This window comes from Pristiophorus japonicus, chromosome 1, assembly GCF_044704955.1.
Source record: "Pristiophorus japonicus isolate sPriJap1 chromosome 1, sPriJap1.hap1, whole genome shotgun sequence".
Taxonomy (NCBI): domain Eukaryota; kingdom Metazoa; phylum Chordata; class Chondrichthyes; family Pristiophoridae; genus Pristiophorus; species Pristiophorus japonicus.
This window is the reverse complement of record NC_091977.1, coordinates 280,033,892-280,105,980: the sequence shown is the minus strand read 5'-3', so window position 1 is coordinate 280,105,980 and position 72,089 is coordinate 280,033,892.

Here is a 72,089-nt window from a genome sequence, read left to right as displayed (position 1 = left end):
TCTTAGCATGAGTTCTTAGATGGCTGTACAGTCCAATACGAGAACCACAGTCTCTGTCACAGGTGGGACAGGGTGGGCAGGGAGCCTGGTTTGCTGCACGCTCCTTCCGCTGCCTGCCCTTGATTTCTGCATGCTCTCAGCGATGTTACTCGAGGAGCTCAGCGCCCTCCCGAATGCATTTCCTCCACTTAGGGCGGTCTATGGCCAGGGACTTCCAGGTATCAGTGGGGATGTCGCACTTTATCAGGGAGGCTTTGAGGGTATCCTTGTAACGTTTCCTCTGCCCGCCTTTGGCTCGTTTCCCGTGGACGAGTTCCGTGTAGAGCGCTTGCTTTGGGATTCTCGTGTCTGGCATGCGAACTATGTGGCCTGCCCAGCGGAGCTGATTAAGTGTGGTCAGTGCTTCAATGCTGGTGATGTTGGCCTGGACAAGGACGTTAATGTTTGTGCGTCTGTCCTCCCAGGGATTTGCAGGATCTTGCGGAGACATCGTTGGTGGTATTTCTCCAGCGACTTGAGGTGTCTACTGTACATGGTCCACGTCTCTGAGCCATACAGGAGGGTGGGTATTACTATGGCCCAGTAGACCATGAGCCTGGTGACAGTCTTGAGGGACTGGTCTTCAAACACTCATTTCCTCAGGCGGCCGAAGGCTGCACTGGCGCACTGGAGGCAGTGTTGGATCTCGTCGTCAATGCCTGCTCTTGTTGATAGGAGGCTCCCGAGATAGGGGAAGTGGTCCACGTTGTCCAGGGCCGCGCCGTGGATTTTGATGTCTGGGGGGCAGTGCTGTGTGGTGAGGACAGGCTGGTGGAGGACCTTTGTCTTACTAATGTTTAGCGTAAGGCCCATGCTTTCATACGCCTCAGTAAATACGTCGACAGTGTCCTGGAGTTCAGCCTCTGTGTGTGCACAGACGCAGGTGTCGTCCACGTACTGTAGCTCAACGACAGAGGTTGGAGTGGTCTTGGACCTGGCCTGGAGACGGCGAAGGTTGAACAGCTTCCCACTGGTTCTGTAGTTTAGTTCCACTCCAGCAGGGAGCTTATCAACTGTGAGGTGGAGCATGGCACCGAGGAACACTGAGAAAAGGGTTGGGGTGATGACGCAGCCCTGCTTGACCCCAGTCCGGACATGAATTAGGTCTATGATGGATCCATTGGTAAGATTCACGGCTTGCATGTCGTCGTGGAGCAGGCGGAGGATGGTGATATAAAAGCACAGTTAAGTTACATTTCTCCTGGTTCAGTTTGTCAGTTATTTACGCGTGCACAACATAACCCGCCCCCCACCCCACCATTCCTGTCCACACCCAGGGACCCTCCAATTTCATGGCTGAGATGGATAAAAAGTTTTTCTACAGACATCATGATGAGTGGTTTAGACAGTGACAACGTAACACCAGCTCGCCGCCATGCAATACTTATCCATTGCCTCGGCACCAAAGACCAACGCATCTTTGGCCAAATCGAAGACATGGAGTCCGATGACAAAATGGTAAGCACCCAAGAGAAATATTTTGGGCCAAAGAAAAGTATCGTGATGGAGAGATACCAATTTTGTCAAATGGGGCAAGGTGAGCCAATCAAACAGTATATCATTACATTAACTGAACTGGCCGCTACGTGTAACTTTGGAGCACTCACAGAGGAAATGATCAGGGATCAAATGATTGAGAAAACAACGATCCCCCGTATTTGGGAATGCTTGCTAATGGAGGATGACAAATTAACATTGGATACAGCAACTAATTTGACCATACAAATCAAATCAGCGCTTTCCAATTCAAAAGCGATCAGATTCCCTGCTCCCCTGACTGCAGCTACAGCCCATGTGCAAGGCGTTTGTCCAAAGCAGAAATTACAGCAGAGACCCAGGGCTAGTAATAAGCCACTCATTGCAGATCGCAAGCTTAACTTCCACTGCTTTAACTGCGGGGACAGGTCACACTCAGCAAAGAGTCGTAACTGCCCTGCATGTGGGAAGAAATGCTCTGCATGTGGTAAAATGAATCATTTTGCTAGTGTCTGTCGCTCATCGCAGCATATTTGACAGGTGGACAACCCCGATAATGATGAACCCAGTATGGTTTACACCGTTGGTGATATTTCACGCATCGGTTCGGACAAATTCAAGGACTGTGAGGTAAACATTGACGGCACGCCCTGCTGCCTCCTCATTGACCTTGGAGCCAAAGTCTCCATATTGAGCGAGGCTGTGTACAAAACCCAATTCACGCACTGTCAACTGCAGCCCGCAACTTATATTCTACATGCGTACTCTGACTCCAAAATTGAGGTAGTTGGGGTCATATCTGTTCTGATATACTACAAGGACATAACATTGGAGAATTTTTAATTTTATGTTGCGCAGGGAAGAAGCCTCATAGACGTTGACCTTTTTGACAAGCTTGGGTTCAAAGTTCACAGCCAAACTGCACACCTGTGTACACGGTGGACTTTGACAAGCAGTATGCCTCAATCTTCACAGGTTTTGGAGTGACAACAAAATTCTGCCATCATCCCCGCATTGACCCTTCCATCAAACCGGTTACACAGTGACTTCGTCATTTCCCATTCGTGATTCGCGACCAAGTATCGCAGAATTAACACGACTCGAATCTCAGGGAATCATTGAGAACACCAACTCCTTACCCTGGATCTCGAACTTAGTCATTGCTTGGCGTAAAAATGGGGAGATCCGCCTATGCATTGACGTGAAAGAGGTCAACAAGGGCCTCTTCTTACCACTGATGAACTGTCTTCACAATTCCACGGCTCAATAGTCTTACCACAACCAGCGAAATGACCAACCGAAACCAACTCAGCAAAAACCGAAGAATCGACATTTATTTCCGCTCTACAATCTACTTCTGAACGACCAAAAGGACTAACTAAAACTATTCCTAACCAAAGAAAGTGGGTACTTACCCCATACATCCAAAACACGACTTACCGCATCAGCGGACTCACCCCAACTGAAGACTACGCAGTCTGAAGTCCTCTCCTCCATCCGGGGTATGGCTTGCCTAGAAGGCAAATTACAGTGAACCCCGAAACAGCGATTCACCGGCAACTGTCAAAAGGGATTGGTGGGCATAGCCTCTGAACCCCCAGAGCTATAACTTAGTTAGTTCGGGGAATTGGGAGGGGGAGGCTGGGATAACTTGTGTAAATGTATCTGCATTCTCCCCTTTACCACATTTAGAGTTTAAGCTGTATTCTTTTCCCCACAGGCTGTATTTTGACAATTTATTCAATGTGTTGTACCCCTCAGTGTGTATTGGTATCACTATTCTGTGTGTGTTATTAAAAGTGTACCTTTTACTTATTTTTAAACACAATAAAGCCATACCTGCTTCCGACCTTGAAACTGATTGTCTGTCCAAGTCTGTCACAGTCCCTTCATAATTCCAGAGTCTATAACGGGTGCGATGATTCGGAGCAGACTAAGCTGTTGCTCTTCTCGCTAGACACCAGGCTGTGCCATTCCCTCTCTGCAGACAGCAGAAAGGGGCGAAACACGTACGCTACGGTTAAGGAGGAGGTTCTAGTGGCCATGGGTATGAACGACGGGAGTCCTTTCTCCCGAGTGGAAAAGACAGTGCAGCTCTATGGGGAGACTCCACAGGCTTTCGCCGACAGGTTGTGGCCGGTCTACGAAAGGGCCTGTAGTGGGGTTCTTGACCGGGCCCACCTGACCCCTAACGAGCTGGCTCACTGGCTCCGCAGCCTGGTGGCAAACAGCTTACCTGGAGTAAAGGCAAAAGCCGAGGTCTGGTTCGATCCAAGAGATCCCAGAACCACCGAGGAGACAGTGGTCAGACAGGTAGAGGGGCAGAGGAGCCCTCCTCTAAAGGGAAGGTCCATGAGATTAAACCCAGCCAAGGCAAGAGAGAGTGACATCAGGAAGGTGGGAACCCTCCCCACAAAGTGGGTGAGTGTTTTGGGTGTGAGAAAAGTGGGCACTGGAGGAAGGACTTTAGGAACCCATGGAAAGAGACTAAGGGAAAGGCCACTTCAGCCCCAGCCCGTAAGGCCGGGGCAGGAACACCCGATTCATATGAGACACTCGTAGCCACCCTACAGACACTTATAAATGGACAGGGAGCAGTAGCTACTGCAATCGGTACAGTAGCCGATACAGTAAAACCCTTTGCTCCAACCCACCCAGATGCATGACTAAAGCCAGCGCAGCCTGTGTACCTGTGTTCCCTAGAGTACGATGCCTGGAAGAGACCGTGCGTTACGATGGAGGTGGAGAAAGTGAAAGGGACCTAGCTGCTAGATACTGGTGCTTCCAGCACCCTTGTATATGCAGATAACCCAGCTACTTCACCTCTATCGAACGGGGTCCCGGACAGTCTAGTGGGGTTCACAGGCAATGAGCAAACTGGTTGGTTTTCCATCCCGCTCACCATCAGTTAGGGACGCTCAAAACCAAATGGAAGTGTGTCCTGATGAAATGGGAGCAGAAGGGAAAAGCGATCCTGGGGGCTGATTTTATCATTGGCCACCAGATCCTAGTGGATCTCAGGAACCACTGTCTATGGGGAGCCATAGGGACAGACAGGGAAAGTGAGGCGGCGGTGATCCCAGAAAAAGGGGCCAAGGGAACGTTGTGTACCATGAAGCCAAAGGAGGGTTACGACTTGGAATTACTGGTCAGTAACACCCCAGTGGAGTACCAGGCATATGTATGGGCACATCTTGCAGCATTTGCCACCCACAAACATGACTGTGGTAGGGTAACGGGGGTGGAAGTTAGTATAGAAGGGGACCCCATGACCCGACCACAAAAGCAATATAACTTCCGCAGGGAGGCAGAGGCAGACCTGACAACGGCGCTGGGATCACTGGTAGAGCAAGGGGCGCTAAGACCGATAGCTACCCATGTGAACTCTCCACTGTGGCCGGTTAAGAAACCGGACAACTCATGGAGAGCCACCATGGACTATCGAGTACTAAATAAGAATATCCCTGCCTGTGCACCCACTGTAGCTGCTGTAGCGGACCTCATAGGGAGGATTATAGCATCTGCGACCACTTTCACGGTGCTGGGCATTTCAAATGGGTTCTGGTCCATTCCTTTAAAACGGGAGGACCAGTACAAGTTCGCCTTTACTTTTAAGGGCCAACAGTACACGTGGAACTGTCTTCTCCAAGGCTTCCACAACAGCCCCAGCATTTTTCACCAATGCATGGCGAACCGTTTAAAGGGCTTTAGCAGACACCAGCAGTTGGTGCAGTATGTGGATGACCTGCTCCTGTTTACCGATCAGGGGGAGGAGCATAGCCCACTGCTGGCCGAGCTGCTGGAGCTGCTAAAAGGGTTTAAAGTAAACCCCAGAAGGAAGTCAAATTCCTGGGGCTGACTGTGCGCGCTGGGGAAAGGGCCATAGACAAGGCTAGAAGGGAGTTACCGGCCCCCAACACAGTGACAGGGGTAAGATCCTTTCTAAGACTCACCGGGTACTGCAGAGATTTTATTGAGGATTATGCAGCCACCGCAGCCCCTCTGCTCAGGCTCCTACACAAGGGAGTAGAGTGGGACTGGAATGAGGGTTGCGAGGCAACATTTAATCAGCTGAAGAAGGACTTGCAGACCACGCCAGCCTTAGGAGCGATAGATGAGGGAAAGGAGTTTTTCCTGGAGGTGGCAGCCAGCAGGGACAGCCTGAGCTCAGTGCTGCTTCAAGAGCGGCACAATCAGCTGAGACCGGTGGTTTACTCCTCCAGGATCCTCATAGATGTGGAGAAGGGGTACTCCAACTGTGAGAGACACCTCCTGGCCACACATTGGGCAGTGAGAAGATCCTTGATCTTCATGGGAGGATCTCCTCTGACACTCCTAACCCACCACACACCTACTCAGATGCTCCTAGATGGGAGGATTAAGGATGGGTTGGTGAGTAGTGCCCGCATTGCTCGCTGGACCCTGCTCCTCTCCCAGATGGACCTCAGAGTAGAAGGCCCCCACGAGCCAAGGCTCGCAGCCAACCTAGTCTACCCCAGGGAAAGCCCACAGGTGCTCCATAGAAGGGGTACGGGAGGTTAACATTGGCCTTCAGGCTGGATTGCACCATACAGGCTGGGACATCTACGTGGATGGGTCCAGCACGGTATCTGCTGGTGAGCTACTCACTGGGTGCGGAGTCTATGACCCAAGGGCAGGTATTGCCCTGGCAGTCAAGCTCCCCAGCATCATGAGCGGCCAGCATGCTGAACTGTCCGCCGTAATGTACGTGGAATTCCCTACCCCGTACACGATTTGCTCGGACAGTACGTTCACCTGCAATTCATGTACAGAGTACCTGGCTATCTGGCCCCGTCACGGATATACGTCCGCTGACATGAGACCCCTGGCAATCAAGCCCTTGCTGGAGAAAATCATGACAGCGGTGGGGGAACAGGGAAAGGTCTACATACATAGGGTGAAGGCCCATTCAAAAACCGAACCCCGTGCAGAGGGAAACCAACAGGCTGACAAACTGGCCAAAGAAGGTGCCCGCACGGGAAAGTTCTGGGACCCCTATGACACCGTCTGCATAGCAGCGGTCAAGAATAAGAACAGGACAGCAGAGAGTACAGGGATAGCTATGGCCCCGGACTTAAAAACAGTTTAGGCACAGGACCCGGTCCTGAAAGCTGTCCTGAGCGCGCTAGCTAGAGGGAAGAGAGTAGAAGGTCCGTGTGGCACAGCAGCCATTACCGTTAAGGAAGGCATGCTGTTTAAAGAGGGACAATGGGTCGTGCCACAGCAGCACCAGAGGGAATTCCTAAAACTGGCCCATGAGGGTCCAGGAGCGGGACACCCCGGGCCTGAGACCACCTGGCAACGGGTGGAACAGGGCAGGATGGTGGCCGGGACTCAGGGAGGACGTCCGCGAGTTCTGTGCGAACTGCCTGGTGTGTGCTGCGAACAACCCTGACCCCCAGAAAAGGAAGGTGTCCCTAGGACATGTCAGGAGGGTAGAGGGACCATGGCAGTCAATCCATCGGGCCCCTAACCACCGCCCAGGGAGGCTGCAAATACTGCCTAGTCCTGGTGGACGTGTTCTCAAAATGGGTTGAAGCCTTCCCCTGCTGAACAGCCACTGCACTAGGGACAGCTAAGATTCTAGTGAGGGAAGTGTTCTCCCAGGGGGGACTCCCACAGTATGTGGAGTCGGACCAGGGGAGCCATTTCACTGGGCAGGTAATGCAGGCAACCCTTAAGGTGCTAGACATTGAGGGGAAATGGCACGTTGCCTACAACCCACAATCATCGGGCATTGTGGAGCGTTTAAACCGCACTATTAAAGAAAGGCTGCGGAAAGAGATGGGAGACTCACCCCAAAAGTGGGTGGAGGTCTTGCCATTGGTCTTAATGGGGATCCGAGCCAACCAAAGAGCACGGGGTATTCCCCATACGAGCTCATGACTGGCCAGATCATGCGGACCCCCATCCATGTCCTAGCCCCGGTGCTCACAGAAGGTCAGCTCAGAGAGGTGAACTGGGACCGGTTTGTCAGGAACCTGTTTGAACACCTCAAACAGATTCACTGGCAGGCTGCTAGTAACATGGGCAGACAGCATCGGAGTAACCGATTGCTGCTAGAACCCAGCAAACACCACGAATGGGAGATAGGGGACTAGGTCATGGTGAGGAATTATGCTCGGGTAGGGGTTTTTGAAGCATTATATATGGGGCCATACAGCATTGTCGACAAGGCAAGCCCGATGGTCTATGCCATAAAGCTGCCCCGACGTATTAAATGGTTCCACATCAGCCAGTGCAAGCTGTACAACCCAGGGTCAGCCAAGCACAGAGGGCAGCCGGGAGGGGTGAACCGTCCTCAGGACGGGGACCCTCCGTTGGCCGCCCCCGACAGTGGAGGGCCCACAGGGAATGTGGCAGGCTCAGAAACCGTGCCTATATGGGCGGTGAATTGCATCGTTTGGGATTCGGACGCACCCCTAGTAATCGAAGCCCTGAGAAAGAACCTTCGTACACCACGGCCAAAGATACCGTGGTCACAGGTGTGATTTATTCACAGGGCACAGCACACACAGCTCCTCACATGGCAGGCAGCTCTCTCGGAAGCCTGCGGAAATCTGCCTGGTTCTGTTTATTATTAACAATGCAGTTGCAGTACACAATACGTCCTCATCCACAGTGTAGAGCTACGAACATTACAAGCTTACAGACATTACACTTCTCCCTCCTTAATGAACAAGTTATTATAACAAACACCATACATAACTTTCATGTTTATACATAACACAGGTTATAAACTTATTTTTTTCCATATTTACAAATTTAACTTTACCACTTGTTTTCTGTTTCGAAGAGGATACCTTCGCTCTCGAACAGAATCCTCCAAACATGGTGTCGAATCTAAACTCATTCAAGGCTCATCCTGAGGAACGTTTTCCTCCACGGAATTTCCTTGATTTTCATTTGAACTCACTCTAACTTCAGGCTCTTTGTTTTCCTGACTCGGACTCAGACTTTCTTTCTGATTCTCTCCTGGTTTGTTTCCAGTACATTGGATTTAGGATTTGCTACTGGTGTATCAAAACTATCTGATGAGTCAGAATTAATTGAATCAACTGTCGTTTCCTTGGGTTTGGATCTAACATTTGTTTTATGAGGGCACGTTTTACAATTTGTACAGTGCGCTCTGCTGCACCATTCGAAGCAGGATGGTATGGTGGAACTTTGGTATGTTTCACACCATTTTTGCTCGTGAATTGTGCAAATTCTTTTGAACAAAATTGTGGTCCATTATCCGAAACAATTTCTTCAGGGAGGCCAAATGAAGAAAATAATTTTCGTAAAATGTCCAATGTTTTATTTGTTATTTTCCACATTGGAAACACCTCAACCCACTTCGAATGGCTATCAATCACAATGAAAAATTGTTGTCCTTCTAACTCAGCAAAATCAATATGTAGCCTTTGCCACACCCTGGGATGCGATTTCCATGGCTGTAATGGTACTGGTGGTGGTTGCTTGCTTACCAATTGACATGTCGTACATTGACTCACGATGTACTCTATATCTTTATCAAGACCTGGCCACCATAAATAACTGCATGCAAAACTCTTGGTCAAGCTCATTCCCAGGTGCTGGTCATGGAGGTCTCCTAATAATTTGGACCTGAATTTATTTGCTATAACCACTCTTGCACCTCACATGATACAATCTTTATCGACTGATAATTCATTCCTACGGATGAAGAATAGATGAATATTTTTGTCTGTTACCTGGTTTGGCCATCCATTTGCAATATACTCATACACCTTTGACATCACTGGGTCACGTTTGGTTGCTCTACCAATCTCTTCAGCTGTGACTGGCAGTTCATCAATGTATGAAAAATAAAACACTTCTTCCCTATCGGGTGTAACTTGTGATGGGGAAGGCAATCTAGACATTGCATCAGCATTACTGTGATCAGCTGATCGTCTGTATTCAATATCATATGTATATGCTGACAAAATCAAAGCCCATCTCTGCATTCGGGCTGCAGCTAATGTTGGAACTGGGTACTTTGGATGGAGGATTGCTGTTAGGGGCTTATGGTCCGTAACGATGGTAAACTTGCGACCATACAAGTATTTATGAAACTTCTTGACCCCAAAAATGAATGCCAAAGCTTCCTTTTCAATTTGCGCATAATTACTCTCACTGGCACTGAGAGTGCGTGAAGCAAAAGCAATTGGTCTCTCTTCCCCACTACTTAATACATGAGAGATCACTGCCCCAACTCCGTATGGAGAGGCATCACATGCTAGCTTAATCTCCTTATATATGTCATAGTGAACTAACATGGTGCTCTCTACCAATTTGCTTTTACACTCATTGAATGCTGTATTGCATTCTTTTGACCACTTCCAATGGACCTGTTTTTTCAAAAGTTCATTCAGTGGATGTAATACTGTAGCCAAATTTGGTAGGAACTTCCCATAATAGTTCAAAAGACCCAAGAATGAACGAAGTTCAGTGACATTCCTGGGAGTGGGTGCATTTCTAATTGCATCCAATTTTTCCATGGTTAGATGTGAACCATCTTTGTCTACTCTGTACCCTAAGTACTCCACTGAGTTTTTAAATAACTCACACTTACGAACAGACACTCGTACTCTGTGCTTCTCTAGCCATTTGAGAACTTCATTCAATATGTTATTATGAATTTGCCTATTTGTTGCTGAAATTAGTATGTCATCCAAATAACATACTACCCCTTCAATACCTTGCAAAATCTGGTTCCTCGCCCCTTGGAATATGGCAGGGGCGGAAGACACTCCAAACGGTAGCCTATTAAATTGATATAGACCTAGATGAGTATTTATAGTCAAACATGACTTGGACTCCTCATCTAGTTTAAGCTGTAAGTAGGCATTCGTAAGATCCAGTTTTGAGAAGATCTGACCATCTGTCAGTGTTGTGAACAAATCTTCTATATTCGGCAATGTATTGGGGACATTACCCTCTAGAAGCTGGTTTACAGTTACGTAATAATCAATCTTGCCTTACCATCGGACTTAGGTACAACGACAATGGGTATAGCCCAATTACATCGATGTATCTTACAAATAATGTTCTCAGTCATTAATCTTTTGAGTTCTTGCTCAACTTTCTCCTGAGTGCATATGGTACGGAACATGGCTTGTAGTAAACCGATCTAGCATCCTTCTGTACCCTGACACTCGCCTTGAAGCCTTGGATCGGTTTCACAGAACACCTTCAGATATTTCTTGATAACCTCATCCATTGATGAAAATCTCGCTTCCACACAGAAAATCTTACTCCAATCCTGCTTCAGTGAGCTCAACCAATTTCTTCCTAGTAAGGCAGACTTGTCTCCTTTCACTACTATTAGAGGCAAGTTCTGAAATTGATCTTTATAGTTCACCAGTACGGTGATACGACCTACCACAGGAATTTTCTCTCCCGAGTAGCCTCGCAGCTCTATCTTGGCTTTCTCCAGTTGAAAATCACGCAATTTTTCACGATATAGTGACTCCGGTACTACATTCGCGGTTGCACCCGTGTCGATTTCCAATGGTATCTTGAATCCCGCAACATCTATGTGGATTTTGATACTTTCCGAATCACTGTCCATTAACCTCGTGCTCCTGATGACATGTAACTCTAGCATCTCCTCATCCTGTTGTTGTTCTTCCATGCTATGTAGTCTCTTGGGATTTCTACTCATAACTTTGAATGCTGGACTCATAGCTTTAAAAGCTGGATTACCCTTCAGTCGGCATGCCTTCGCAAGATGCCCAGTCTTTCTGCAGAAGAAACACTCTGCCTTCATGTATGGACAACTTTGAGCAATGTGTTGTCCCAGGCACCTATAGCACGACTTCGACGCTCTGTTAGAATTTCCAGTTTCTGAGACTTTGGGCCCCCATCGTCTTTTATCTTGAGCCTGCAGGTGATTTACCTCATTGACTGATGACCGTAATTATTATTTAATTCTCGGGAATATTGTTGGGCCATGCCCATCGACCTCGCTGTCTGACAAGCAATTTCAAAAGTCAAGTCATCCGTCGTCAATAACTTCCTTCTGATCGCATCATTTTTCACCCCACAAACAAAAAGATCCTGTAATGCCCGGTTATGAAAGTTTCCAAAATTATAGTACATCGATAGCTTTTTTAATGCTACGATGTAATCACTGATACTTTATCAGTCTTTTGATTCCAAATCCCAAAACGATAGCTTTCAGCAATTTCTAACGGTTTGGGGTTATAGTGCTGCTCCAGCTTCGTTAAAATCTCTTTAAGCGTTGTGTCCTTTGGCTCGTCAGGCACAAGCAGGTTTACGAGGGTTTCGTATAATGCCAGACCTGCCACCGATAAGGAGATCACTTTCTTATGTTCCAACACAGTCCGGTTCTGGAACTTCGATTATGTTATTTGCAGTGAAATACATTTCTAGCCAATCCACATAAGCTTTAAAACGTTCCCGGTCATGTCTATATTCCCCCAAATGTCCGATTACCTGCCATTTTAATCTCTAGCTGTATTTCACCTCGGATTTTGTAGCTTTTTCCAAAGACAGAAACGTCCAAAGTCTCTCTGTCAGCTGGCTGAATCCTTCACCAACAAAATTTAAGCTTTAAATCATCTGAAAAATCCCATCTCAATCGCCAAATGTGACATATTCACAGAGCACAGCACACACAGCTCCTAACATGGCAGGCAGCTCTCTCGGAAACCTCCGGAAATCTGCCTGGTTCTGTTTATTATTAACAATGCAGTTGCAGGACACAATACATCCACATTCACAGTGTGGGGCTACAAATATTACAAGCTTACAGTCATTACAACCGGCATCTGAGCCTTAGCGATTCTACCCTAGGAGAAGGGCAGCCCGATAGGAAAGGCCAAAGGTCAGAAGTACAGAGGTCACTCAGAGTAGGGACCCCCAGCCAGCTGCCTCCAGCGGTGAGGAACTCACAGGAGCAGTAGCAACGAGCTGTCCCAGAGACAAGAGTCTCCAGCTCACCCACTGTGGGGAAACCCGCGCATCCAGGTGGCTATCAGGCCGCACAAGGCATGGGCCTGACAGGGATTAACCAGGCCACCCGGAGATGGGTGGCGGTTGTACGTAGCTCTAAATTTTAGTTTAAGGCAGCTGACTGCACCGTTTTACATTTTAAGTTTAGTTTAGAATTAAGGTTAATGTTGCAGTAATGTTTAGGTGATTGTTTTGAGTTTGTCTTGTGTGTCAGCCAGCCTGAGAGAAGTTCTAAAGGGCAAGGCGGTGTTTTCTGTGTGTTTTACAGGAGTGGAAAGGAGGGAAGGAATCAAGATGAGAAGGATCCTGTGTCTGCTCGCCCTGGCAGGGGTAAGCATCGGGGACCGAGGTGACGTGGAGGAATCCCGCATTTATGGGTGCTCGGGAGGGAGAGCACCAATGGTGACTACCGGAGGTGGCACACAGGGGTGGAGGAGATTGCTGTTTATTCCCACGAGGGACGGTGGCCAGGGTGGCTGCGGTCTAACTCCACCCGATACTCCAGCCAGGACGGGTTCACTTATGGGAAGGCTTCCATCCCATGACCCAGGGTACAGGTCGTTGCAGCGTGGGTTAGTATGACTGAGGGAAAACGGGTATGCCTTACCTGTAAAGGGCAGATTCGTCTGGCTAGGTGCTGCTGGCTCAGAAAACTGAGAAGTGACATGGGAAACTTCACAGCCGATTGGGAACGGTGGGGGAATGATACCTACCGGACTATCACGGGGACACAGCGGGGAGTGAGCGTGTGTTGGGATAAGTGGTGGGAATCGGAACAAGGGATCTATGTCTGCATTGGGGGGTCAGAGAGGGTCTGTCCTGCAGGCATGTCGATTGCCTTTCTCAGAAGATGGCAAGATAACGGGGAAAGGATGGAATGGGACGTAAGTCCTATATGCCCCGGTCCCAGTTAACGCCACCGAACTGCTAGCACGCCCCAAAAAAACCCTGCCTACAATCCCGACTGGACGTACAGTAACTGATAGGTGTCCTACCACCACCGAGGGACCAGGGAATGGGCTAGTCCTCATACCAACCGACATTAACTCTACCGGGGGTATACTACGTCGTAGCTTCAGTCATCCTAAACCTAACTGAGGTGCACTTACCTGGATGGTGCCCCAAGGAAACAGAACTATTATACCAAGCATTTCTACGAGATATGTTTAAAAAATTTTACGAGTTAGACTTTGGTAACGTAGACAAAGCAAACTTATATACATTCTACGCCAAAACCGACAAGGGTACCGGGAGACACAGGAGGGGAACCTGGAATGACATTTTCACAGCATATAACACGGGATTCTCTGTGGTGAATAGTCTAGATGACATGGAACTACGACTACAAATAAATACTCAAAAGAACCAGCTACGTAAAATCCTAAAAGAGGAAAGCACAGTGGTGGGCTCAGAACTACATGAGGATCAGGCCATGACAGTTCATTTAAAAGAAATCATAGAAGAATTAGAAAGACACGCTAAAACGATAAATGCACTCATACAGGAGGACAGGAATGCTTCAGATCAGGCTGCACAGAACGAGGGGTGCGTGCTGTACGGGGCATGATTGCTGGCCGAGGGTCGCAGCAACCTGTAGGATTTAAAACAAGTCCCCACCTGGACCAACAACAAGCACATCGCAGCCCTCCACCCGTTTAGTAATTCACTAAGCCCGTGTCAGCTCTGTCGAGCTTCTGAAGCCTACCCTGTCCCAGTGGATTGTGGGCGTTCCAATCACACTATCATGGGAATAGTAGTGAGGATGCCGGTCATGGGTGGGACAGCCCGACCCACACCGGTATACAGGGTGGAGAATATTGGGGTCATTCAAGGGGGTGCACACATCCGTTACTCAGCAGTCCCACCTATGTCATAAAGTGGGAGCACGCTATGACAGGTACTGACCTCTCTGGATGCCGGAGCCGGGGCACACACATGGGGCCCAAGTTTCGAGCCGCGCCTAGAACAGCACAGTCCCGAACTGGACGTCCGTTTTTCGCGCCACAAAGTGCGCCTAAAAAAACCCTCCAGATTCTCCATCTCCCTGCAGGTCCTCTGGCCCTTGGTGCAGCGCAGCAGGAGCTGTAGGGGGCGGAGCCAGGTCCCTGAGCTGAAAGCAGTGCCGGGACCTCTGCACATGCGCGCTACAGTGGGCGCGCAAGTGAAGTAGCTCCAGGCGCCCGAAACTGTGTGGGAGGGGCCCGAAGCACGCAGCCCCTAGCCCTGGCCCAATGGCCTCACTGGGGCTGCGTGAATAAGGCTCCTCCCACGGCCAGCTCCTGCTTCCTCCCGACCCGACTCGACTCCCGCTTCCCACCCCCGGACCGGACCCGACACCCGTTCCCCACGCCCCCCCCCCCCGTCCCCGGACCGGACCCGACACCCGCTCCCCCCGCCCCCCCGCCCCCGGACCGGACCCGATGCCCGCTCCCTCCCCCCCGCCCCCGGACCGGACCCGACACCCGCTCCCCCCCCCCCACCCCGCCCACCCCCGACCGAACCGAACCGACCTCCCTCCCACCACCCCCCCACCGACCCGACCCAACACCACCTACCTGTAAATCTGGTGCTGGGGACGGGCCCTGCCCGAAGTCTCGGGCCCGGCCCGTTCAGCCTCCCTCCCCCTTCTCCTTCCCCCCCACCCAATCTCCTTCCCCCCCAATCTCCTTCCCCCCCCAATGTCCTTTCTCCCCCCCAATCTCCTTCCCCCCCACAATCTCCTTCTCCCGCCCGCATCTCCTTTCCCCCGCCATCTCCTTTCTCCCCCTTCTTCCCTTTATACCCTTCTCCCCCCCTCCCCCCTTCTCCCCTCCCCCTTCTCACCATCCCTCCCCCTTCACCCCCCTCCCCCTTCTCCCCATCCCTCCCCATTCTCCCCCTTCCCTCCCTCTGCTCCCCCCTCTCTCCCTCTACCCCCCCCTCCTCCCCCTCCCCTCGCTGTCAGAAACACAGACACTGACAGACATAGAATGAGAGACACACAGACAGACAGAGAGATAGAGACACTGACAGAGACACGCTGAGGGGGGCATCCCAGCACGCTGTTGGAGGGCTCCCGGTGCTGCAGTCGGTAAGTAGAAAATGTTTTATTTATTGATTTTTTTTTTAATTATTTCTTATTAATTTTTTTTGATTGATTTTTTGGTTGATTTATTGATGTATTTATCATTTATTATTGATGATGGCTCTTTATTTGTAAAACTGAAGTGTTTAATGTTTGTAAACTTCCCTTTAAATCCCCCCCCCCCACCATTCCCTATGCCTGATTTGTAACCTACGCCTGATTTTCTAAAGTGTAGACAAGGTTTTTTCCAGCGTACAAAAATCTTCACTTACTCCATTCTAAGTTAGTTTGGAGTAAGTTTTCACAAACAAAACTTTGAAAACAGGCGTAAGTGGCCGGACACGCCCCCTTTTGAAAAAAAAATTCTGTTCCAAAGTGAAACTGTTCTAACTGACTAGAACTGGAGCAAACTAAATGACGAGAATTCCGATTTCTAAGATACTCCGTTCTACACCAGTTGCTCCTAAAAATCAGGAGCAAATCATGTGGAAACTTGGGGCCATAGTGCTATGTCCCCAGCACTTGAACGTCTACTTGAGACCACAGTGTGGGTTTAAAGCTGCTGGCGCACAGCCTATTAACTGCACCATGGAGGTAATGGCACAAGACCATGTTCCCCCACAGGTAGCATACATACTGTGTCATCACCAGTGCGCCCCACTACCAACATGGACAACACATATGGTGTCCGGTGAGTGACAGCAGTTTTTGCTTTAAACCTGAGGCAGAAGTTTGAATGGCCCAAAAACAGATTGTCCCCATTCCTGAACCCTCCACTATTCACCTCACTCTAACAGAAAACCTTACCAACTTACAAAACTATGTCACACATTTCGATTATGCAATTCCTCCTCTACCCGAACATCTTATATCTTTGTTAAAATCTGTGGAAGTATCGCAAAAACATTTCTACACACTTGAGCAAAAGACAACCGTAATAGAGAGCGAGATTTTAGACATCACAGTTCCACCCTGGTGGGATTCTCAACAATATAGAAGTCCCGCCTTGGATTAGGATAGTCTCCCATCTTTTAGTGGTTTGCCAGCTTGGAATAATTCTGTATTTATGGTGTTCTAAGTGTAAAGGGAGAAAACGAAAGCGCCAATCCAGACATTACCGGGTGGTGGACAAACCTCAGGAGACTAATTGATGTTGTTTAATTTTATCTATATTCTTCCTTCTGTAATGTGGTTGTACGTTGCCTACATGCTGGTGAATATAATGTAATTGAAATGAAATGTAACTGTGTTGAAATGCAATTGTATTGATTGAACCCCCTCCAAGCTGGGAGGGTGTAAATGTAAAAAGTTTGTACCTGTAAACGGAAAAGTGTGTACCTATGGTGATGTTGCCTAAGTGTAATGCATATTTTGGGTATTAGTTTAGTTAATTTATGGGGAAGATTATCTCTTGGGAGTCAGGAATTTTGCTTGCCTGGAAGATGATACCATAAGTGGTATGGTATCACAGTGGGGACTGTAGAATTTACCAATATTTTGCAAAGATTCCTTGTACCTTTCCCCTGCAGAGGAGAAGAATCCCTTTTTGTACTTTTAAACTGCAAGGAAAAACTTCGGGACACAAATGAGTTTAAAGGGAAGATGAGGCTTGCAGTGGATTAAAGGGGATGCATTCATGGAGACCCCACTGCAGTGTTTGGACTCATAGGAAAGGGAATTTAATTTGGAACTCGATGAATATTTTGGTATCCTAGGAAAAACTCTGAGGAAGATATCTAAGAGCTTTACAAGTTTAAGATCTCTAAAGGAACCTGTTGGAACAGACTGCCAGAACAGAGGGTGGGACTTCACTCAGGAATTGGGTATTGAAGCTAATTCAATTTGTCTGGGAGAATGAGTCAATTGATAACTAACAAGAACTGTGAGGCATAAAAATTCGTTCCCTAGGACATAAACGCATCAAGAGCTATCAGGCTAATCACCGAAGACCATTGTTGGCATGCATGTGCAAATAGGCCTATAGAAATCACGGGCCCAGCCAAACCACCGAAGAGTTTAAACACTGCCTCAACAATGCCAACCGGTGATTTTCCATATTACCACATCATAATCAAATTACTGCTGAACAAGCCCACCAAATTCTGACAAAGAAGAGAGCTCAAAACTAATGAGCAGCTCCCTTGAAACAAAGAGCTGGGCCAAATTTGGCGGGAGATAAGGAAGCCTTTTTGGGGTATATCTATTCCCAGTTTTACAAGGGAAAAAAGCAGCAGGAGGTGGGAAGTGAAGAAATGGAGTAGTGGAGAAAACTACAAGAAACCATCAAGGATCGATCAAGCACACCGACAGCAAGAGGCCCACGAAACGGAAGGTTGTCAGCAACAAAATTGACAACCCGGGCCACCACAACCAGCGAAACGACCAACCGAAACCAACTCAGCAAAAACCGAAGAATCGACATTTATTTCCACTCTACAATCTACTTCTGAATGACCAACAGGTGAGAAATTACCTAAAAGGACTAATTAAAATTATTCCTAACCAAAGAAAGTGGGTACTTACCCCATACATCCAAAACGTGACTTACCGCATCAGTGGACTCACCCCAACTGAAGACTACGCAATCCGAAGTCCTCTCCTCTGTCCGGTGTATGGCTCGCCTAGAAGGCAAAGTGCAGCAAACCCTGAAACCATGATTCAACGGCAACTGTCAAAAGGGATTGGTGAGCATAGCCCCTGAACCCCCAGAGCTATAACTTAGTTAGTTAGGAGAATTGGGAGGGGGAGGCTGGGATAACTTGTGTAAATGTATCTGCATTCTCCTCTTTACCCATTTAAGTTTAAGCTGTATTCTTTTCCCCACAGGCTGTATTTTGACAATTTATTCAATGTGTTGTACCCCTCAGTGTGTATTGGTATCACTATTCTGTGTGTGTTATTAAAGGTGTACCTTTTACTTCTTTTTAAACACAATAAAGCCATACCTGCTTCCTACCTTGAAACCAATTGTCTGTCCAAGTCTGTCACAGTCTCTTCATAATTCCAGAGTCTAGAACCAAGGATGTGGGAGCGATTCGGAACCGTTCATATAAGGTCAGAAGGGAAAGCTGACCCCCTTCAAACCACCCCTTGCACCAGCAAAGAGGACCCATCTGTCCATTTTACGGATGTGGAGCAGGTGGGGGGGGGGGGGGGGTGGGGGGAGGGCGGAATCAATATTGTAACGAAGCTAAGGCAGCCAAATTACTTTTATTTTCCTTGGATAGTAAGAGAGGGTTAGAGGGGATAAAGGATGACATCCTAGAGGCTATGGGCCTCAATGATGGAAGTCCCTTCTCCCAAGTGGAAAGGACACTGCAGTTAGCCGGGGAGGCACCGCACGCTTTCGCGGACAGGCTGTGGCCCATCTACCGGAGTGCCTGTGTGGGGGTGCCTGACCAGGCGCAGCGGCAGAGGGAGCCTAGGGCTCATTGGCTGAGGACCCTGGTGGTGAACAGCCTGCCTAGACTCAAAGCCAAAGCAGAGGGGTGGTTCGATTCCAGGGATCCCCAGACCACATAAGAGAATGTGATCCGGCAGTTAACTCTCTCTTTTAAGAATGGTAGGAGTGAGGATGACAAACCAAAGGGCAGAGTGCACGAGTTAAAGCCTAGTGGAGGCAATGTTAGGAGAGAGTGGCGCCAGGAAGGGGTTAGCTCAGAGAAGAAGCAGGGTTGTTTTGGATGCGGGAGTAAAGGGCACTGGAGGAAAGACTGCCCAGTACCTGACAAAGGGAGCAAGAAAAGGGATCCTCCAACGCCAGTGCGGAAAGTCGCAGTTATGGTGGGAAGCAGCACTGATCCGTTCGTGGTATTAGTGGCTGCTCTCTGCGCAGTCTTTCCGGCAGGGCAGGGTAGGGTGGACACGGCAGCAGGCAGCATACTCCCATTGGCCCCGTACAATCCCGACCCATGACTGGGGGCTTCTCAGCCCGTTTACCTGTACCCACTAAGTTATGATGCTTGGAAAAGACCGTGCGTGAAGGTCAGGGTGGAGAAGGTGCAAGGGACCTATCTGCTGGACACTGGAGCTTCAAGCACTATTGTCTGTGCGGATAACCCGACCACATCACCTCTATCGAACGGGGTCCCATATAACTTAGTAGGGTTAACTGGGAACGAACAAACTGGGTCTTTCTCCATCCCGCTAGCCATCGATCTGGGTACACTCCATATGGAGTAGAAATGTGTCCTGATATGGTGGGAGCGGGAGGGAATAGGCATTTTGAGGGCAGACTTCAGACTGGATCACAAGATATTGGTGGATTTCCGGAATCACTGTCTATGGGGGGCAGTACGCATGGGAAAGGAGAAGTAGCTGGTAGTTATACCAGGGAAGCAAGGCAAGGGAACTGTGTACGATGAAGCCCAAGGATAGTTATGACCTTGAACTTTTGGTCACTTCTATCCCGGCGGAGTACAGAGCAGATGTGCGAGCCAACCTCGCAGCATTCGCTACACACAAGCCGACTGTGGGAGGGTAGCAGGGGTGGAGGTCAGAGTAGAAGGAGACCCCATGGCCCGACCACAGAAACAGTGCAACTTCCCCAGAGAGGCAGAGGCGGATTTAGAGACATTGTTGGTATCACTGGTTGAGCAGGGTGTTGAGACCCATAGCAACCCATGTGAACGCTCCGATTTGGCCAGTGAGGCAACTGGACAATTCGTGCAGAGCCACTGCAGACTATCGGGTTCTTAATAAGAACATCCCAGCCTGTGCCCCCACCATCGCAGCCGTAGCCGACCCAATCGGGATTATCCCAGCATCCGCGAAAACATTCATGGTGCTGGACATTTCGAACGGATTCTGGTCTAACCCTCTCAAAAGGGAGGACCTGTATAAGTTCACATTCACGTTCAAGGGTCAGCAGTACACATGGACCTGCCTTCCCCAAGGGTTTCATAACAATCCTTCTAGTTTCCACCAATGTATGGCCAACTGTTCAAAAGGGTTCAGGAGACTGCAGCAGCTTGTGCAGTACGTGGACAACCTGCTTTTGTTCTCCGACGAGGGGGAGGAGCATGGCCCACTGCTGGCTGAGCTGCTGAGTCTGTTTAAGGAAGCTGGGTTCAAGGTTAATCCCAGGAAAACGCAGATCAGCCAACAGGAAGTAAAATTCCTCAGGCTGGAGTGCGTGTTGGGGAGAGGGCCATCGATGAGGCGAGGAGGAAGGTGGTACAGGAGCTACCTACCTTGACCACGGTAACGGGGATGAGATCCTTCCTGGGACTCACAGGGTACTGCAGGGATTTGATAGAGGACTATGTCACTACGGCAACCCCTCTACTCCGGCTCCTCCACAAGGGAGTGGGATGAGGACTGCATGGCAGCTTTTAGTCATCTGAAGAGAGATCTGCGGACCGCACCGGCTTTAGGTGCGATTGATGGAGGAGAGGAGTTCTTTTGGAGGTAGCTGCCACAGGGGACAGTTTGAGCGCAGTGCTGCTCCAGGAGCGGCACGGTAAGCTGAGATCTGTGGTATACTCATCAAGAAACCTCACAGATGTAGAGAGGGGGTACTCCAGTTGTGAGAGGTACCTGCTCGCCACACATTGGGCCATGAAGAGATCACAAATCTTCACGGGGGCGTCCCCGATAACTCTCTTAACCCATCATACTCCCACTCAGATGCTTCTGGATGGGAGGATAAAAGATGGCACGGTGAACAGTGCACGCATTGCTCGCTGGTCTTTATTGATCTCTCAGATGAATTTGAGTGTGAAAGGCCTCTGTGAGTCCAAGCTCACGCGAATTTGATCTACCCAGGGGTGGCTCACAAATGTTCTGTTGAAGGAGTATGGGATGTAGACATTGGGGGCTAAATTTTCCACTTCATATCGCCCATTTATGGCCCATATATGGCCCAAAACGGACCTCTATCGCCCATTTTGATCAAAAAGTGGAAACTCGGCCCAAAATATCGCCCGAAAAACAGGTGCCTAAGTTTCCACTTTGATTGCCGAGAAGATCGCCGAAATTATAGCCCACACAAGGCCCATCCCAAGTTTCAGCACCTAACATGCACTTCGCTGGGCTGATGTAAGGCCCAAAACAGTGCTGAGAAATAGTTGCTTTTTCTGGGCCTAAAAGAAGGAAAATGGGCATTACGGACACCATTTTGACTTCAATGTAAGGGTAGAGGATTAGTTATGATTTAATTAGAGAGCTAGTTGTACTCAGAATATTGAGACAGGGAATATACATAGGTATTATTACGTTATTTTTATTAAAAAGGTTTTATATAGTATAATTTACTGAGAGCTGTAAGTTTTCATATAGTTATCATCAAGTTTGGTTTTATATAATTAGGTTTTATATAATAGAATTTAATGAAATGAAAGCTGTAATTTTTCATATAGGTATTATTACGTTGTTTTCAGTGAATAGGTTTCATATAATAGAATTTATTAGAAGGTTTTATATATATTTTATGTATTGAATTTATTAAAAAGCTTTTACATAGTGAAGTTATTTACTGATATTGCTGGTGCCTATCAAACTGACTGGTAAACAGCACATAGAGTATAAAGAGTGCAGATATTGTTACTGTACGCACATTGCCCTCAAAGCACCATGAAATAACGCGGAGGTCTTTCATAACAGAAAGGGATTCCACTCGCTAAATGTGGCCATTTCAGATGTTGATTTACAGTTAGGGTTAATCAAAATACTTTCAATTGCTTGGGGTGTCCTTTAGGTCTTGCATGCAATGGCCTATCACCAGAACTTATGCTTATTTTATAAAGTTTAGTGTTACTGAAGTGTTACTAAAGTACTCGTATATTAATAGAATGCTTAGATATAGAATAACATCTGTATAGTTGATAACTAACGAAGAGAGATGACACACACAATTTATTGAATTAAATAATTTTTTTTTATGAACAAAAACGCAAATAAAAATGGAAAAACTATCCCTCCAAACCCCCACCCCCCGCCCCCTGCACCAACCCACCCTTCGCTCAAATATAAAATCTTAACAATTAACAATTAACCAATAACAATTAACAAAACTAACAAACAGGAACAAGAACAATTGAACAAGTGAACAAACTTTGTGAAAAAACGCCCCCCTCCCTACCTGCGGCCACGATTCCCTCCAGGTCCAGCCCCACCCCGTGTTCGAACCCCATCCGCCTGTTTTGGTCTACGCAGACCGACACCAAGACGTCGTGCAAAGTGGGACGGCAAGACTTCCTGCCGTGGTGGAGGTGACGGAGCGGAAGCGGAAGCCTGAAGCTCCACTTCCGAGTCAGGAGGAACTGTGTCCTCCGTACTTGCTTGCATGCTAGGGGTCTCACTGCGAGCTAACATGACACCTTGGGGTGCAGCGCCGTGTCCAGCCAGCAATGCATGACGTAGAGCATTGGTTGTGACTGTCTGCTGCCGAATGGCCTCCAAGGTCTCCCTTGCAGTCTATGCCTGCTCGGAAGACCAATTGGAGAAGTCCGTGCAGAACTCACTCCAGGATGCTGGAAACTGGTTCCAGTTCGCGGAGAACTTGCTCCAGTTCGCAGAGAATCCCGCAAACCCCTGGATAAGGTCGCGGCCATTCGCGACCGTCTCCCTGCACAGGGAAATCAAGCTCTCTGTCTGGCCCTCCATGGTAGGCGATTGCATGCCACGCTGTCCGGTCCTCCGTGGGGTCGGCGTTTGCAAAATGACGTGCCTTGGCGTCGCCACCTGCACACCGCTTGGTCCCGGTGCTGCTTCCATCTCAATCGAGATGGCCGCAGGTTGTACCGCCCCCCTCAAAAAAAATCTCATCATCCTCCTCCTCCTCCTGCTCCTCCTCTTCCTCGTCCCCCACCGTCTCAACCTCCTGCGAGCTGCTTGAGGAGTCTATCACATTCTCTGCTACTGAGCACTGCTCAATGCACATTTGACCTTAGAAAGATGTATTAAATTTCTAAACAACTCATAACAATACATATCAATATAGTTCAATATTTCAATATAACCCAAAACATTGTAATACTTTGCAAAACCACATATGCACAAGGGTTCATCAGGGTTAACATGGCCTCATTCGTAAATCAGACTACATCTAAATTAATGAATTATAATTGCATAACAAATGCGTAACTACGATATTTCTCGTATGTATTTAGTAATGTTTGACACATTGCACTTTTCCCATTACTCACCAGACTCAAGGGTGGGCTCGGCCATGCCACGACTCGTGACCGAATGGCTTTCAGGCCCCACCAAGGCCACCGCAAGCTCCTCGTACGCATTTATTGTGTGCACCGTCGCGGAGTCACCACCTTTTCTCTTTTGCTCCGCGCAGTTGCTACTGATCTTTTTCTGTAAATGATCATTTAACATTGCACGGCATAAGCTACTGTACTTGACAATAAACATTGAAATGTTCAATTATTACATAACATCGTAGTGCATATGAATAATTTTTAATATTATTCTAATTATAAACAGCAAGTAAAAAATATGTATGATTTTCAATAAGACTTTTAAATATCTTTTAAATATTAAAATGCAACTTACTCTGGTAGCTGCATGTGAATAATTTTCAATACTATAACATGCAACTTAGTATTAGGATGAATAAATGTAATTGGTAATGTAATTTTTTTTAAATTTAATGTAGTTTTTAAATTAATGCTATTACTTCACATTATAAATAAATAACATTGAAGATTTTGTTTGCAATTTATAAACATCAAGTAAATAATGCATAATAATAATTTATAAACATGAAGTAAATAATACATATGTGTGCTTTTAAATATGACGTTTAAATATGTTTCAAAGACATATCTAAAATCCAACTTAATCCGGCAGCTGCCAGCAGGCTGTTCCATCTCTTGCGACACTGGTCACCCATCCGCACCTCATTGGATGCCGATGTGACCACATCGGCAATCTCCAGCCAGATCCGTCTATATGCACGGGGTGGAGGTTTCCCAAGGCCACCCCGTGTCAAGTCCTCCCACCTTGTGGAAACAACATTTACAGGGGCCTCGTTCGCCTCCTCACGAAAGGCTTTTGCCCTTTGCCTCTCCATCTCTCTTCTATTTGGTGTTTCCATTCTTGAATTTTAAATCAAATTAGCAAAATACAAACTTCTTCCTCGATGACTCTCTCCTTCTCTCCTTCTCTCCTTCTCTCTCTCCCGCTCTCTCTGACCCTCCCTGTCCTTCTGAGCATGTGTGATGACCCGTGAACTCTCCAAACGCGGCAAAAAAAATCAAACCAAAAAAAGAAAATCCCGCACATGAGCACAATATCGTTGCTAGGGAAGCTTTTTTTTTTGGACTTCCGTTTCACTTCCTCTTTTTTTGGGCGATCGTGAGATCGCTGAGAAATCAGATCACCCATTTGACATCGCTGGGGTAAGGCCAAGTGGAAAATCGTTAAAAAAAATGGGCCTTAACCACCTAGTGGAAAGTCTAGCCCAGGGTTTGGGCTGGGATCCATCCCACAGGCCACGAGATCTATGTACACGGGTCCAGTACAGTGGTGGCAGGGGAACGACTCACTGCATGCAGGATTTTTGACCCAAACGCAGGCATTGCCAAGGCCATTAAACTCCCGAGTACCATGAGCATCCAGCACACTGAACTGTTGGCGGTGGTGTATGCGGTTACCCACCCCGAATAGTTCCCTACACCCTATGCAATTTGCTCGGTCAATATGTTCACTTGCAATTCGTGTACAGAATATTTAGCCATTTGGTCTCGTCGCAGGTTCACATCTGCAGACAGGAAACCCCTAGCAACCATGTCATTGTTGCGACAGATCATAACATTGATAGGAACCCAGGGGGATTTCTATATCCACAAAGTCAAGGCCCATTCTAAGACAGAACCCCATGCAGAAGGCAATCAGCAGGCCCACATACTGGCCAAAGAAGGTGCTCGAACAGGCACGTTTTGGGATCCATATGGGTTGAGTCCGGGAGCAGCGATCAGAGACAGAGGTGGGACACAAGGGAGTGCAGGGGTAGCATTGACCCCAGACCTAAAGATGGTCCAGGCGCAGGATCCCGTCCTGAAGACACTGGCTAAGGGAGTTAAGGTAGAGGGTCCATACGGAGTGGCAGGTATTACGGTAAAGGAAGGGATGGTTTTCAGAAGGGAACAGTGGGTAGTTCCACAGCAGCACCAGAGAGAATTCCTTCAGTTGGCCCACGAGGGTCCAGGAGTGGGGCACCCCGGGCCAGAGACCACCTGGCAATGGGTGGAACAGGCAGGGTGGTGGCCGCCACTGAGAGAGGACGTCTGCGACTTTTGTGTGCATTGCTTGGTGTGTGCTGCAAACAACCCTGACCCCCAGAAAAGGAAGGTATCCATGGGACACACTAGGAGAGTGGGGGGACTGTGGCAGCCCATACAGGTGGATTATATCGGACCACTGCCCACCACGCAGGGGGTTACAAGCACTGCCTGGTCATGGTAGATGTGTTCTCTCAATGGGTAAAAGCCTTCCCTTGCCGAACAGCCACATCTTTGGGGACCGCAAGGATTCTAGTGAGAGAAGTGTTCTCTAGGTGGGGGCTACCACAGTATGTGGAGTCCGATCAGGGGAGTCACTTCACAGGGGCAGTCATGCAGGCGACTCTGAAGATGCTAGGTGTAGAGGGTAAATGGCACGTCGCCCACAACCCGCAGTCATCGGGGATTGTGGAGCGGATGAATAGGACCATCAAGGAAAGTTTACAAAAGGAGACGGGAGACTCGCCTAGAAAATGGGTGGAGGTCTTGCCATTAGTTCTGATAGGGGTCCGAGCCAGCCCGTCTAGAAGCACAGGGTATTCCCCGCATGAGCTCATGACTGACAGGGTCATGAGAACGCCCAGTCATGTACTGGCACTGCTTCTCACAGAAGGTCAGTTGAGAGAGGTGAATCGTGAAAGGTTTGTTAAGAATCTGCTTGAGCATCTCAAACAAATCCATTGGCAGGCTGCCAGTAACATGGGGGAAGCAACATCGTAGAAATCGTGTGTTGCTTGAGCCTCAGAAGCACCACGACTGGAAGGTCAGAGATCAAGTAAAGGTCAGAAACTTGGCTAGGGTAGGGACTTTTGAACCGCTATATTTGGGACCATACTGTATCATGGATAAGGCAAGTCCGATGGTATATGCAGTCAAAATACCCGACGCACTAAGCAGTTCCATATCAATCAGTGCAAGCTTTTGAACCCTGGGGAAAGAGCTGATAAGAGGAGGAACAGTAGGGAGTGGTGAGCTGCGGTACAGGTGTGGGTCTCCAGTCCATAATCTGGGACTGTGAGGAGCCCACAGAGGGACCAGCCGTTCCGCCTGTGGGGGCTGGAGTGAGAAGGAGTGCCAGGATCTCACGGCCCAGGACGCTGTGGATGTCTCCTTACACACCAGTGAACGAAGGAAGCCGGAGTCGTCAGAGGCCCAGGGTCAAGGACATCTCATGTGGTCACCCGGAGATGGGTGGCACTGTACATAACTTCTTTCTCTCCTATCTGTTGCCTTAGCTTGTCTGTATAGTTTGTGATTTACATATATTCCGGTTACCAAAGATAATCACGTATAGCTGCGTCTGGAAAGGTGAGGCATCACCCCAAGGACAATGTTGCATTCTGTGTGTTTTTCAGAGAATACCTAAGAACAGGATGAAGTCAGCCATATTAATCCTGATCGCCATGATTGAAGCCAACACGAGTCGCAGGGGCGACACCGAGAAATCGGTTGTCTTCGGCTGCACCGGCGGAGACGGACCGACCGTGACCACTGGAGGTGGCTCGAAGGATGGGGCGAGCGTCTATCTCCACAAGGGAAGATGGCCGGGATGGCTGGGGTCGAATTCCACCCAGTATTCCAGCCATGACAGGTTCACCTACGGTGAAGCGTCCATCCCATGTCCGAGAATAGGGGTCACCACCTCTCCGGTTAGGGTAACGGAGGGTAAACGGGTGTGCCTTAGCTGTGGAGGACACATTCCACTGGGAAGGTGGTGGTGGCTCAGGAAACTGAGCATGGACACACGGGACTGGACAGCTGACTGGGAAAGTCTAAGTAACGACACGTACCGGACGATCACAGGTTCTCAGGAAGGAGTGAATGTGTGTTGGGATAAGTGGTGAGAATCCGAGGAAGGGATTTATGTGTGTATGTGGGGGTCGTAAAAGATCTGCCCAACGGGTGTGTTGATCGCGTTTAGCAGGCGATGGCAGGACACCAGGGGTGGGATCAGTTGGGATCAGAGTGTGGATTCCTGTGTGATCCCAAATCCACGAACAAAATCAACGCCACAGAGTTCATCTCATACACCAGGAAGCCCCCGCCCAGAGCCCCGATGGTACAGACGACTGTAGATAGGTGTCCCACCACCACCTGGGGTCCAGGGAATGGGTTGGTGTTAATCCCTACTGACAAAGTTTTGTTTCTGAACATGCACTACTCCGTGGCATCCGTGATCCTGACCGTGACTGAAGTCCACCTGCCTGTGTGGTGCCCGAAAAAGATGGAGAAGCTTTATGAAGCTCTGTTAAAAGTGATGTTTCAGGAATTTTATGAACTGGACTATGGAGATGTAGATAAAGAATGGCTTTATGATCTGAATGTTGGGAATAGTGTGGGGTCCGGGAGGCAGAGAAGAGGGACCTGGAACGATGTAGCCACAGCGTTGAGTACAGGAACGGGTGTTGTTAATAGTATGGATGATGTACAACTCCAGATGCAGATCGCTGGGTTAAAGAACCAACTGCATAAGATTCTAGGGGAAGAGAATACAGCGGTGGTTCAGAGCTTCATGAGGACCAGGCAATGACCGCTCATTTAAAGGAGGTCATTGCGGAGCTGGAGAGACATGCTAAAACTGTTAATGATTTGATACGGGAGGACAGGAACGCCTCGGAGCAGGCTACACGGAATGAGGTGTGCATGCTGTATGGAGCATGGTTGCTGGGCAAGGGCCACAGTAACCTGGAGGACCTGAGGCAAGGTCTCGTCCCTTCATAGTTAAGTAACAAGTATCTGGCCGCGCTGCACCCGTATAGCACTTCATTGAGCCCGTGCCAGCTTCGTTTAGCCTCTGAAGCCTACCCTGTCCCTGTAGATTGTGGGCGGTCCAACCATACAGTGATGGGAATTTTAGTGAGGATGCCGGTAATGGGCGGGTCATCCCGGCCAGCACCAGTATACAGGGTTGAGAATATCAGGGTCATTTGTGGAGGAGTGCATGTTCGTTTTAAAGCAGTCCCGCCATATGTCATAAAGTGAGAGCATGCTGTGACAGGCACTGACCTCTCCAGATGCCAGAGCCAGGGTGCACATGTAATACTGTGTCCGCAGCACTTGACAGCTTTTGCTCGATAAGAATATGGGTTTGCTTCTGCAGGCGCAGAACCTATCAATTGCACCATGGAAGTGATGGCACCAGATCACCACACATACCTCCACAGGTAGCATACATGGGGAGTGGGACATACTGTGTCACCACAAGTGCGCCCCGCTACCAGTACAGTCAGGACATGTGGTGCCCGGTGAGCAACAGCAGTTTTTGTTTCAAACCCAAGGCTGAGGTTCAAGTGGCACAAGAGCGAATTATTCCCATCCCCAAACCTGTGACCATTCAGCTCACTGTGAACAACACCTTCACGCATCTCCAGGACTATGTGGAGCATTTTGGGTGCCCGATTCCTTTTCTGCCAGAACACCTCACTGAGTTAATAAAGACCGTTCTCAGAAGAGAAGCAGAACAATGAACCCACTAGCCTGGCCAGTCAAAGAGGAGCCAGTTTTTTTTCTCAACACAAAGACCGAGATGTCCCAGACTCAGGGCCATTCGTCCAATCACGAAATACACATGGGTCTGATGGGCCTTCACTGACTAAGCACCGGAGTGCTTAGATCCTTTTTTTTTCCCAACACAAAGACCGAGATATGTCTCAGACTCAGGGCCATTAGTCCAATACACCTGGGTCTAATGGCCCATCACTGACTAAGCACCGGAGTGCTTAGGAACAAAAGAGTTTTAAAGATTGCCGGGAAAGATAGGGGTAGCAAGACTCCTATAAAGATAGACTCTTTTCCACCATTTTGCTACCCCTTCTCCCTCTCACTCTCGATGTAACAAGAAGAAGTACCAGAGGAGGAAGCCGCAGTTCCACAGAAGAAGCCGCTGAGACAGAGAACCGCATACCCCTCACAGGATACGGCCTCCAGGCAGTGACTTCCCACAGCTGAGCTGAGAAAGGAAACCGACTGTGTATGGTGGTGAGCATGGTCGTGAGTGTCCCAAGCCAGTAACCAGAGGTGGCATGGGTGAGGTGTAAGGGCTCAGGGTTTTTCTCAGAAGTGAAGTTTTTCGGGCTATTCTGGGGAGGAAGCTTAGTTTGGTTTAGCCAGGCAAAGGGACTGCAATGGGTAATCCGTTGGTAGGGGTGGAGTTAGAATCCACCATAGCAACAAGGGAAGTATTGCATGTTACAGGTCCTCAGTGTTGTACTGTATGTATGTTGTTTGTAACCTGGATCTTATTCTCCACAGAGACAGTGATTTTGTTTAATAGTGTATGTTTTACCCCTTGATCCTTTTAGCCGCAAGGGCCATTTCTAACTCCCTCTTGAATATATTCAATGAACTGGCATCAACAACTCTGTGCAGTAGGGAATTCCACAGGTTCACAACTCTCTGAATAAAGAGATTTCTCCTCATCTCAGTCCTAAATGGCTTACCCCTTATCCTTAGACTGTGTCCCCTGGTTCTGGACTTCCCCAACATCGAGAACATTCTTCCTGCATCTAACCTGTCCAGTCCCGTCAGAATTTTATATGTTTCTCTGAGATCCCCTCTCATCCTTCGAAACTCCAATGTATAAAGGCCCAGTTGATCCAGTCTCTCCTCATATATCAGTCCAACCATCCCGGAAATCAGTCTGGTGAACCTTCGCTGCACTCCCTCAATAGCAAGAACGCCCTTCCTCAGATTAGGAGACCAAAAACTGAACACAATATTCCAGGTGAGGCCTCACTAAGGCCCTGTACAACTGCAGTAAGACCTCCCTGCTCCTTTACTCAAATCCCCTAGCTGTGAAGGCCAACATACCATTTGCCTTCTTCACCGCCTGCTGTACCTGTATGCCAACTTTCAATGACTGATGAACCATGACACCCAGGTCTCGTTGCACCTCCCCTTTTCCTAATCTGCTGCCATTCAGATAATATTCTGCCTTCGTGTTTTGCCCCCAAAGTGGATAACCTCACATTTATCCACATTATACTGCATCTGCCATGCATTTGCCCACTCACCTAACCTGTCCAAGTCACCCTGAAGCTTCTTAGCATCCCCCTCACAGCTCACACCGCCACCCAGTTTACTGTCATCTGAAAGCTTGGAGATATTACACTCAATTCCTTCATCTAAATCATTGATGTATATTGTAAAGAGCTGGGGTCCCAGCACTGAGCCCTGTGGCACTCCACTAGTCACTGCCTGCCATTCTGAAAAGGACCCGTTTATCCTGACTCTCTGCTTCCTGTCTGCCAACCAGTTCTCTATCCACGCCAGTATATTACCCCCAACACCATGTGCTTTAATTTTGCACACCAATCTCTTGTGTGGGACCTTATCAAAAGCCTTTTGAAAGTCCAAATACACCACATCTACTGGTTCTCCCTTGTCCACTCTACTAGTTACATCCTTAAAAAATTCCAGAAGATTTGTCAAGCATGATGTCAGGCTAACCGGTCTATAATTACTCGCTTTCTCTCTCCCTCCCTTTTTAAAAAGTGGCGTTACATTAGCCACCCTCCAGTCCATAGGAACTGATCCCGAGTCAATAGACTGTTGTAAAATGATCACCAATGCATCCACTATTTCGAGGGCACTTCCTTAAGTACTGTGGGATGCAGACTATCAGGCCCTGGGGATTTATCGGCCTTCAATCCCATCAATTTCCCTAACACCATTTCCTGACTAATAAGGATTTCCCTCAGTTCCCTCAGTTCCTTCTTCTTGCTAGACCCTCGGTCCCCTAGTATTTTGGGTCTTCCTTAGTGAAGATACAATCAAAGTATTTGTTCAATTGGTCTGTCATTTCCTTTTCCCCATTATGAATTCACCTGATTCTGACTGCAATGGACCTACATTAGTCTTCACTAATCTTTTTCTCTTCACATATCTATGGAAGATTTTGCAATCAGTTTTTATGTTTCCTGTAAGCTTACTCTTACACTCTATTTTCCCCCTCCTAATTAAACCCTTAGTCCTCCTCTGCTGAATTCTAAATTTCTCCCAGTCCTCAGGTTTGCTGCTTTTTCTGGCCAATTTATATTCCTCTTCTTTGGATTTAACACTATCCCTAATTTCCCTTGTTTACCACGGTTAAGCCACTTACTGCGTTTTATTTTTACGCCAGACAGGGATGTACAATTGTTGTAGTTCATCCATGTGATCTTTAAATATCTGCCATTGCCTATCTACCATCAACCCTTTAAGTATCATTCGTCAGTTTATCCTAGCTAATTCACGTCTCATATTACCCAAGTTACCTTTCTTTAAGTTCAGGACCCTAGTCTCTGAATTAACTGTGTCACTCTCCATCTTAATGAAGAATTCTATCATATTATTGTCACTCTTTCTCAAGGGGCCTCGCACAACAAGATTGCTAATTAATCCTCTCTCATTACACAAGACCCAGTCTAGGATGGCCTGCTCTCTAGTTGGTTCCTCGACATATTGGTCTAGAAAACCATCCCTTATACACTCCAGGAAATCCTCCTCCACAGTACTGCTACCAGCTTGGTTAGCCCAATCTATATGTAGATTAAAGTCACCCATGATAACTGCTGTACCTTTATTGCACGCATCCCTAATTTCCTGTTTGATGCCATCCCCAACCTCACTACTACTGTTTGGTGATCTGTACACAACTCCCACTAACGTTTTCTGCCCTTTGGTGTTTCACAGCTCTACCCATATAGATTCCACATCATCCAAGCTAATGTCCTTCCTTACTGTTATGTTAATTTCCTCTTTAACCAGCAACACTACCCCACCTCCTTTTCCTTTCTGTCTATCCTTCCTGAATATTAAATACCCCTGGATGTTGAGTTCCCAGCCTTGGTTACCCTGGAGCCATGTCTCCGTAATCCCAATTACATCATATCCGTTAACAGCTATCTGCGCAGTTAATTCATCCATCTTATTAAGAATGCTCCTCGCATTGCAACTCAGAGCCGTCAGGCTTGTTTTTTTAACACTCTGCAGTGAGCAAAATTCACCAGAACTCCCCCTGTGTTTGTGCTCATTCAAAAAGAAATTTAATTTGGGACTATCTACTGAAAAGTTTGGAACTCTAAAGTGCTTATGGAACAAACTACGAACATTAATATAGTTATGAACTTTTACAAGACAAATTCAAGCCTGTGGGCGGACCTGGGAACAAAGGAAGCCCACTTGACTATTTGAACTGTCTGGGTGTGAGGACTGAGGTAACCTGTCTGGAAGAATGAGTATTTGGAAATCTTCCTCCACAAGAGATATTACCATCACAGTATCACCCAGAGATAGCACCCCATCAACATGGGTCTGGACAAACCATTTTCAGCATCTACATCACAAAGAGGCCCAATCCAGCCTGTATGCGAAAGACTAAGCACAAAAGGACATTGCAATTACCAAACTAATATTTCCATCAGGAAACAGTTTTTCGAAGATCAACCCACCCAAGACATATCAACTTTAACGAGCCTGACAAAATATTACAAAGAAGAACCAAGCCCGCCAAAATTATACAAAGGATTGTGAACAGATTGAGCAGCAAGATTAGAACACTGAAATCGTATAACTGCCCCTGTTTTCAACAGAGGCTAGAGAGAGGGGAGAGAGAGAGAGAGAGAGTGGGGGAGAGAGGTGGCCGCTACTACCTCATCAAGACAAGGAGAGAAACCAACGTGACAGTTGTAAAACTAACTTCTCCAGCCTCGAAGTCTTGAAGTCCTGAAGGAAGGAAGAACATCACCATCTACCATTAACTATTAAAAGGATTGTTAAGCATAAGTCCCTGCCCTGGAGTCGAACGGAGCTAGAATTAGGTATTGGGAGGTGGGAGGTATAATTTTACTGCAAACCCCTTTGAATGTGTAGTGTATGGTACTTTATTAGAGTGATTATAAGTTTGACCTTGTACCTTTCCTTGTATTGTTCTTTATTAGCGTGATTGTAAGTTTGGCCGTGTATTTTCTTATTAGAGTAATAAGACTGTATTACCTTGACTGTAATAAAACCAAAGTTCTTTGCATTAAACCAGTGTCCTCTGAACTTTTGTCACCCCCCCCCCACCAAATAAATCCAGAGTACAAAACCCAAGGGAGGGGGAGTGATTCATAGAAACATAGAAACATAGAAAATAGGTGCAGGAGCAGGCCATTCAGCCCTTCTAGCCTGCACCGCCATTCAATGAGTTCATGGCTGAACATGAAACTTCAGTACCCCCTTCCTGCTTTCTCGCCATAACCCTTAATCCCCCGAGTAGTCAGGACTTCATCTAACTCCCTTTTGAATATATTTAGTGAATTGACCTCAACTACTTTCTGTGGTAGAGAATTCCACAGGTTCACCACTCTCTGGGTGAAAAAGTTTCTCCTCATCTCGGTCCTAAATGGCTTACCCCTTATCCTCAGACTGTGACCCCTGGTTCTGGACTTCCCCAACATTGGGAACATTCTTCCTGCATCTAACCTGTCTAAACCCGTCAGAATTTTAAACGTTTCTATGAGGTCCCCTCTCATTCTTCTGAACTCCAGTGAATACAAGCCCAGTTGATCCAGTCTTTCTTGATAGGTCAGTCCCGCCATCCCGGGAATCAGTCTGGTGAATCTTCGCTGCTCTCCCTCAATAGCAAGAATGTCCTTCCTCAAGTTAGGAGACCAAAACTGTACACAATACTCCAGGTGTGGCCTCACCAAGGCCCTGTACAACTGTAGCAACACCTCCCTGCCCCTGTACTCAAATCCCCTCGCTATGAAGGCCAACATGCCATTTGCTTTCTTAACCGCCTGCTGTACCTGCATGCTAACCTTCAATGACTGATGTACCATGACACCCAGGTCTCGTTGCACCATCCCTTTTCCTAATCTGTCACCATTCAGATAATAGTCTGTCTCTCTGTTTTTACCACCAAAGTGGATAACTTCACATTTATCCACATTATACTTCATCTGCCATGCATTTGCCCACTCACCTAACCTATCCAAGTCACTCTGCAGCCTAATAGCATCCTCCTCGCAGCTCATACTGCCACCCAACTTAGTGTCATCCGCAAATTTGGAGATACTGCATTTAATCCCCTCGTCTAAATCATTAATGTACAATGTAAACAGCTGGGGCCCCAGCACAGAACCTTGCGGCACCCTACTAGTCACTGCTTGCCATTCTGAAAAGTACCCGTTTACTCCTACTCTTTGCTTCCTGTCTGACAACCAGTTCTCAATCCACGTCAGCACACTACCCCCAATCCCATGTGCTTTAACTTTGCACATTAATCTCTTGTGTGGGACCTTGTCGAAAGCCTTCTGAAAGTCCAAATATACCACATCAACTGGTTCTCCTTTGTCCACTTTACTGGAAACATCCTCAAAAAATTCCAGAAGATTTGTCAAGCATGATTTCCCTTTCACAAATCCATGCTGACTTGGACCTATCATGTCACCATTTTCCAGATGCACTGCTATGACATCCATAATAATTGATTCCATCATTTTACCCACTACTGAGGTCAGGCTGACCGGTCTATAATTCCCTGTTTTCTCTCTCCCTCCTTTTTTAAAAAGTGGGGTTACATTGGCTACCCTCCACTCCATAGGAACTGATCCAGAGTCAATGGAATGTTGGAAAATGACTGTCAATGCATCCGCTATTTCCAAGGCCACCTCCTTAAGTACTCTGGGATGCAGTCCATCAGACCCTGGGGATTTATCGGCCTTCAATCCCATCAATTTCCCCAACACAATTTCCCGACTAATAAAGATTTCCCTCAGTTCCCCCTCCTTACTAGACCCTCTGACCCCTTTTATATCCGGAAGGTTGTTTGTATCCTCCTTAGTGAATACCGAACCAAAGTACTTGTTCAATTGGTCTGCCATTTCTTTGTTCCCCATTATGACTTCCCCTGATTCTGACTGCAGGGGACCTACGTTTGTCTTTACTAACCTTTTTCTCTTTACATACCTATAGAAACTTTTGCAATCCACCTTAATGTTCCCTGCAAGCTTCTTCTCGTACTCCATTTTCCCTGCCCTCAAAACCGCTCAAGTTGGTCAGAAGGGAACCTGACCCCCCATAGAGACTACAACACACCCCAAACACCCCCACCCTCCCTTACAACTCTTTGTCATTTTAGAATTATGTTGTAGTGTGGCCCTTTTTGATTTTTGCCCTTGATTTCTCTGCCCTCCACTCTTACTTTTCTCCTTCCTACCTTTTGTTTCTGCCCCCTTTTTACTTCCCTTTGCCTCCCTGCATATCTTCCCACCCCCCTGCCATATTAGTTTAAAACCTCCCCAACAGCACCAGCAAACACTCCGCCTAGGACATCAGTTCCAGTTTTGCCCAGGTGCAGACCGTCCAGTTTGTACTGGTCCCACCTCCCCCAAAACCGGTTCCAATGTCTGAGGAATTTGAATCCTTCCCCCTTGCACCATTCCTCAAGCCACGTATTCATCTGAACTTCTACTTCCAGAGAATATTAACCCAGTTTATGTAATCTCTCCTCATAATCTAACTTTTGGAGCCATGGTAACATTCTGGTAAACCTACGCTGCACGCCTTCTAAGGCCAATATATCGGGCTCAAGGTGCCTGAGTTGCACCTATTTTTTTGGAGCAACTAGTTTAGAATGGAGCATCTTAGAAATTGCAATTCTCGGCATTTAGTTTGCTCCAGTTCTAGTCAGTTAGAATAGTTTAATTTTAGAACAGATTTTTTTTCAAAAGTGGGCGTGTCCAGTCACTTACGCCTGTTTTGCAAGTTTAGGCAGCGAAAACTTACTCCAAACTAACTTAGAATGGAATAAGTGTAGATTTTTGTTCGCTCAGAAAAACCTTGCTTGCACTTATAAATCAGGCGTAGGGAACGAGAGATGAGGGGGGTGGGTTGGGGGGGGAGTTTACATTAAACACTTCACTTTTACAAATAAAGAGCCATCATCAATAATAAATGATAAATCAACCAATAAATCAATCAAAAAAAATGTTTAAATAAAATATAAAATAAATAATAAAAAATCAATCAATAAATTAAAAATGATTTCTACTCATCTACTGCAGCACCGGGAGCCCTCCAACAGCGTGCTAGGATGGCCACCCTCCCTGCCCAGTGTTTGTCTCTCTCTGTCTCTGTCAGTGTCTCTGTGTTTCTGACAGCAAGGGGTGGAAGGAGAGAGGGGGAGGGTGGTGAGGGGGGAGAGGGAGGGAGGGAGAGGAGGGGGGAGGAAGGGAGGGAGGGAAGGAGAGGAGGGGGGAGGGATGGAGGGAGAGGAGGGGGGAGGGAGGGAGGGGAGAGGAGGGGGGACGGAGGGGGGAAGAGGGAGGAGGAAGGGAGGGGGGAGGAGAGGGGGGGAGGGGGTGGGGGAGGAGCGGGGGGGATGGGGGGAGAGGAGAGGGAGGGAGGGGAGGGGGAGGAGGGGGAGAGGAGAGGGCAGGGAGGGGGATGGGGAGGAGAGGGGAGGGAAGGGGGAGAGGAGGGGGAGGAAGGGGAGAGGGGGGAGGGAGGGAGAGGAGGGGGGAGGAGAGGAGGGGAGGGAGGGAGAGGAGGGGGAGGGAGGGTGAGGAGGAGGGAGGAGGGGGGGGAGAGGCTGAATGGGCCGGAACGGGCTGCCGCCGCCGACACTTTGGGTGGGGCCCGCCCCCCAGCGAGATGCCGGGTGGGCCCTGCCGATGACATGGAGGGAGGGAGGGGGAAAGAAGAGGGAGGGGTGGGGAGAGGGGAACGGGGGGAGAAGAGGGGTGGGGAGAAGAGCGACGGGGAGGAAGGTTGCACAGGAGGGAGGGGGTGGAGAGGCTGAACGAGCTGGGCCGCTGCCGCTGCCAACACTTCGGATGGGGCCCGCCCCCAGCGAGATGCTGGGTGGGCGGGCCCCGCCGCCGACGGGGATGGAGGGAGGTGGGGGGGAAGAAGAGGTAGGAGAGAAGAGGGAGGGGGGAGGGAGGGGAGAAAGCTGAACGGGAGGGAGGGAGTGGGGGGGGGAGCTGAATGGGAGGGAGGTCCAGTCCAATCTTCACCCGGTGAGCCCATTCGGCCAGGGCTAGGGTCGGGCCCCTCCCACGCAGCCTCGGGGACCTGGAGCTACTGCACATGCGCACACACTCTAGCGTGCATGTGCAGAGGTCTGGGCACTGTTTTCAGCGGCGGGACCTGGCTCCGCCCCAACCACGCCGAGCATGAAGACGTCCTGAGGAGACTGGAGATACAAGGTAAGTTGTCGCTGCCCTTTTTCTTCCAGAAAGTCGGCGCACCTTATGGAGATGCGCCAATTTTCCCGAGGGCAGAAACTTGGGCCCATCCTTTCTAAGGTGCGGTGCCCAGAACTGTACACAGTACTTCAGATGTAGTGTAACCAGGACTTTGTACAGCTGTAGCAAAACTTCTTCCCTTTAGATTCTAGCCCCCTATTTATAAAGGATAGCATACCTTTAGCCTTATTGATTGTTTTGTGTACCTAACTACTACATTTTATTTATCTGTGTACATGGATTTCTAAATTTCTTTGGACCTCCACTCTTCCTAGCTTTTCATCATTTAAATAATACTCGGAGATAGCATATTTTGGTCCAAAATAGATGACCTCACACTTACATGTGTTGAAATCCATCTGCCACAATTTTGGCCACTCACTTAATCTATCAATGTCGCTGTAATTTTATGCTCCCATCTGCACTACTTACGAGACCACTAATCTTTGTGTCATTTGCAAGTTCAAAGATAGAATTGAAGTCCTGAAAGGGCTACTTATGTTTTGATTATTGACAGCACACACAAATTGGATGAACATATTGCTCATATGAATTCAAGGAAAAGAACCGTTTTAATGCTGGGTCAAATATTTGAAACAATGTGAACTGCATTTTTGCAACCCAGTCTAATCATGTAGCTGTATTGTGCAGTGCAACTAATGAGTTAATATATCAGTGAAACGTTCAACGACAACAACTTGTATTTAGATAGCACCTTTAACATTGTGAAACGTCCCAAGGTGCTTCACAGGAGTATTATGCGATAAAAATTTGACACCGAGCTGCATAAGTAGAAATTAGCGCAGATGACCAATAGCTTGGTTAAAGAGGTAGGTTTTAAGTAGCGTCTTGAAGGAGGAAAGAGAGGTAGTGAGGCGGAGAGGTTTAGGCAGAACACCTTTAGTTTACATAGGGTAGAATGTGGGAGGCCAGCCCGGAGAGCGTTGGAATAGTCAAGTCTAGAGATAACAAAAGCATGGATGAGGGCTTCAGCCCAAGAGCATAGATCATAGAAGCACTATTCAACTATAGACATTGGAAATATGCCTGGAAATTCCTCTGCAGCTTCCCAGTGGACAAGTTTACCATATGCGGCAACAGTGAACCAAACAGACCCGGAAGATCCAATGATCAATCTGTGCTGAATTAGTTAGCTGGGATGGTAGCCAGCACTCTCAAATGAGCTGCCACATTCTCATGCTAGGGGACTTGCCCTTCTAATCCATTATCTAATGATCCCTGCTGGAAGCAAGATGTTGGATGAGAAGATGACCAGACTCCACACTACAGGAATGCAACAGGAATTCTGGGATAGTCTTGGTTACAATGCTGCATTCTGGAATACTAGTCGAACACAGACAAGAGATTCAGGCAGTCCGATACCAGGTTTCACGTTAAAACCCTCATGGCAGCAGGAACTGGGCCTGAGCATAGATACAGGCCAACAGACTGATTAATGCTGGTCATACGACATCTGTGGAAAGAACAGACACGTTAATATTGCAGGTGTGAACCCTTCACCAGAAATGGAAGATAAAAAGCAGATAAAAAGGAACGGAGCAAGGGGGAGGGAAAAAGACACACACACGGGAATAGAAATAGAAAAACCTGTAAAATTCTTCATTGGAGAACAGGAAATGGTTAAATGGCAGGAATTACAATAGCATTTTTTTTTTAATTCGTTCATGGAATGCTGGCAAAGCCTGCATTTATTGCCCATCCCTAATTGCCCTTGAGGAACTGCCTTATTGAACTGCTGCAGTATTATGGTGAAGTACTCCCACAGTGCTGTTCGGAAGGGAGTTTCAGAATTTTGATCCAGCAACGATGAAGAATCGGCGATATATTTCCAAGTCAGGATGATGTGTGACTTGGAGGAGAACTTGCAGGTGATGAGGTTCCCATGCGCCTGCTGCCCTTGACCTTCTAGGTGGTAAAGGTTGCAGGTCTTATACCATGAAACAATAGGTGGCATAATGAAAGAAATCAAAGAAATGAGAGACATAGAGTGTGTGAATAGTGTGAAGTGGTGGAGAATAGGCAGGTGGAAAGGGGAGCATAAAAAATTGGCTGCAGCAATAGCCTGGTAGAAGAAAAAAAGCAAATTGATAACAAGGCCCAGATTTTAATATGAAGGTAGCTCCTGAAAGGTGGGGCCGGGGGTTGAGGGGGGGTGGAGAGCGGTGGGTGACGGGGTGGAATTGCGTTGGTGAAACCCAGAAGTCAACTCAGCGGGGCTGAATCTGGTATCTCAACTCAATTGAACCAATTAATTTTGAATCTTAGGGTTTCGCGACTCTAAACTGCACAGCAGGCATGGTGCACACCTCTATGACAAGATCTTAGCTCTATTTAAAGGGACAGTGCGCAGCTGGAAATTGGCAGCCTTCAGGATGGATGGTGGAAATAGAGCAAGGGCAGCACCCAGATTCAATGACGCAACACTGGAATTACTGCAGGCTGCAGTCCTGAGCGGGAGAGACATACTTTTCCCCAGCAATGGAAGGAATAAACCTGACGCTCTCACCAGGAAGGTGTGTTTGGAGGTAGCTGAGGAGGTGAGCCGCAGGAGCGTTGTGCCCAGGTCTTGAATGCAATGTAAGGAGGGTTTACTGACCAAATCAGGTCAGGAAAACGGAGTACATTTGCTGATCCACCTACATCTTGTGGCTCCGCTCCCAACCCATTCGTTCTTTGAGATTTTAATTTCCACCCAAGTGAGCGCGCCAATACAATGCTCTGACAATGGTTCTCACCCCAAACACTAACCTGGAACCTCCACTCATCTCCTTCAACAATGGAAACATATCATTAAGTTTAATCATCTAACTCCATACTGTAGTTGTGTATATAGAATAAAACTTTGTTACATAGTTATCCTGCAAAACCCAGCTGAGCTGCGCTTGTGATGATTTTTGGTCTGTATTAAGTCTCCCTTGTCATGTTATTAATCATGTTATTGTAGATATTGTTGAATAAAATAGCGTTAGTCCATTTCTGTGTCTGTCTTTGATGGTGCTATCAAATAGGAATTAAGTTTTACATTCACTCCATGTTATACTGTGGTCCTGCTGTGACTGATCTGGCTTGGATCTATCAGTATGTTTTACTTGATCTATCAGTACAATCTGGACTAGGAACCACAGTCTCAGAATAAAGTGTAGGCCATTTAGGACTGGCATGAGGAGAAACTTCTTCATTCAGAGGGTGGTGAATCTTTGGAATTCTCTACCCCAGAGGGCTATGGAAGCCCAGTTGTTGAGTATATTCAAGACAAAGATCGCTAGATTTTAGGATATTAAGGGAATCACGGGATAGTGCAGGAAAGTGGAGTTGTGGTCAAAGATCAGCCATGATCTCATTGAATGGCGGAGCAGGCTTGAGGGGCCGAATAGCCTACTCATGCTCCTAATTCTAATGTCTTTATGTTCTTATATGGGATAATGAGAATTTTATAAACCTTTGAACATTATGGTCGATTCCAATCTTAATTTAGAATCATAGAATACTACAGCACTGTCAGCACATCAAGCCTGTGATGAATCTCCTAAAAAGCTATCAATTCAGTCCCAATCTCCGGTCTTTTCCCTATGCTCTTTTAAATTGTTTCTTTTTCAAATATTTATCCACTTCCCTTTCAAAAGGAGGCGAACCTCTGCAAGGATTGTCCTGATCTCCCACCGTAACTTCAGTGTAAAATCTGGAGAGCCCAGGAGAATGGTGTCAGCAGCCCTTCATGTTGTTTCTCCACAAGTCCTGCTGATCTTTCACTGAATTTACAGTGGGAGGTTGGGAGAACCCCCAACAACGATCCAGGCCTCCATATCATAACATCTCTTCACATCTAAAGTTCTCCTAACCTCACCCTTCATTTGTCTGGTGATGATCATAAATTTATGCCCTCTAGTTACTGAATCATTGGGAAAAAAGTTGCGGTCGGAGGCTTCCCGTGGGCGGATGCCTCTGACCGAACAAATTTTTACGAAAATAGCTGGTGGTCCCGGAGGAACGAATACTTCTGGTCCGAGGCCTAGATATGCAGCCCAGCACAGAGGCACATGCATCCCAGGCGCGTACGGACATCACTAGGACCACGTGGGCCTGGGCCACCAATCACAATGTAATATTATCATTGATAATACTGATGAGTTCCGTTGTATGAGCTCCCATTACTATCTGTTTTTACCAAGCGTAAGAGATTTAAGGACATTCGCCCGCAAAGGCCCTTTACTTTCGTATGTGTTGGATCTGTCAAAGGAAATTTTGACAGTTTGCAAATGCCGGCTTTGCACACCTAAACCTGGAGCTTGTGGGGCCTCTTTGGGCACATCGTATTCACCCGGAGAGGCAGAAATTTCAGGGCCATTGACTAGTGGAAATAATTTTTCACAATTTATCTTTTTAAAACCTCTCAATTTTGAACCTCAGTTTAACTAGTCTCCTCATATGAATGTCTTCTGCACACTATCTGGGCCAGTTCCCTTCTTATCTTCTTAAACTTTGACTTATTTTCGAGTCAAGTATGTTCATCTTCGATTATTTCCTTCCCTTTTCAATTTTTATATTGAGCCTATTTGAGTTATGGTCGCTGTTTGTTGGTCCTACACCTGTACATTACCTACTTGCCCTATTTCATTTCCTTCTAGTGTGCATGTAAGAAAATAGGGGAAGATTTGTCTGCTAATCTAATACAGAATACACATATGGGAGTTTCCAATACAGAATCTGCTGCTGGTTGCCCAGCATTCCACTCCTCTTTTAAATTACTAGGGCGGCTGAGCAACTGAAAGTCCTGAGCTAAGCAGCCGACCTCGGAACGTTCTAAGAAAGGCATTCATGGGGAAAAATAAATCTGAAAAAAACCCACCAAAAACATACCCAATACATTACTGACACCACATCCACCTGAATCGCAAAAGAAAAAAAGAAAAAACAATCACACTTACCTCAGGTAGACATTCCTTCCCTCACTGCCGCCGGTACAGCTCGGACCGCCAGCTTTCACAGGCGGTCCCACTAGGGCGCACTGCAGGGCACTACGGATTGGGCGTGGAACCAATTTTGAAAAGGTGATGCAACCAGGGACGTTGCACATTGGCTCCCCTCTCCCGGGCGGTACTGCTCTGCGCTCCCGCAAACCCGGCACCGAATGTCCCAGCAGAGCGCTGGAAGCTGGCGCCCGCCTGGAAATGCTTCCCACTGCCATTACCGCCCCCTCCGAGGCAGCAACGGACCGAAAATCCAGCCCAATGTCTTGTATTTACACAGTGCCTTTATGCATTTATAGCGAGCGTGAATTTACTTTGGTAAACTAAATTGCAGCCTACCAGTATCATGAGGCTTTAGCTAAATGATTAAGTGCAGAGAGGTTTAGTTTGGGAGTTTTTGCTGTTTGTTAAAGGTTCAAGGGCTAAAGTAATTGGGATTGGAAACAGTGCTGCTGAACAAAGCTGAACTCTTTATGAAAGGTAGACAGCTGCAAAATGCAGACTGACAAAGTTGGCTGCAGAGATGCGCACTGTTGGAGATGCTTAAAAATCAAAGGAATTCCCCATCGAGAAGCAGTGTGACCTTCTACTAATCTATAAGAAATATCTGAAAGAGTGAAACTAACTTGCTGCATAAAGTTAGCACCTACATTCAGGAAATGTAAAAGGATCATAATGGTGGGATTAAATCCTTCATTAAAATCTGTGGCTAAAACTTTGTTAGATCCTGTGTCAGCCATGGCTCAGTGAGTAGCATGCTTGCCTCTGAGTCAGAAGGTTGTGGGTTTAAGTCCCACTGCAGGGACTTGAGCATATAAATCTAGGCTGACACTCAAGTGCAGTGCTGAGGGAGTGCTGCACTGTTGGAGGTGCTATCTTTTGGATGGGACGTCAAACCCAGGCCCTGATTGCTCTCTCAGGTGGGGTTAAAAGATCCCATGGCACTATTTTTGAGAAGAGCAAGGGCGTTATCTCTGGTGTCCTGGCCAATATTTATCCCTCAATCAACATAACAAAAACAGATTATCTGGCCATTATCACATTGCTGTTTGTGGGAGCTTGCTGTGCACAAATTGGCTGCTGTGTTTCCCACATTACAACAGTGACTACACTCCATAAATACTTCATTGGCTGTAAAGTGCTTTGGGATGTCCAGTGGTCATGAAAGGCGCTATATAAATCCAGATTTTTCTTTTCTTTCTGTATGAGAGCACAAAGCCAGGAGACCAATGCCCCAAAAGATTGGTTGATAAATGGAGGAATTTAGCTAGTGAAAGTAACAAGAAAGGTTTGGCTTAGACAGCAAGATGGAGTCAAGAGACTGTCACATGAGAATAATAAACCCATAAGATTTGTTTTGGCCTCTACTGCTTCATTGTTCTTCTTAAGAACAGAATATTTAAGCATAGAAAAGCAAACCTCTGACAGCAGTTGCAATTCGGAAACAGAGTGTGAGGAATTCAAACAGCGGTTAGCCGGAAAGGAAATAAATATAAGGTGGTTAAATAATCCAGTAGGTGATGGAATTATAAAGAAAAGAATATGGGTCCCAATTTCATAAAGCTCTACCAGTGGCAGAATTTTAACGGAAAAATGGGGCAGCATTAGAGGCAAGAGAAATCCATTTTTCCATACTTAAGTTATTGGAATAATGACCGATGCCAAATTGCATGATCTTGGATGAAGTTCAGTCCCCAGGGTGTATCTCACTCATATTAAACGCACCCATAGCAGCTTTAATGGGTTTGGCCTGCTTTGGATTAATTCAGAAAGGAAAGTTGAAGTGCAGTATTCTTTGGCAGTAAGCATGTGTCTACTTCTACATTGGCCATCATACAACCTTTGCTTTTCACTGAGCCAAGATTTGCTGTAATGTCAGCAATTACTGCTGCAATACAAGTTGCTAATTTTCAGGCCAGTCAGAAGCAGTCACTGTAATACTTGAACAGAGGCAGAGCCAAAGTGAGTTACCCAGAGTTGGGAACAGTTTGATGGGCTGGTGGAGATAATTGGTAACGTCAATCAATAGTATCACTGTAGTTATTCACGAAATAGCTCGATCCAATGGTGCACAGAAATAAAGAGACAGAAGTTGAGATCTCATAACGATAGTGTACTCAGAGCTCTGCTGAATAGATTAGATAAAGATTTGTTTCTTACTGACCTTCAAATTACACTGTGTGAATATAGCAGACAAGCCCTTAACATGACTGTCAAATTTATTTCACGTGAACAGGTTAACACCTCTGTTAAAATAACGAAGACATTTTGTATAAACACCTTGGCCTCAATATTCAACCTATTTTTTCGGTCTACTAAGTCCCTAATATGGTGGGCAGGAAGTGTGCCGCCTGCCATATTGGTACAGGAGGTAGCACTGGCAGCAGAAGTGCATGCCACAGCATTCTAAGTAAAGGATAATATATTTAAATTAGGGCCCTGCATTTCTTGCAATTTTCCATTTTGGACTGCCCCTGTGCTTTACTCACTAAGTGCTGACCTCGCATTGCACAACGGGAGAGTTAACCAATGGGAAGGCCCCTTGCCAGCGCTATGTAAAGGGATCATGTTGTACTTACAGGTTAGTTGCTGGTCTAGTATTTCTGGCAACTGTTTGACTTCTAGCCACATTTTTGTTGTGTTGAATCACTCAGGAAAGTTCACTTAGTCAGCACAGGGAGAGGTTTTGCTAGTCGCAAATAATCTGACTGCAGACATGGGTGTTCACATAGGGCTGCCTTTGGTTGGCACCAGCTCGGAAGACACCACACAACAAGAGAGGCTTCTAGAAGAGGGAAAAGGAGGATGAGAAGGAGGGCACTGAACAGGAGGGCATATCCACAGAGGGACTTCACGGAGCACTTCTTCTACACCCAACTTCACTGAGGAGCAGTGAATGAGATGCCTTTGTTTCACCAAGGAGAATGTTACAGAGCTATATCACCAGCTGCAGATGCAATTCCAGCCTTATACCAGGGCGTGTACAGAACTGCCGATGACGATCAAGGTCATTGTCGACCTCAACCCTTACCACCAGCTGGGCAGCAACAAGTACAGGAGGAGGAACAGGAAGAGGAGGAGCAGAGGCAGTGACCACAAGAGCCCCTCTCTGCCCGAGCTCTCAAAGACCATGTCATTGATGAGTGCTTCAAATAAATCAGTGCTTCCATTCCACTGTCACCAACAGTCCCATAATCCTTATCACTCTTTTTATAACCACCATCTGATTGCCAAACACCAATACAAATACCAAATCACAGAATGACATAGAATATATAGCACAGTAACAGGCCATTTGGCCCAACCAGTCCATTCAGCCCAACCAGTCCATGCCGGTAAATCCAGATCATAAAAACAAATTTATAAAACAAATCATGTCAACATTAACAAATAAATGACTAATTATCCTTGTTCAAGCCCTTCATGAATGTCTTGTGTGCTCATTTCCCTATCCTGATGCTCCGATGAGGCACTTCCCCAAAGGCTACTGCTTGGGAGGTGGAAGGCTGCTAAGCTTCCAATATGAAAATGACAGATGGCCTTGCAGGACGATCACAAGTAGCTCTGGGCCTAGAAGGCCTGGCTGCAGACAGAAGCATCTCGGCATGGGTGGCAGCTGTCTGGGCCACCTGGCTGACAGGCAACAGTAAGGGCACTGGCGGAGTGGCAGGGGTGGGGGCAGGCACATTGTCACCCTGATGGAGGACAACAGGTGCCTCCCCCATGAAGCCAAGACCACTCTCCTGGGTCGGAGCCTCAGCACTCCTAGTGATCTGCTGGAGAACAGATTGCTGGAGTGATGTGACATCCTGGAAGCCCTGATCAACAGTAGCTCTAAAGCCAAGATGGCAGCTGTCTGAACTTCCATGCCAGCACAGTTGAGCTGTCATAGTAGTCCAAGAGCTTCCATGCAGTAGTTTGTGCTGTTATGGAAGTTGTCAGAGTTGTGATATGATGCTCCATCATGCTGGGATCCATTGCGGTGATGACGGAGTTGAGTACTTGGTCCATGTTGGACAGAATTGTCTCCATGGTCTATGCTCTGAGACAAGTTGGAGCTGGACTCCTCCATGCTCCCCAATAAGGTACACAATCTCTCTGGCAGGCTGCCCAGTGCACCAAGCATTTCCAGGTGTATGTCCATGAGCCTTCTTCGGTAGCCTATGACCTCAAAGTCTGCAGCAGATCGAGTATGCAACCTCCTACTCAAGTGAGCTGAAACCTGTGGCACCCTACCCCCCTGCCTTAGCTCCTTCCCTCTTTAGACGGCTGAGTCACCACGTGCAGATACCTCCATTAGTCTAGCCTCTAAATCCGCGAGGAGTCAATATTTGAACATGGGCTTGCGAGAGTCAGATCAAGTGATGATGCACTCCTCTTCTTCTACTGCCTGTGGGGTGTTGACATTCTCAGCAGTAGATATGAAAGAAAGGGACATGGATTATGTTGTGATGTAAGGAAGAGCAGGAAGAAATAAGTGTATATTGAAAGTATCTGCAGCTTGTCATACAGAGTGTGTGGGGGTGAGGAAGAAATCAGAAGAGACAAAGAAGATTAGGTATAAAGAAACCCTGTGGGGTATCTCCTCCAGCATCGCCAATGGTCACAGCCTCTGTGCTGCCCCTTCTCATTGTTGCCAGGACTGTTCACGTCAAGGGGTGAGAGGGTGGGCAGGTAGACTCTTCCTTCCATGGTGGCAGCATATTGCCTGGTGTTGTGTGCAACCTTCTCCTCCAAGAAAGAGTGAAGCGTGTTAGTGAGTCTTGTGAGGAGCTTGGAGTATGAGAGTGTCACGGTGGAATAGCTGCGTTAATGTGTTGTGAGAGATCTGAGTTCTGGGTTTGAAGTGTGTAATAGTGCTGAGCAATGTTCCCCCTAATTTAAAATGTTTGTGCGTGGTCCCTTTAACAGGCTGCGTGGACCAACCAAAGATACGCGCATATGGGCAACTTCACATTGGAAAAGACAGTCCCAGGCTGCACGGGACTCGCAGACATCTGTGCAACCGTGCAGCTTAGAGGGAAAGTTGCCGCTGAGGAGTGTGTGGATGAGGAGAAGAACGTTTAGTGAATTGTAGTGCAGTTATTTTAGGACAGTGCAGGGTAGTGAGGGAGGGCAGTGACCATTCTCCTCTAATAACCTCATTTGTGTCTTGCAGCTCAGCCAGCAGCGCAGCCCCAGGCAAGACCACAGAGGCCAGAAGTTGGGGGCGCGGGGCAGGAGTCGGCGGACGATCCTACATCTGGTGCTGAGGAGCTCTGATTCTCGCCCATCAATCCACTGAGTCTGTTCTCCACGGATGAGAGCGCGGACTTCGAAGAACCTGCATCACCACGCTCCAGAAGCCATTCCACCTACAGTCATTCCCGCCTCCACTCTGGAGGTACCGGCCCCAAGCACCTCTCCACAGGGCATCCCATTTGTCCCCAGGATGGCGCCAGGTCTGTTCCACAAGCGCAATATGACAGCGGAGAGATGGTACAGTTGTCCAGGAGGACAGTAGACATTGGTGACCAGCTCATCGAAGCATTGGGGAACATATCCTGACAGCTGGCCACCATGACCGAGTACATTCCACGCATGACAGAGTCCCTGGATGCGATAGCCAGGAACACTGTTGCCACAGGCCTCCCAGTGGTCCCCAACCACAGCATTCCACCCCTAGGTTCCGCACCACCACTGAGAGCAAGGAACAAGATCCTGCTTCTGCATCAGAGAATGTTGCCCCCTCGGCATCCCCCGCTCCCATACCCATCCAACCACCACATCTGCCTCCTTCCCCCGGAATGAGGCACCGCCTAAGGAGCTCCTCGGCAAGGTGCCATGGAGCGAGGAGGGGAAGGGATAGAGGTGGGGAAAAGAAGAGAGAGGAAGAAAAGTGAGGTGCATGTGTGCAGGTGATGGCTGTGTTATATCTCTATCTGGGTGTATGTAATTTGTTGCAATGTATGGGGGCTGGGGACTACGCTCCTGCTTTGCCTTTGTATTCTGTGTTGCTGGACATGTTGAACATGTGATTTGTGTCAATGGTGGGAAAAGTGGGATGTGGGCGAGGATTAGATGTTATTGGCTGTGATACTTATGATTTCAGACCAATGTTGGTAATAAATTTTAGTTATTAAACATAACCTTGTTGCGCATTGTCTCAGATAGCTGGGCTGTTACACACTGGTGATTCCTTACCATGAAAGGGTTAAATACAGCTTAACATCAATCAACGTAAACTTTAACTGGCACCAAGTTGATGGGCACCTTTGATGTCTGAGCTGTACACATACAGCAGTGTGTCAACGTTGCCACTCACATCAGTCCTCTTTCAAGCAAATCTTTCAGTTATCAGCTCCTCACGTAAGAGTGGAATTTAACAAATGCCAGCCACACCGCTGGTGTTCGTTCCGGTTAGTTCCACTTTTTGTGGCCGTTTTTTTGGGCGAGTGATATTGTGGGCGATATGTGTGCGAAGTGGTTAAATTGACGCTGGCCGATCTCATGGGCGCTAGTTTAGGTAAATATACTCTTTACGACAAAAAAAAGTGATGGGCGTTAATATTGAATCTTGGCGTTAAATCCGTGCGGAAAGTAACGCTGGGTGATATTATGGGTGTTGAATGCGCCCATTCTGCTGATTCCGCCCCAAAAAAGTGGGCAGGCGGTAATATTTTTTCTCGGCGTTAAGCACATGGGGAAAGTAACGCTCGGCGATAAGTTTCCAAAAAATGCCCGCCAGTTTCCATTTTGTGCCAAAATGGATGATATATGGGTGTTATACGTCATTTCAGTGGTAAAATGGGCGTTAAGTGGGCGTTAAGCATGCAAAAAAAGTGGAGGTTCTGGCCCATATTCTTTGCAGCCAGAATGCACCTCCCCTTTAAGAGGTGCTGGCTGCCTTTAAGTAGCATCCTGGACTCCCCTTATCCAGTTCCTCACCCCTACCACCACCGATCAGCGTGCAGCAAATCATAATAACCAGCCATGCTGCTTGCCCTGAAAGTAGGTTTTCTGCACCCTCCGGGCAAATGTCCATTTTCAGGCACAATCTTATTTCTAGGCCCGTGTCTGTACATTAATATTCACATAGGGAAATCTCCAAACTAAGGAATTTAACAATGCATTACATCAACTGATGGTTGGTGCTTGGTGAAATGCCCTTAAAGTGAACTTCAATGGAAGAATGCTTTTTTTAATAAAAGTTTCCACATTTTTTTTAGGCAACACATGGCTACTACAAAGGGTGTAGGAATAAACCCAGCAACTATCGGCCAGTCAGTTTAACCTCGGCGGTGGGGAAGCTTTTAGAAATGATAATCCGGGACAAAATGAACATTCACTTGGACAAGTGTGGATTAATTAAGGAAAGCCAGCACAGATTTGTTAAAGACAAATTGTGTTTAACTAACTTGATTGAGTTTTTCGATGAGGTAACAGAGAGGGTTGATGAGGACAGTGCAGTTGATGTAGTGTACATGGATTTCCAAAAGGCATTTGATGAAGTGCTACATAATAGGCTTGCCAGCAATCTTGAAGCCTATGGAATAAAAGGGACAGTGGCAGCATTGGTATGAAATTAGCTAAGTTCCGGATTTCGCTGTACATGCTGAAATACGGAACTTGTGGGCCATTTAAAAGAGATTATGACAGTGTACGCTGCCAGAGACACCATAATTTCAGAGCCATTATATTGGAGACAATATGCATATTTAAGAAGTGAAATAAAATAGAGGATTATTAATTGTGTGTAGCATCATAGAAACATAGAATGGTTACAGCACAGAAGGAGGCCATTTGGCTCGTCGAGCCCATGCCGGCTCTCTGTAAGAGCACTTCAGCTCGGCCCACTCCCTTACCCTTTCCACGTAGCCCTGCAATTTTTTTTCCTTCAGGTACTTATGCAACTCCCTTTTGAAAGCAGTGCATTCCAGATCCTAACCGCTCGCTGCATAAAAAAGTTTTTCCTCTTCTGCCAATCACCTTAAATCTGTGTCCTCTGGTTCTCGACCCTTAATGTTTAAAATGATCAAACAATTTAATTTTTATTGAGGTTGGTGTAGTGAAGGAACTTATGAATAAAATTACAATTCTGTAGATGGTATAATTATGTGATTTGGGGATTCCATTGCATATCATTAGGGGATTCCCTTCGTAAATGATTGCAATGGAATTCTCCTTTGTGATTGGAGGAACGGGCCCACATGATCCCAGGGACGCCTCCGCACCGCCTGCATCCCTGGGATCCGAGGGCTTTTAAGTTGCATGCAGCCTCTAGACCTGAGGCCGCAACCCTTCGCAGCCTGGGCACCAGCAGATAATTTCACAAATGTTTTGTGGGTCGGAGGCATACTCCAGAGGTACTGTAGCCAGTCCTGCGGCAAGAACACACTTAACTTGAAGTAAACCAACATTAAAGGGTTAAGAGGATGTACTGTAAAGGCAGTTTTGTAAATTGACCAATGCTTCGAGGAACCAAATGAACTTTTAAAAACAAGCTGTCTGAGCTGAACGGAATGCAGACACGATTGATTGATTTCATGAATATGCTAACCAAGGAAGTAAGTGGAATAATCAGACCACAATGACATATGTTTATGAAAGGAAGATCATGTTTGACAAACCTACTGGAGTTTTTTGAGGATGTAACTGATAGAATAGATAAGGGAGAACCAGTGGATGTAGTGTATTTGGATTTTTAGAAGGCCTTTGATAAAGTCCCACATAAGCGATTAGTATGCAAAATTAAAGCACATAGGATTGGGGGTAATGTATTGGCATAGATTGAAAATTGGTTAACTGACAGGAAACAGAGAGTAGGAATAAACAGGTCCTTTTTCGGGATGGCGGGCAGTGACGAGTGGGGTACCACAGGGATCAGTGCTTGGGCCCCAGCTATTCACAATATATATAAATGATTTGGATGAGGGAACCAAATGTAATATTTCCAAGTTTGATGACGACACCAAACTAGGTGGTATTGTGAGTTGTGAGGAGGATGCAAAGACGCTGCAAGGCGATTTGGATAGGTTGTGTGCGTGGGCAAAAATATGGCAGATGCAGTATAACGTGGATAAATGTGAAGTTATCCACTTTGGTAGGAAAAACATAAAGACAAAGTATTATTTAAATGGTGATGGCTTGGGAAGTGTCGATGTACAGAGGTACCTGGGTGTCCTTGTACACCAGTCATTGAAAGCAAACATGCAGGTGCAGCAAGCAGTTAGGAAGGCAAATGCAAGAGGATTTGAGTACAAGAGCAAGGATGTCTGACTACAGTTATACATTGCCTTGGTGAGACCGCACCTGGAGTATTGTGTGCAGTTTTGGTCTCCTTACCTAAGAAAGGATATACTTGTCATAGAGGGAGTGCAGTGAAGATTCACCAGATTCCTGGGATGGCAGGACTGTCGTATGAGGAGAGATTGGGTCGACTAGACCTGTATTCACTAGAGTTTAGAATGAGAGGGGATCTCATTGAAACGTATAAAATTCTGATTGGGTTGGATAGACTGGATGCAGGGAGGATGTTTCCCCTGGCAGGGAAGTCTAAAACCAGGGGTAGGAAATTTAGGACCGAGATGAGGAGAAATTTTTTCACTCAGAGGGTGTTGAACCTGTGGAATTCTCTGCCACAGAAGGCTGTGGAGGCCAAGTCACTGAATATATTTAAGAGGGAGATAGATAGATTTCTAGAAACAAAAGGCATCAAGGGGTAAGGGGTAAAAGCAGGAATATGATGTTGAGATAGAGGATCAGCCATGATCTTATTGAATGGCGGTGCAGACTCGAAGGGCCAAATGGCCTACTAATGCTCCTATTTTCTATGTTTCTATGTTTCTATGTTTGTTTAAATGTAACTGACTGTCCTGTCCATTGCACCCTTATGGTCAGGCTGTTAACAAAACTGCAAATCAACACGATAAGTAACCCACTAGGGTTCCACCGAGTCTGGACCAGTTCACTCATCCTTTGGAGATGTTAATATCAAAATTGTTGCTGGAGTAAAAACCATTCGCCAAGCTCTCAGAATGCTGATAAGCCCAGAACTTTTCCCCATCAAAACACCTTTGTGTGATAATGGACTATTCACTGACCCAGGATGGAGAAGTGATCAAATCAAGTACTCTATAGATTTGAACAGGTTCCCACTGGTTCTGTAGTTTAGTTCCGCTCCAGCGGGGAGCTTGTTGTCTGTGAGGTGGAGCATGGCAGCGAGGAAGATTGAGAAGAGGGTTGGGGTGATGACTCAGCCCTGTTTGACCCCGATCCGAACGTGGATTGGGTCTGTAATGGATCCATTGGTAAGGATCACGGCCTGCATGTCGTCATGAAGCAGGCGGAGGATGGTGATGAACATTTGGGGGCATTCGATTGACAGTGTCAAAGGTCTTTGTAAGGTCAAAGAAGGCCATCTATAATGGTTGGTGCTGTTCTCTGCATTATTCCTGCAGCTGTTGCACTGTAAAAATCATGTCCGTTGTGCCCCGTACGGGACGAAACCCGCACTGTGACTCCGGGAGTAAAACAAGCAAGGATCTCTTAAAGGAGGCCTGCAACCCACTACAATTAAAGGGACAGTTCCACACACTCAAGCAATGTAATAGTATCTGTAAATCGGAGACAAAATGTATAACTGATCGTGTAAAATGTGTAACAGATAATCGGAATTGTGTACATGCAACCAGCGAGGAAAAGTCGCACGATTATGTACAATGTGTAATTGATGATCTGAACTGTGCCTATGCAACCAGCGAGGAAAAGTCACGCAATCGACAAAAGACAAACATAGGTCCCCTGCAGTCAGAATCAGGGGAAGTCATAACGGGGAACAAAGAAATGGCAGACCAATTGAACAAGTACTTTGGTTCGGTATTCACTAAGGAGGACACAAACAACCTTCCGGATATAAAAGGGGTCAGAGGGTATAGTAAGAAGGAGGAACTGAGGGAAATCCTTATTAGTCGGGAAATTGTGTTGGGGAAATTGATGGGATTGAAGGCCGATAAATCCCCAGGGCCTGATGGACTGCATCCCAGAGTACTTAAGGAGGAGGCCTTGGAAATAACGAATGCATTGACAGTCATTTTCCAACATTCCATAGACTCTGGATCAGTTCCTATGGCGTGGAGGGTAGCCAATATAACCCCACTTTTAAAAAAAGGAGGGAGAGAGAAAACAGGGAATTATAGACCGGTCAGTCTGACATCAGTAGTGGGTAAAATGATGGAATCAATTATTAAGGATGTCATAGCAGCGCATTTGGAAAGAGGTGACATGATAGGTCCAAGTCAGCATGGATTTGTGAAAGGGAAATCATGCTTGACAAATCTTCTGGAATTTTTTGAGGATGTTTCCAGTAGAATGGACAAGGGAGAACCAGTTGATGTGGTATATTTGGACTTTCAAAAGGATATCGACAAGGTCCCACACAAGAGATTAATGTGCAAAATTAAAGCACATGGGATTGGGGGTAGTGTGCTGACATGGATTGAGAACTGGTTGTCAGACAGGAAGCAAAGAGTAGGAGTAAATGGGGACTTTTCAGAATGGCAGGCAGTGACTAGTGGGGTACCGCAAGGTTCTGTGCTGGGGCCCCAGCTGTTTACATTGTACATTAATGATTTAGACGAGGGGATTAAATGTAGTATCTCCAAATTTGCGGATGACACTAAGTTGGGTGGCAGTATGAGCTGCGAGGAGGATTCTATGAGGCTGCAGAGTGACTTGGATAGGTTAGGTGAGTGGGCAAATGCATGGCAGATGAAGTATAATGTGGATAAATGTGAAGTTATCCACTTTGGTGGTAAAAACAGAGAGACAGACTATTATCTGAATGGTGACAGATTAGGAAAAGGGGAGGTGCAACGAGACCTGGGTGTCATGGTACATCAGTCATTGAAGGTTGACCTGCAGGTACAGCAGGCGGTTAAGAAAGCAAATGGCATGTTGGCCTTCATAGCGAGGGGATTTGAGTACAGGGGCAGGGAGGTGTTGCTACAGTTGTACAGTGCCTTGGTGAGGCCACACCTGGAGTATTGTGTACAGTTTTGGTCTCCTAACTTGAGGAAGGACATTCTTGCTATTGAGGGAGTGCAGCGAAGGTTCACCAGACTGATTCCCGGGATGGCGGGACTGACATATCAAGAAAGACTGGATCAACTGGGCTTGTATTCACTGGAGTTCAGGAGAATGAGAGGGGATCTCATAGAAACGTTTAATAAAATTCTGACGGGTTTAGACAGGTTCGATGCAGGAAGAATCTTCCCAATGTTGGGGAAGTCCAGAACCAGGGGTCACAGTCTAAGGATAAGGGGTAAGCCATTTAGGACCGAGATGAGGAGAACTTCTTCACCCAGAGAGTGGTGAACCTGTGGAATTCTCTACCACAGAAAGTTGTTGAGGCCAATTCACTAAATATATTCAAAAAGGAGTTAGATTTAGTCCTAACTACTAGGGGGATCAAGGGGTATGGCGAGAAAGCAGGAATGGGGTACTGAAGTTTCATGTTCAGCCATGAACCCATTGAATGGCGGTGCAGGCTCGAAGGGCCGAATGGCCTACTCCTGCACCTATTTTCTATGTTTCTATCAGACCCACAGAGTGTCCATCATAAGTAAGGAAACACTGCGCAATGCAGGATTTCCACTGCACGCTGCTAATGCAGCAGGCAGACACCCATCGGGTGCACACAGGTCCAGCAAGCTACCCAATGCTGTAGCCTGCGTCCCAGGGACCACAAGCAGCCAACACAAACGAGCTGTAGAGCAAGCGACCTCAGCAGGGCAATGGCAATGGTACTGCTACCATGCCCCAGGTCAGCTCCATCACTCGGGCAACCAATGGCACCAATTGCCACGAACCTGAAGGAGCAGACTGTACCAAGGCCATATCCCTAGATGTAGGGTCACCCGTCACTGTTCCCCCAAAGGAAACAGGCACCAGTGAGGATCCCATACCAAACGACGCTCAGGCCAGCGAGTCAGCAGTTCCGTGTGTACTGCTAGACGACAGCTCCTCAGGAAGCAGCTGTGACCCAGGGCGCAAAGGAAGGACAGGGAGGTCACAGACATCTGTGAACCAGCCCGACACTAGGGACCATGGCAACAGTCCCAAGAGCAGGCTACGCGAGCCAATAGGGTTCCCACTGCCAGCACCGGGCACTGAGCTGCCACCAGACTGCAGGGACACAACCCAGCAGCTCCGGAACTAGCTCGTCCTCATGCACTCACCGCATCACAAGGCATCTAACGTATTTGTTGCACCACGGAACCACACAAAAAAAAAATCCAAAACCCACTTACCTGAACTTGAATGTATACGAATGTCAGGAGCACCCGGCATATCAATGTGGGAGAGGGGAGAATGGAGTAGGATCATACACACACAAACAGCAACTACCAGCATGCTACTGCACTAACTACCAATCCAAGGTTGAGGGGACCCGCCAAAGGTCAACCAGACAGAACCCACATAGAGCTAAGCCCAGAGCACATCAATGCAGAGGCGATTTGCACTGAGAGTTCAGGGGGGAGTGATGTCATGTATCCTACAGGGCTACTGTTGGTACTATCACAAGATATGCCACCAGAGGACACAGCAGTGAGAGGTGTGCCTGGCCTAGTATAAAAGGCAGGCCACCACGTGTGATCCTCACTCTGAAGTTAACTAATAAAGGACTAAGGTCACTACAGTTCAAGTACAACACACTGCCTCGTGGAGTCATTATTAGAGCATCTAAGGACATAACATGGATAACCTCACCTTTTCCCACATTATACTCCATCTGCTAAATTTTTGCCCACTCACTTATCCTGTCTACATCTCTTTGCAGATATTTTCTGTCCTCCTCACAATTTGCTTTCCCACCCATCTTTGTATCATCAGCAAACTTGACTACATTACACTTGGTCCTTCATCCAAGTCATTAATATCGATTGTAAATAGTTGAGGCCCCAGCACCGATCCCTGCGACATCCCACTACTTACTATTTGCCAACCGGAAAATGACCCATTTATCCCAACTCTCTGTTTTCTGTAAGTTAGCTAATCCTCTATCCATGCTAATATATTACCCCTGAACCCCGTGAGCTTTTATCTTGCGCAGTAACTTTTTACGTGGCACCTTATCGAATGCCTTCTGGAAATCCAAAGACACCACATCCATTGGTTCCCCTTTATCCACCCTGCTCATTACATCCTCAAAGAACTCCAGCAAATTTGTCAAACATGATTTCCCTTTCATAAAACTATGCTGACTCTGCTTGATTGAATCATGCTTTTCCAAATGTCCCGCTACTGCTTCCTTAATAATGGACTCCAGCATTTTCCCAACCACAGGGGCAACGTTAGGTAACACTAGATTCAGGCAACTCTACTCTTTAACTGCAGCATTTGTGCAAGAAAACCAGTTTTTCTAGTATAGGGTAGCACTGGATTATAAGGTTGGTTACATTATGCAAAGTACACAAACCATGTGCAAATAGATTGGAATTGAAGGCATGCTGGCAAAATTACATATCATTTCCATAAAATTGCAGCGAATTAAGATTAAAAGAGCATGATTCTATTTTTGATGAAAATAGTGGTGTCAATCTACTCATCAACAACCTGCATTTATATAGCACCTTTAATGTAGTAAAACATCCCAAGGTGCTTCACAAGAACGCTATCAGACAAAACTTGACACCGAGCTGCACAAAGAGATATTAGGACAGGCGACCAAAAGTTTGGTCAAAGAGGTAGGTTTTAAGGAGGAGAGGTAGAGAGGTGGAGACGTTTAGGGAGGGAATTCCAGAGTTTAGGGTCTCAACAGCTGAAGGCACAGCCACCAATTTGTGGGGAAAGCAAATCGGAGATTCACAAGAGGCCAGAATTGGAGGAACTCAGTTTTCAGAGGGTTGTCCAGCTGGAGAAGGATACAAAAATTGGGAGGAGCGAGGCCCTGGAGGGATTTGAACACAAGGATGAGAATATTAAATTCAAAATAATGTTGGACCAGGGAACAATATAGGTCAGTGTGCACAGGGGTGATGGGTGAATGGGGCTTGGTTCAGGTTAGGATGTGGGCAGCAGAGTTTTGGATGAGCTGAAGTTATGAAGGGTGGAAGATAGAAGGCTAGCCATGAGAGCATTGGAATAGTTGAGTATGGAGTTAACAAAAGCATGGATGCTTGTTGCAACAGAGAAGCTTGTTGCAAAAAAAGTGGTTATAATGGGAGACTTCAATCCTCACACAGAACAATTCAAGTCCCAAAGGCAGCGAATTTTGAGTGTATTCGAGAGAGTTTTGAACAATATACTCTTGAACCAACAAGAGAACAGGCCATATTAGATTTAGTGTTGAGTAATGAGCCTGAACTAGTCAATAATCTAATGGTAAGGGAAGCTAGCAGTGACCATAACATGATAGAACTCTATATTGAGTTTGAGAGGGAGAAGGGCGCGTCAAGAACCAAGGATTTAAATTTAGGTAAGGTGAACTTTGGAGGGATGAGGCAGAAATTAACAGTACACTGGGCAGAACTGTCAATGGATAAAACTACAGACGGACAGTGGAAGATGTACAAATAAATATTTGATACAATGCAAGACTTGTACATAACCCTAAAGGGCAAGAGCCCTACTCGTGTAATTAAACAGCCTTGGTCAACAAGAGAGGTGAGAGATAGTAGAAAACTATATCTTCATTCTTCATAGGCAGTCCCTCGGAATCGAGGAAGACTTGCTTCCATTGCTAAAGTGAGTTCTTTGGTGGCTGAACAGTCCAATACAAAAGCCACAGACTCTGTCACAGGTGGGACAAATAGTCGTTGAGGGAAGGGGTGGGTGGGACTGGTTTGCCGTATGCTCTTTGCGCTGCCTGCGCATGATTTCTGCACGCTCTTGGCGTTGAGACTCGAAGTGCTCAACGTCCTCCCAGATGCACTTTCTCCACTTAGGGCGGTCATTGGCCAGGGACTCCCAGGTGTCAGTGGTGATGTCGCACTTTATCAGGGAGACTTTGAGAGTGTCCTTATAATGTTTCCTCTGCCCACCTTTGGCTCATTTACCTTGGGAGCGCTTGCTTTGGGAGTCTCGTGTCTGGCCGGTGAACTACGAATGCAACAAACAGTCAGGATCAAGAAGACTGGGAGATACAAAGAACAGAAAGGGGATACAAAGAAAGTAGTAAGCTGCAAAAAGGGAATGAGAAAAACAATGGGCTAGATTTTCCACTTTTTATGCATGCATAACGCCCAGATATCGCCTATTTAGCCACAAAATAGATACCGATGCCCATTTTTCGGACACTTATCGCCGAGCGTTACTTTCCCAATGTACGTAAAGCCGGGCAAAAATAATACTGCCCACCCACTTTTTTGGGGCGGAAACATCAGAATGGGTGAAATCAATATCCATAACATCACCCAGCGTTACTTTCCGCACGTAATTAACGCCGAGATTCAATAATACCAACCGCCCACTTATTTTTGATGTAAAGATCACATTTGCCAAAACTAACGCCCAGTATATCACCCAGTGTCACTTTCACCACCTCGCACACATCTCGCCCATGATATCGCTCACCCAAAACACCGCTCAGAAAAAGTGGAACTGTTCTGAACTAATCACAGTGGTGTGGGTGCCATTTTCCAAATCGCAGGTCTCTTCATTGAAAAGGCTGCTTCAACTTCGGGGGATTTTGGATTGACTCTGCAGTTCTTCTCAGGTGCTGTGACCATCTCAACAGACGTCTTTTCAGACTCTGGATGATTGGGTTTTACAGTGTCTTTTAGTGTTGAAATTATTGCCTCTGTTCAATCGGTATTATACTTTCATTGGAATGGGGCCAGCCATTTCTCAGCCTGCATCAATTAATGTGCAGATGCTGCAGAGTGCAAATGGCACAAGGTCTAATGCACACCATTATGTGCCCAATCTAAGATGAACCAGAATGAGGAGGAGGTCCAGACCATACACACCCCGCACTTACAGGGAGAAGAGGTCTTACCCCGACGTGTCCGAGAACACCTGCCTTCGGAGACTGTGCTTCCACAAGGTGGTGATCACTGAAATAAGCCAGCTCATCAGGCAGATGTGCAGTCTGCCATCATCTTCAGGACATCACTGTCTGTCGAGGTCAAGGTCACCGCGGCACTGTCGTTCTACACGTCCGGTTCCTTTCGGCCCTCTGCACTCGACATTTCCCTTTTGGCTCACATTTCTGCATTAGACAAGTCATGGAGGCCCTGTACGCACGTAGGATGGATTTTATCAGCTTCCCCATGACCACGGAGTCTCAGACTGACAGGGCTGGAGCATTCTACCGCATTGTTAAATTCCCCTAGGTGCAAGGAGCAATACAGTGTACTCACATCGCCATGCGGGCACCTTCTCAGGACCTAGAGTTTTTTCGCAACAGAAAAGGATTTCATTCCCTGAAGGTCCAACTAGTTGTCGACCACAACCAGATAATAATGGTAGTGAATGCCACATGTCCGGGCAGCTTCAATGAGGTTCACATCCTGCATGAGATGTGTCTCTGACATATTTAACAGTCAGCCAAAAGGACAGTGCTGGATGCTTGGTGACAACCGATATAGCCTAGCCACCTGGCTGATGACCCCCTGCGTGACACCCACACTGAGGCTGAGAAGCGATATGAGAGCCACAGAGACACACGCAATGTGGTCCAGAAAACAATTACTGTGTTTAATCAGCGCTTTAGATGCCCAGAGCACTCAAGAGGGGAGCTGCAATACAACCCTGAGCAAGTAGCTCAATTCGTGGTCATGTGCTCCATGCTGTACAACCTGGCTATCACTGATGGTTCACCTCAGGAGAGAGAGGAAGAGGAGGAGGATGGATGCTGACCTAGGCCAATCAGGCTGACTCTGCAACCATGCCCACGCCCCCCCCCCCAGACCACAGGAAAGGGCCCGTGGTGCCTACATAGCTGCAAGACTCTTACGTCAGGAGCTCATAAAAGAGCATTTTGCCTGAAAGAACGTTGCTGTAATTTACAACGCTGACACAGTACTGTGTGTGTGCAGCTCAGACATCACCTTGGTGCCAGTTAAAGTTTACGTTGATTGAAGTTAAGTTTTATTTAACCCTTTCATGTTAAGGAAGCACCAGAATGTAGCGGTCCAGCTATCTGAGACAATGCGCAACAAGGGTATGTTGAATAAAAAACAATTTATACGACCATTGGTCTGAAATCATAAGTATCACGGGCAAAAACAGCCCACCACCACCCCACTTTTTCGAGCATTGACATCATAAGAACATAAGAACATAAGAAATAGGAGCAGGAGTAGGCCATACGGCCCCTCGAGCCTGCTCCACCATTTAATAAGATCATGGCTGATCTGATCATGGACTCAGCTCCACTTCCCTGCTGCTCTCCATAACCCCTTATCCCCTTATTGTTTAAGAAACTGTGTATTTCTGTCTTAAGTTTATTCAATGTCTCAGCTTCCACATCTCTCAGAGGCAGCGAATTCCACAGATTTACAACTCTCTGAGAGAAGAAATTTCTCCTCATCTCAGTTTTAAATGGCTGGCCCCTTATTCTAAGATTATGCCCTCTAGTTCTAGTCTCCCCTATCAGTGGAAACATCCTCTCTGCATCCACCTTGTCAAGCTCCCTCATAATCTTATATATTTTGATGAGATACCCTCTCATTCTTCTGAAATCCAATGAGTACAGGCCCAAACTAATCAACCTTCCCTCATAAGTTAACCCCCTCGTCTCTGGAATCAACCTTGTAAACCTTCTCTGAACTGTCTCCAAAGCAAGTAAATTCTTTCATAAATATGGAAACCAAAACTGCACGCAGTATTCCAGGTGTGGTGACACCAATAACCTGTACAACTGTAGCAAGACTTTCCTGCTTTTATACTCCATCCCCTTTGCAATAAAGGCCAAGATTCCATTGACCTTCCTGATCACTTGCTGTACCTGCAATACTATCCTTTTGTATTTCATGCACAAGTACCCCCAGGTCCCGCTGTACTGCAGCACTTTGCAATTTTTCTCCATTTAAATGATAACTTGCTTTTTGATTTTTTCTGCCAAAGTGCATGACCTCACACTTTCCAACATTATACTCCATCTGCCAAATTTTTGCCCACTTACTTAGAACATAAGAACGTAAGAAATAGGAGCAGGAGTAGGCCATACAGCCCCTCGAACCTGCTCCACCATTCAATAAGATCATGACTGATCTGATCATGGACTCAGCTCCACTTCCCCACCCGCTCCCCATAACCCCTTATCTCTTTATCGTTTAAGAAACTGTCTATTTCTGTCTGAAATTTATTCAATGTCCCAGCTTCCACAGCTCTCTGAGGCAGCTAATTCCACAGATTTACAACCCTCTGAGAGAAGAAATTTCTCCTCATCTCTGTTTTAAATGGGCAGCCCCTTATTCTAAGATCATGCCCTCTCGTTCTAGTTTCCGCCATCAGTGGAAACATCCTCTCTGCATCCACCTTGTCAAGCCCCCTCATAATCTTATACATTTCGATAAGATCACCTCTCATTCTTCTGAATTCCAATGAATAGAGGCCTAACCTACTCAACCTTTCCTCATAAGTCAACCTCCTCATCCCCAGAATCAACCTAGTGAACCTTCTCTGAATTGCCCCCAAAGCAAGTATATCCTTTCGTAAATATGGAAACCAAATTTGCATGCAGTATTCCAGGTGTGGCCTCACCAATACTTTATATAGCTGTAGCAAGTCTTCCCTGCTTTTATACTCCATCCCCTTTGCAATAAAGGCCAAGATACCATTGGCCTTCCTGATCACTTGCTGTACCTGCATACTATCCTTTTGTGTTTCATTCACAAGTACCCCCAGGTCCCGCTGTACTGCAGCACTTTGCAATCTTTCTCCATTAAATAATAACTTGCTCTTTGTTTTTTTCCAAAGTGCATGACCTCACACTTTCCGACATTATACTCCATCTGCCAAATTTTTGGCCACTCACTTAGCCTGTATATGTCCTTTTGCAGACATTACTTTTCCTCCCATCTTTGTATCATCAGCAAACTTGGCTATGTTACACTCAGTCGTTAATATAAATTGTAAATAATTGGGGTGCCAGCACTGATCCCTGCGGCACTCCACTAGTTACTGATTGCCAACTAGAGAATGAACCATTTATCGCAACTCTCTGTTCACTGTTAGTTAGCCAATTCTCTATCCATGCTAATATATTACCCCCAACCCAGTGAACTTTTATCTTGTGCAGTAACCTTTTATGTGGCACCTTGTCAAATGCCTTCTGGAAGTCCAAATACACCACATCCACTGGTTCCCCTTTATCCACCCTGTTTGTTACATCCTCAAAGAACTCTAGCAAATTTGTCAAACATGACTTCCACTTCATAAATCCATGCTGACTCTGCCTGACCGAATTTTGGTCAACATGTCAGCAACACAGAACACAAATGCAAAGCAGGAGGGTGGCCCCCTCCCGCCATACATTACAACAAATTGCATACACCAAGATGGAGATATAACACAGCCATCACCTGCGGACATGCACCTCACTTCCCTTCCCCCTCCCCTTTTTCTCCCCACCTCTACCCCTTCTCCTCTTTGCTCCATGCCACTTGGCCGAAGAGCTCCTCAGGCGGTGCCTCATTGGGCGGGGGGTGTTGAAGGCAGCAGCGGTGGTTGCATGGGTACAGGAGCGGCGGGTGCCAAGCTGTGAACATTCTCGGATCCAGAAGCAGGATGTTGGTCCTGCCTCTCGTGTGTCATTGGCACTGGTGGTGCGGAACCTGGGGGTGGAATGCCATGCTCGGGCACCATTGGGAGGCCTGTGCCAGCAGTGTTCCTGGCTATCGCCTCCAGGGACTCCACCATCCAAGGAACGTACTCAGTTATAGTGCCGGAGATGATGGCCAGCTGTCAAGATATGCCCCCAATGGAGTGAGGATCAGGTCAACAATGTCTACAGTCCTCCTGGACAACTTTACCATCTCTCCGCTCTCACCTGGCGCTCGTGGACCAGACCTGCCGCGTCCACGAAAATTCCGCAGATTGGCACTGTCCTGAGGACAAATGGGGTGCACTGTGGTGAGATGCTTTGGCCCGGTACCTCCAGAGTGGAAGCAGGAATGGCCAGAGGAGCACTAGATGGCCTTGGGGTGGAATGCCTTCTGGAGCCGGGCGATGCAGGTTCCTCGAAGTCCACGCTCTCATCCGTAGAGAACAGACCCAGCTGATTGACGGGCGAGAATCGGAGCTTCTCAGCAGCAGATGTAGGATCGTCCGCCGAGTCTGGCCCCATGCCCCCACCTTCTGGCCTCTGTGGTCTTGCCTTGGAACGTGATGCTGGTTGAGCTGAAAAACACAAATGAGGTTATTAGAGGAAAAGCGTGTGCTAGGGTCACAAGGTGAGTCCAGCACTGCACACAGCATATGCACAACAAAAGCACCACCACTATCAAGATCATACAGGCATCACATTTCCTGACAATCAACACATTGTGTATTGCAATGATTTTCATTAGGCCAGCATTATTTATAGGATAATTTTAAAAACCATCTATCATATATGATTGTTTGGATATGAGTGGGTGTGGCATCAATTGACTTTAGATCACGCAATGGTATATACTTTACTCACGTGGCATCACTTCAGGGTCTGCATCTGCTTGCGTGGCTGTCCGAGTGTGCCTCCCCACAAGTGCAAGCACCCGCTCCTCGATGTTAGTGAGGCCGCTGGTGACTGGTGGCCCCCCACCCGTTCGCTTCTGCTCGGACCTAATCGGCGAAAGCTTCTTCTATAAAAGGTAACAGGACAACATGGCATGAGATCATTGCCCGAGATCATTGCTAGGTACTGTCACAGAGACTGATACAACACATAACCGACAGATGTAATTGTTGTGGATCTGTAAAGCATGCACCCCCATGTTCCGCCACCAGGGAGCGCATCCCCTGAAGTCCCAAGGGATCCCAGCATTCCCTTGGGAGCACTGTATATAAGCCGGCCCCTAAGGCCTGTTCCTCACTCTGGAGTGTCTTAATAAAGACTGAGATCATTGTTACTTTAACCACCCTGTGTGCAGTCTAATCAGTGTTAGGAACACAATAACTGGCAACGTGTATACAAACCCAACGCAAAATTGCAGTAAACTGTGGGCATCCTGGAGAAGTTCTCGGAGGGTGAGGACTGGGAAGCCTATGTTGAATGGTTAGACCAGTACTTTGTAGCCAACGAGCTGGACGGAGAAGGAAGCGCTGCAAAAAGGAGGACGGTTCTCCTCCTCACGGTCTGTGGGGCACCGACCTACAGCCTCATGAAGAATCTTCTGGCTCCGATGAAACCCACAGATAAGTCGGATGAGGTGTTGTGTACACTGGTTTGGGAGCATCTTAACCCGAGGGAGAGTGTGCTGATGGCGAGGTATCGGTTCTACACGTGGCAGCGATCTGAAGGTCAGGAAGTGGCGAGCTACATCGCCGAGCTAAGGCGACTTGTAGGACAATATGAGTTTGATGGCTACCTGGAGTAGATGCTCAGAGACGTTTTTGTACTGGCCATTGGCCACGAGACCATCCTATGAAAACTTTTGATTGTAGAGACACCGACCCTCAGTAAGGCCATTGCGATAGCACAGGCGTTTATGTTCACCAGTGATAACACCAAACAAATCTCTCACATACAAGTGCTAGCAATTTTCATAAATTAACTGGAACTGTGTTTGCGAGCAGAAATGTACAGGGCAGAAACCATGAGTCTGCAACTGCCAGCAGGCCTCAGATGACCCAGATGACTCAGGGTCACCTGAGGCCTGCAAGGCAATTCACACCTTGTTGGCGTTGTGGAGGCTTCCATTCAGCCTATTCATGCCGCTTCAAAGGGTATGTTTGCAAGAGCTGTGGAACAATGGGGCACCTCCAACGAGCTTGCAGACATGGTGGATCAAAGCAATTTCGAGCCTCAGAGAGAGGAGGCAGATGCTGAAGTACACAGATTGCACACATTTTTGACAAAATGTCCACCTATAATACTAAATGTAAAACTGAATGGCTTACCCATAGCCATGGAACTGGACACTGGCGCTAGCCAATCCATCATGAGTAAAAAGATGTTTGAGAGACTGTGGTGCAACAAGGTACTCAGACCAGCCCTGAGCCCCATCTACACGAAACTGAGAATGTACACCAAAGAGCTTATCACTGTCCTGGGCAGTGCCATGGTCAATGTCACCTACGAGGGCATGAACTGCCACTCTCGATTGTCCCAGGTGATGGCCCCACACTGCTTGGAAGGAGCTGGGTGGGCAAAATCTCCTGAAACTGGGATGACATCCGAGCGCTATCACATGTCAATGAGGCCTCATGTACCCAGGTTCTTAACAAATTTCCTTCCCTTTTTGAGCCAAGCATTGGAAACTTTTCCAGGGCGAAGGTGCAGATCCACTTGGTCCCAGAGGCACAACCCATTCACCACAAGGCGTGAGCGGTACCTCACATGATGAGGCAGAGAGTGGAAATCGAGCTGGACAGGCTGCAAGGCGAGGGTATCATCTCCCCAGTGGAATTCATTGAGTGGGCCAACCCGATTGTTCCAGTACTCTAAAGTGATGGCACGGTTAGGATTTGCGGCGATTATAAAGTAATTATTAATCGTTTCTCGCGACAGGACCAATACCCGCTACCTAAGGCAGACGACCGATTTGTGACGCTGGCAGGAGGCAAGACATTCACTAAGCTCAACCTGACTTCGGCCGACATGCCACAGGAGCTGGTGGGCCTCACCTGCATCAACACGCACAAGGGACTGTTCATCGACAACAGATGCCCGTTTGGAATTCAGTCAGCTGCAGCGATCTTCCAGAGAAACATGGAGAGCCGACTCAAGTCGGTACCACACACGGTGGTTTTTCAGGACGACATATTGGTCACAGGTCGGGACACCGTCGAGCACCTACAAAACCTGGAGGAGGTCCTCCAGCGACTGGATCGATTAGGGCTGTGTTTGAAGAGGTCAAAATGCGTCTTTATGGCAACAGAAGTGGAGTTTTTGGGGAGAAAGATCGCGGCGGATGGCATTCGGCCCACAGACACCAAGACAGAGGCTATCAGGAACGCGTCCAGGCCACAGAATGTCACGGAACTGCGGTCATTCCTGCGACTCATCAACTATTTTGGTAACTTCCTACCGGGGTTAAGCACCCTCTTAGAGCCCCTACATGTGTTATTGCGTAAAGGTGAGAACTGGGTATGAGGAAAAAAAACAAGAAATTGCTTTTGAGAAAGCCAGAAACATTTTATGCTCCAACAAGCTGCTTGTATTGTATAACCCGTGTAAAAGACTTGTGCTAGCATGTGATGCATCGTCGTACGGAGTCGGGTGTGTATTACAACAAGCTAACATTGCGGGGATGTTACAACCTGTCGCCTATGCCTCCAGGAGCTTGTCGAAGGTCGAGAGGGCCGACAGCATGATTGAGAAAGAGGCATTAGCGTGTGTGTTCGGGGTAAAGAAAATGCATCAGTACCTGTTTGGCCTCAAATTTGAGCTGGAAACTGATCACAAGCCCCTCATATCCCTGTTCGCTGAAAACAAGGGGATAACTACTAATGCCTCAGCCTGCATACAAAGGTGGGCACTCACGCTACAGCATATAACTGTACCATCCGCCACAGGCCAGGCACCAAGAACTGTGCGGATGCTCTCAGTCGGCTACCATTGCCCAGGGGTGGAAATGGCGCAGCCTGCAAACTTGTTGATGGTCATGGAAGCATTTGAAAATGATAAATCACCTGTCACGGCCCACTAGATTAGGACTTGGATCAGCCAATATCCTCTGCTGTCCCTTGTAAAAAATTGTGTACTGCATGGGAGCTGGGCCAGCATCCCCATTGAAATGCAAGAGCTAATCAAGCCGTTCCAGCGGTGAAAGGACGAGCTGGACATTCAGGCAGACTACCTGTTGTGGGGTAACCGCGTAGTGCTCCCCAAAAAGGGCAGGGAGACGTTCATCTCGGATCTCCACAGCACACACCAGGGTATAGTAATGATGAAAGCGATAGCCAGATCCCATGTGTGGTGGCTCGGTATCGACTCTGACTTGGAGTCCTGTGTACGGCAATGCAGTGTGTGTGCTCAGTTGAGCAACGCACCCAGAGAGGCACCACTAAGTTTGTGGTCCTGGCCCTCCAGACCATGGTCGAGGATCCATGTCGACTATGCGGGCCCGTTTCTCGGTAAAATGTTCCTAGTGGTGGTGGATGCTTTTTCAAAATGGATTGAATGTGAAATAATGTCTGGAAGCAGCGCCACCACCACCATTGAAAGCCTGAGGGCCATGTTTGCCACCCATGGCCTGCCTGACATACTGGTCAGAGATAACGGGCCATGTTTCACCAGTACCGAATTTAAAGAATTCATGACCCGCAATGGGATCAAACATGTCACCTCGGCCCCGTTTAAACCAGTCTCCAATGGGCAGGCAGAGCGGGCATTACAAACAATCAAACAGAGCCTCAAACGAGTCACAGAAGACTCACTCCAAACCCGCTTGTCCCGAGTACTGCTCAGCTACCGCACAAAACCCCACACGCTCACAGGGGTGCCCCCGGCTGAGCTTCTCATGAAAAGGACACTTAAAACCAGACTCTCGCTGGTTCACCCCAACCTGCATGATCAGGTAGAGAGCAGGCGGCAGCAACAAAATGTAAATGATGGTCGTGCCACTGTGTCACGGGAAATTGATCTGAATGACCCTGTGTATGTGCTAAACTATGGACATGGTCCCAAGTGGATCGCGGGCGCAGTGATAGCTAAAGAAGGGAGTAGGGTGTTTGTAGTCAAACTAGACAACGGACAAATTTGCAGAAAGCACCTGGACCAAACGAGGCTGCAGTTCACAGACTGCCCGGAACAACCCACAGCAGACACCACCTTTTTCGAGCCCACAACACACACCCAAAGGATCAACAACACCACGCCAGACCAGGAAATTGAACCTATCACGCCCAACAGCCCAGCAAGGCCAGGTTCACCCAGCAGCCCTGCAGGGCCAACAACACGCCAGCCCAGCGAGCGCACAGCCAACACACCAGAACAGACATTTGTACCGAGGTGGTCCACCAGGGAAAGAAAGGCTCCCGACCGCCTCACCTTGTAAATAGTTTTCACTTTGACTTTGGGGGGGGGAGTGATGTTGTGTATCTGTAGAGTATGCACTCCCATGTTCCACCACCAGGGAGCGCATCCCCTGAAGTCCCAAGGGATCCCAGCATCCCTTGGGAGCACTGTATATAAGTCGGCCCCTCAGGCCTGTTCCTCACTCTGGAGTGTATTAATAAAGACTGAGATCACTGTTACTTTAACCTCCCTGTGTGCAGTCTCATCTGTGTTAGGAACACAATAGTAATCATGATTATTATGATAATTATCATTTTTATCCTAAAGACATACACCATGAACGCAGGCTTTGAGTAAAACATTCCTGGTAAAAGTGAAACACCTCACATCTGATTATAGTCACTCATGATTCTTACAAATCAAATTATATAAATATATAAGTACATGTAAATAAATGTAATACTTACTCTTGCGGATCCAACAAGGTTGTTCCATCACTTGCGACATTGGTTGCCCTCACGCACCTTGTTGGTTGCCGATGAGACCGCCTCTGCTATCTCGGCCCATATCTTCTGGTAGGCCTTTGGGTTCGACTTCCCATGCCTGGGTCAAATCACCCCAGTATAACTTGACCTCCTGCAGGAGGGAGGCATTCGTCTCGTCCAAGAACCTCCTCGCTCTATTGCGTCCTCCAATGTGCTCCTCTCCCAGCTCACTGCTCTCGCCAACGTCAGTCTCCACAACGTGTTGTGTCACCTCCTCCTCTCCCTCCATTATAGGCACCAAATTTAGGCAAATATTTGGCTGGTAACAGCTAATTTTTTTTTCTTTTCCTCTAAAGCTCTAAACTCTCCCTTCTTCCTCCCAAAGCAGACACACCACACCCACACACACCTTCACTCCCCCTCAGCTCCCTCTCTCTTTGTCTCCTCTTATGCACATGTCACGATGACCCTTGACCTCCTGAATCGCAGGAATCGAGCATTGCCATGCCGTTGCTAAGGACAGAGAGATTTAACGCGGTAATGCTCGATTTCAAAATGGAGACTAGGGGCTTTGAGAATGGGGAACAAGCCAGCGATCTGAAAACCCATTTTTACCGTCCACGCCGGAAATAACGCCCATTTGTGGGTGATCTGCACAAAAGTGTAAAATCTAGCCCAATAACACTAAAGATTTTTGAACAAATATATTAAGAGAAAGAGAGTGGCTCAGTGTAATGTGGGCTACTTACTGACAGAAGCAAGTGATATTGTAATTGAAAAATCAGGAAATGACGGACTTACAAAATAGTAACTTTGTATCGGACTTTACAGCAGAGGATGAGGATAAAGCACCCGAAATACAAGGAAAAATAAAAATGAATCAAGGGGAGGAATTTATTAGATTTAATATAAGTTAAAAAATGGTAATGGAGAAAATAATGAAACTGAAGATAAACAAATCTCCAGCTTCCATCCCAGGGTATTAAAAGAAGTTGGTGAGGAAATTGTTGATGATCTTCTAAAACTCTCTCCACTCAAGAATTGTCCTCTTGGATTGGAAAATTGCTAATGTCACTCCATTAATTAAGAAGTGTAAGAGAGATAAACAAGGTAATTATAGACCTATTAATCTAATGTCTGTTGGGAGGAATCCATCATTGAGGACAGAGTGACTGAGCACTTGGACAACTATGAGCTGATCAGAGAGCAAGCATGGGTTTTTAACGGATAATTCATGTCCAATGAACATAGTTGAATATTTTGAGGAGATAAGATAAGGGAGTGTCTATGGATTGTTTACCAGAAGGCATTTGATAAGGTTCCATATAAGAGGCTGCTAACAAAAATGAGAGCACGTGGAAGTTGAGGCAAGCTATTGACATGAGTAGGGAGTTGATTAGGAGGTTGAAAGGCTGCATCAGAGGGAGCAACATGCGGCGGCGCGGTCCCGGCCTGCAGGACCATCAGCAGGCCGGGGCCATCAGAGAGAGCAGCGTGCGGTGGCAGCATACCACTGCAGGAGACTGCGAAGCCAGGTCGCTGATTGCAGTGCAGGCAGGCACAGCAGGAAGGGCGAAGGAGCGGCAAGAGTTTGTAGATGGAAGTGACCGGGCCCAGGAGAGGCATGAGTCTGGCGCCCAGAAGGGGCAAGGGCCCAGGGGCAGCACCCGCCAGCCACACTGCGATATGTGTGTGCGCTCGGTCCGTGTAGCAGAGCTGGTCTCCAGTCGTCTGGGGTAATCCTTACCACTGGGCTAAGACCTAGCTCTGTCAAGCCCGTGTGGTGGCTGGTGTGCAACGGCCACCACACAGTAAAAAAATCCACGCACAGGCATCTTCCACCCTCCAAGATGTAGTTCAGGATCTGGAATATTAGGTCCTTCATTGCAAGACCTGTGAACTCATCGCTTTTTGGCGTGGAAGCAAGTCACCCTCGCTTCGAGGGACTGCCTATGATGATGAGTAGACAGAGAGTAGGGATAATGGGTATGTACTCCAATTTGCAGGATGTGGCTTATGGCGTCCCCCAGGGATCTGTACTGGGGCCTCAGCTGTTTACTATATTTATAAATGACTTGGATGAAAGAATAGTAGTGCTGAATACTTGTGCTCCAGAACTAGCCGTGCCTCTAGCCAAGCTGATCCAAGACAGCTACAAGACTGGCACCTACCTGACAATGTGGAACATTGCCCAGGTATGTTCTGTCCACATAAAGCAGGATAAATCCAATCTGGCCAACTACCGTCCCATCAGTCTACTCTCAATCATCAGCAAAGTGATGGAAGGTGTCGTCGACAGTGCTATCAAGTGGCACGTATTCACCAAAAATCTGCTCACCGAAGCCCAGTTTAAATTCCACCAGGACCATTCGACTTCAGACCTCATATACCCTTGGTGCAAACATGTTCCAGAATGAGTAATGGTCAAAAGCAGAGCGAGGCCAGCCTGTGAGTGATGGGATAGCGGGCCACTGATTCATCTACTCCTGTTCCT